At 37.1% G+C, this 72,089-nt stretch overlaps 1 protein-coding gene and 3 pseudogenes across 2 annotated transcripts; 1 reads left to right on the top strand and 3 right to left on the bottom strand.

Moving 5' to 3' along the window:
- Positions 1-293, bottom strand: part of LOC137943586 (transcription termination factor MTEF1, chloroplastic-like) — a 643-nt pseudogene extending 350 nt beyond the window's left edge.
- A 12,173-nt stretch (positions 294-12,466) lies between these two features.
- Positions 12,467-14,945, top strand: LOC137943585 (LIM domain-containing protein PLIM2a-like; annotated as a pseudogene).
- Positions 14,946-17,280: 2,335 nt separating this feature from the next.
- Positions 17,281-19,197, bottom strand: LOC137943584 (transcription termination factor MTEF1, chloroplastic-like; annotated as a pseudogene).
- A 12,116-nt stretch (positions 19,198-31,313) lies between these two features.
- Positions 31,314-56,535, bottom strand: LOC137944663 (uncharacterized). Of its 2 annotated transcripts, XM_068790375.1 has the most exons (7): positions 56,419-56,535; positions 55,340-55,494; positions 52,975-53,126; positions 50,153-50,262; positions 49,948-50,033; positions 31,873-32,007; positions 31,314-31,592 (listed from the first exon to the last, which is right to left on the bottom strand). In XM_068790375.1, exons 2-7 carry the CDS (start codon positions 55,447-55,449, stop codon positions 31,448-31,450), a joined length of 738 nt encoding a protein of 245 aa, XP_068646476.1. In that variant the 5' UTR covers positions 55,450-55,494; positions 56,419-56,535; the 3' UTR covers positions 31,314-31,447. The 2 variants fall into 2 exon arrangements, with proteins under 2 accessions (XP_068646476.1, XP_068646477.1); XM_068790376.1 differs by lacking the exon at positions 55,340-55,494.
- Between the last annotated feature and the right edge of the window lie 15,554 nt (positions 56,536-72,089).

Raw genomic sequence — 72,089 nt, 5'->3', positions numbered from 1 at the left:
TCGTGCATCGAGTGATGGATATCTGAATATCGGCAACGGAATTTGAACATGGGTTGGGAGAAATTCAAAAACAAGGAGAAGGTTAGAGGAGGTCTTAGAGGTCAAGAGCTGTCGAAGCAGCCCGAGATTCGTCCCATATCATAATGTTCAATACCGAAGTGTAGAAGACATTTTTCGGCGCATATGACGCACTCCAAGGAGGTGGAGCTGAAATTAGGGTTTGTCTCGAGGGCCTCGGAGGTGTCAACATCGAGGTACTCTAGGTAGAGGAGCGTTCGAGTGAGCGAGTGAAAGTGAGTGGACAAGGTGAACCATCGGAATTATCTTTCACTCGGTTTACATTAGAGTGACTGAAAATGAATTATATAGTTCATTCACTTGCACTTTCCCTCGTGTGTGATCACTAACAATTTTGGGTAAGTAACGGGGGGTTAGTGCATTTTTGGTTCAAGTTCAAGTTTAAGTTCAAGAGAATGAGCTAGTTCAAATTCATGTAAAATTTGGTGTTAGTGTGGATGAGTTCAAATGCATTGGAAAAAAAGTTTGCAGTGTTAGTGCCTAAAATAAAAATTATGATGTAAAGAAGAGAATGAGTAACTTTTTATAATATACCTAAACAGATAATTAACCAAAAAAAACGTGGTTACTTAACTAATAAGTAATTTAATGTTGTATTAAAATATATTAATATACTAATTAATTAAATAAGATATTTCATTAATAAATGATTGTAGTTTGTTGTAAATTAATACAATAATTACGTGTGACAAATAATTGTGTACTAATTAATTATAAAAAAAAACTTAAATGAATATAATAAATAAATAAATTATTTTATTAATAACATAAGAAATATTTTAACATAAAAATGGAATAATTAAAGAAAATAATTGATCAAATAGTTATTTTAACAATTTTTAAATTACCACTCTTAAATCAATAATTTATACAGTAAAAAATGAATATAATAAATAAATAAATAATTTTATTATTAACCAAAAATAATGACTTTCAATTGTAAGACAGTTTCCATTTATGACCCATTCACTGGGTGGCTTCCTAGGTAGATGGTGGTCATCGGTTGTAACTAGTAGCAATTACAACCTCTCCTCTCTTTGATGGAAAGGAGGAGTTTGAGTTTGGATTTGGTCTAGCTTAGGGATGCTTGGACATTGCCATCGATGAACCTCTGTGATAGACGAGACATCTTCAATCTCTAAAAATTGATCGCCGTGACGGGAGGTGCATTTTTTGTTTCAGATTTTATGAATTTCATCTATGTTAAGAAGTTCTTGAGTTGAAGTCTTACATTTTTGGTATCAAAGCTTTCCTCTCTGATCATGGCTTCATTTCAGTTGAGAAAAGAGAGCCAAGCTCTGTGCTCTGTGCACGTGTCGGCCAGCATTTCACAACCTGGCAACATGCGCGGAGTGGCGTTGGATGCGTCAACGGACGACCCCCTTCATCCGTTGTGTTCTCGGGGCTCTGTGGCGAACGAGTGCCGCTGGTAGGAGCAAGGTGCACAAGTGACACCGAAGATGGCGGTTGATGTCCGACGGGGGAGGGGGGTGACAGTCGCTGCCATCAATAGCCCCTCTGTGTGTGGTTGGAGGTTGAAGACGACCTCCATCTCGTGAAAAAATAAAAAAATAAAAGAGAAAGAAAAAAATGAAACATAAGTTCAGTTTCATTTAAATAATGAGTTGGGATTGAGTCGACTCGGGTCAAGTTGGGTGCGCGGATGGGTTGAATCGTGGCAAGACAAGTTGAGTTGGCTCGGTTTGCCCGTCACAACTCGCTAACCCGACTCAGTTCACAAATTCCAGCGGGAATTCGAACCCGTGGATACAATTCTGACACCAATGATCATCAGACCCACTGTCCTTCATGTATTGTCGTTGGATACACATTTAATACATATTTAAATTGTAGTAAAATTAGTAAATCTGTTTTTATGCAATTTCTCTTTTAATTCATATGAATTAAATGATTGTGCATGCACATATAGTTGTATACTGTGCATATTTTGTTAATTTTTCAATTGTAAAAATTTTTATTTAGGTTGTAGGCTTAATTCATTTTTATACATATTTTAAGTTGACCTAAATATAAGGAATTGATAATTGACATCAATTTTAGTCAATTATTTTTATGTCATATTTTTTGTATGCATTTGAATAATTGAGTAATTGCCCCAACATTCTTAATTATAAAAATGTCTAGTGACATTAATTTAGTCACATAAAGTTAATGACATAAAAAATTGTGATTAATCATGCAGATTTAATAATTTAACCCCACAGGCTAAATGTTATATTTAAGTGATTAAGTAGGAAGGGAAACAATTACTTTAAGATTCTAGTTGTCCACAAGTGTAGAATATTCTTTTATAAACAAATTTTTAGGTCCCATCATAAAGAGACATAAATCGCATATGTGTTATAATCTATGCCCACGGGAAAGATTATAATGACACGCTTATTTATTCGTTTGAATTATTTACAAAGGTAAATATTCAAAAAAATTGGCTTCATTACATGTTTGGTAAACTTGTTGTCTACTTTACAGTTCTTCAAACTTTGTCTATTCCAAACCTTGATTCATTTATTATTCCCCTAAATGGAGAAAATTATATTGAGTGGAAAGAGAAAATTTTCCTGTTATTAGGGTGCATAGATCTTGACTTGGCACTTTGAGTGGATGAACCTCCAAATCCCATGGAATCCAGTACCCAAATTGAGAAAACATCATTTAAACTTTTGGAACGATTCAATCGATTAGGTTTAATGTTTATTAAGTCTCATATTGGGAAGAGTATTCGTGGATCCATTCTTGAATGTGCCAAAGCAAAAAATGATCTTCAAGCTATTCAGGAACAGTTTGAGACTTCCGAGAAGACATTAATGAGCACTATGATAACCCAAATGTGTTCCATGAAATTTACTGGCATCGAGGGTGTGTGAGAGTACATCATGTAGATGCATGATATAGCCACAAATCTAAAATCGAAGGAGATTGAGATGTCCAAGTTATTTTTGGTCCACTTCGTCCTAAACTCGCTTCCGTCTGAATAAGCACCCTTCAAAATCTCTTATAATACACATGAGGAGAAATGGTCAATTAATGATCTTTTGACCATGTGTGTACAAGAGGAAGGGAGGTTGAATCAGGAGAGGATCGAAAGTGCGTATTTGACGACTCGAGACAAGAAACCTTTTACGAAAGGGAAGGGAAAATGCTTCTTAATAAAGAATATAAGGGCGGTGCCAAATGTTTCTTCTGCAAGAAGAAATGACATATAAAGAAAACTTGCCCCAAGTTCAAGTATTGGCTTGAAAAGAAAGGTAATCTCATATCCTTAGTGTGTTTTGAATCTAATATGACTCATGCTTCTTATAACACTTTGTGGATTTTTTAATTAATTAATATACTTGTTATGTTTTTGTAAATATAAGGTAATAAAATGTGTATCAATATATTTAATTTTTAAACTCATTTTTCAATTAATAAATATTTTAAATTGATAATAAAAGGTCTTAAATAGGTAAGAGTAAGATTTTTAATTAATTAATATACTTATTTGTATTTTATTATTGTAAATATAAGGTAATAAAAAGTGTAACGATAAATTTTATTTATAAACTCTATAATAAAATTTTAATTAATAAATATTTTAAATTGATAATAATAGGTATTGCATCCTCATAATATTTAAACTGACCATGAAGGTTTTTTGTGTCATTTTATGACGTGGTAGATGATAAAGATGGAAACTCTCCGTTGCATCTAGTTGTGATTAATCATGATCTTCCAATTGTGTATTTTCACGCTACACACATTAGAGTGGAGACTAGTACCGTGACCAATGAAGGTGTTAAGCCCCTGACCTAGCTATGCAAGATAGTGATCCCCAAGCATGGAAGTTCACAAGGTAATTTACCCATTTCAGAAGACCAAAGCGACAAACAAATCTCTGTTCATAGTTCCCTTTCTACATTTTTTGCCAATTTTACCCAACTTTTTTAACATATTTAGATAAATGATGAAGTTTTGAACTTATTTAGAAAAATAATCGACTTTGACCAGTCAATTGAACACATGTAAAGTCAAAAGTGACATGTAGGTTTTGACTGATTACGTATCACCACATCATCATGACAAATCAGCACTCGGTGAGTCAAACGACACATCATCACCGTGTAGGATGCCACATCATTAAATGAAAAAAAAAACCTCGGTTTAAAATATAACATTTAAACCACGTCATCATCGATGTAGTACCTTCTATCATCGATTTAAAATATTTATGAATTAAAAAAATATTTTACACTTTAAAAATCAAATTTATTGAAGCAATTTTTATTACCTTATATTTAAAATAATAAATTATTTAAAAGTATATTTATTAATTAAAAAATCTTACTCTTACCTATTTAAAACCATTTATTATTGATTAAAATATTTATTAATTAAAAAAAAGGAAAAATTTATATTAGTTTTAAAATAAAATTTATCGGTGCACTTTTAAATACTTTATATTAAAAAATTATACTAATTAATTAAAAAATCTTACTCTTACCGATTTAGCACCTTTTATTATTGATTTAAAATATTTATAAAATTAAAAAAATATGTTCAAAAAATTATTTTTAGAGTTTAAAAATCAAATTTATTATAACAATTTTTATTTCATTATTTTTAAAATAATAATTTATTAAATAGAATATTAATTAATTAAAAAATCTTACTCTTGACAGCAACTAGGCAATACGCCCAATAGACCGATCTGTTTGGTGCGGAAAGTTACCGCCTACAAGAGTAGACGGAATCACTCTAACACCCATCCCGCCCATTCTTGACCGCCTCTCACGGGATTCGAACGCGGGACATGGCGTGCCCGGCTCTGATACCATGACATCAGTTAGCCAATACACCCAACAAACCGATCTGTTAGGAGCGGAAAGCCGCCTACAAGAGTGGACGGAACGACTACGACACCCACCCCGCCCATTCTTGACCGCCTCTCACGGGATTTGAACGCGGGACGTGGTGTGTCCAGCTCTGATACCATGACAGCAACTAACCAATACACCCAACAGACCGATCTATTAGGTGCAGAAAGTTACCGCCTATAAGAGTGGACATAACCACTCTCACATCTCTTACCTATTTAAAACCCTTTATTATCGATTTAAAATATTTATTAACTGAAACAAATTTGAAAATTTTAATTTAGAGTTTAAAAATAAAATTTATTGGTACACTTTTTATTACCTTATATTTCAAATAATCCATTATTAAAAAATATATTAATGAATTAAAAATCGTACTCATACTATTTAACACCTTTTATTATTGATTTAAAATATTTATTAACTGAAAAAGAAATTGAAAATTTTATTTTAAATAAAATTTATCGGCACACTTTTCATTACCTTACATTTAAAATAATAAAAAATAAAATATGTATTCTAATTAATTTAAAAGACTTACTCTTACCTATTTAACACATTTTATTATCGATTTAAAATATTTATTAATTGAAAATATTTTTCAAAAAAATTACTGTAGAGTTTAAAAATCAAATTTATCGGTACAAATTTTGTTACCTTATATTTAAAATAATAGAATATAAAATAACCTATATTAATTAATTAAAAACCTTACTCCTACCTAATTAATACCTTTTATTATCTATTTAAAATTTTTAAAATTTTTATTTTAGACTTTAAAAATCAAATTTATTGGTACACATTTTATTTCCTTATATTGAAAAATATTAAACTATAAAATTATTATATTAATTAATTAAAAATTTTACTCTTACCATTTTTACTCCTTTTATTATCGATTTAAAATATTTTTTAATTGAAAAAATATATGAAAAAATAATTGTTGAATTTAGGAAAAAAATTTAGAGCTGAGTACTATACTTAGAGCTCTATTGGATAATAAGATAATCAGTAACCAAACAAGATCATGTAGTGTTGATGTCAAAGCCAAAACATCAAAGGCGAGACAAGTAGATAACATCAACGATAATCAATTACCAATAGCATTCTCATAAACAGTGTTTGGACAACAAGGGTTTATATTGAAGCATTAAACATGAATATATCAGTAGTTTCTATCAATCGTAATAGTTTACAAGCCTAGAGTTGAATGACTTCACAAAAAGTCAACAAGACAGCCTCTCCCAAAACAGATTGTCACCAATGACAAGATAGTGAAGCTCCAGCCAAAATCGAGTACTGCTCAAAGAGAATATCCATCTTGTCTTCCCAACAAAACTTCTACTTCGATCTCTACCTCATCTTTCGGCATTTCTTCTTAGTCTCCTCATACAATTTTTCTTCCACTGCAAAATGCAACAAAGAACCCATTTAAAAAGTATAGTTGACCAGAGACTTAGTCACATGATGAAACAAGCAGTAATTACATGTACCCAAAGATGTAAAAAATAGTAAATTTAAAAAAAAATCATTCAGTTTAGGTCAGCATATAGGGATCAATAGCATGACTTGTCTTATACAAGAAAACAACAAGCTCTAAGTATAGTATTGAGTAAGTCAAGGTCGTTACTCAAACATCTTGCTAAGGATGTCTTTGACATGTAAAATAAATCAAGAGGTATGCGAGAATTTGGAACAAATGCCCAGCCACTATCGAATGTAAGACTATAATCCATGCAAACACTTGCATGATACCTAAGTTGTTTCAGTAGTGCAATTAAATGCCCAACAATGGCGGTTGAGTACAATGAGAGAATTATGGAGATTATCACAGACGAGAATATCTTTGTTGCATGCCTTTTGATGATTTTAAATAAACAAATGAAAATAACCATTACCACTACTTTCAAATACCAGACAAAAAATCAATAGCTAAGCACACCTGAGTTCGAGATATCTTTCTCTGCTTGAACATTGTGAAGGCGAATGAAATGATATCACCAACGACTAGATTTGATGACACTTTGGTGAGGTAGTCACATGCAAATGTCAATCCCATCAGAAACTTGATTATTCTGTTGTCACTTCAAATCAAAACTGAATTTTATATCTCTGGTGCATATAAATGATGGGATGGGAGTGCTTACCCGGAACTAACCATGTATCCCAACACAGTGGCTGCAAGTAAAAAAGGAAGATGAGTTCTAGCACTTATCCCTGGTGTTGCTAGTACAAAAAGTGTCAAAGCAAATGAAAACCATGTTCATAAGAAAAATAATAAAACTACGTAGACAAAATATATACCTAGACTCCAGTTAGCTTTATTAAATGGGCACTAAGCACAACTTCCACTAAGAATGGCTAAACAATGTAAAATTTTAAAATGACTAATTAATACATATAGAATACCAAAAAATAAAAGACAATTATCAATACTAATACTTAAATTTTACAAGTAGTGAAAATGCTCACCTTGGATTGTTACTTCCTGAAGTGCTTGTTGGGGTGTTAATTGGTCGGTTTAGACATTTTCTGGCATTATGCCCTAATTGTTTACATCTACAATAAACATAGGTACCACTTTCTCCTTTATCCATTTTTGTACATATACGAACTGAACGTGGTTGATCGGGTTGTTCCTTTCAATAGGTGGAACAACTCGTACACCCGTATTAGGCCAATAGAGTTTATCTTTAGGAGGATAGAATCCAATTGCATATGTTTGTCTATATGCCTCTATTGTATACCAAAGATCACATAATTGATTGAAATCATAATTGATTTTTCCACACATCGTAATTGCGTGGGCACAAGGAATTTTTTCCATTTGAAAGTGAGTGCATGTACATGTCATATTCTCCAAATCAACCTGATACAACCTTTGCTGATCCACACGGATTTCATACATATTATCTTGATACCGCAAATTTACATGCTCTTGCTATATCCACCTTAGTTTTTAGAGATGCATCAGCAGAGGGAGTACAAAACGATGTCATCTTTCCCACAACTTCATGTTTTTTCATAAAAAGTTTATTTAATCTACAAAATATTCATGCCTCCAATGCTTCAATTGGAAAACTTCTACCACATTTCAAAACATTATTATAGCTTTATGACATATTGGTGGTCATCACACCAAAGCGAACATTGTCATCATGCGCCACTAACCAAAACTCAAGACTCAATTCTCCTTCTGTCAATAATTATTTTGCTCACTCACTTTGTTGCACAATCAACTCCATTGTCTAATCAAAATCTATAATATTAGTCTTCATTGCTACAAACCATGTGAAAGCAGTTAAAGTTTCATATTTGAATATCTTATTTAATCAAAACATTATTAAATCTCTAAGACATATTGGTGGTCATCATACCAAAGCGAACATTACCATCATGCGCCAATGACCAAAACTCAAGACTCGATTCTCCTTATGTCAATAATTCTTTTGCTCGCTCACTTTGTTGCACAATCAACTCCATTGTCTGATCAAAATTTATAATATTTGTCTTCATTGCTACAAACCATATAAGAGCAGTCAAAGTTTCATTTTTGAATATCTTCTTGAATCAAAATATTATGAAAGCTCTAAGACATATTGGTGGTAATAACACCAAAGCGAACATTGCCATCATGCGCCAATGACCAAAAATCAAGACTCACTTCTCCTACTGTCAATAATTCTTTTGCTCTCTCACTTTGTTGCACAATCAAATCTATTGTATGATCAAAATCTATAATATTTGTCTTCATTACTACAAACCATATGAGAGCAGTCAAAGTTTCATTTTTGAACATTTTCTTGAATCAAAACATAATTAAAACTCTAAGACATATTGTTGGTCATCACACCCAAGTGAACATTGCCATCACGCTCCAATGACCAAAACTTAGGACTCAATTCTCTTTCTGCCAATAATTCTTTTGCTCTCTCACTTTGTTGCACAATCAACTCCATTGTCTGATCAAAATCTAATTATTTGCCTTCATTACTACAAACCATATGAGAGCAATCAAAGTTTCATTTTTGAACATCTTCTTGAAATTGGCAACTATATAACGAATACAAAAACGATGAAAACATCTTGGCGGTGGAAATTGTCTCTGGACCACCCTTATCAAAACGTTTTGACGATTTGAAATTAAAGTAAAGGGTCTTCTTCCTTGATTAACAAAACGTCTAGACAAGCTAAAAACCATTCTCAACTTTTTTGATTGTTTGATTTAACAACAACAAAAGCTAGAGGAAAAATACCATTATCCCCATCAAGAGTAGTAACAGTCAACAGACATGTAGGATACTTCATATATAATTATGTTCCATCAACACTAATAAGGGGTCTATAGTATTGGAATCTAGCAATGGATGACCCAACTGCTCAAAATACACATTTAAATATCCTTTCATGACCAAATTCATCACAACATAGTATGTATTCATTTGCTGGATTCGACTCTTTGGCAGAGGTTGAGAGAAAATCCACGTTTAGAGAGGAAACTGTCATTAAAAATCAATTGAAATATCAAAGTGGCATCCACCCAATTGACACTCAATTTGGTTGGTTGTAATAAGGAATCCAATCTCGTTTATTTGTTTAAAGACCCTCTAATTTTGTCCATTTATCTGAATATTTATTTGTATTTATTTGTTTGGGAAAAAATTAAATATTCAAGTAATTTTACCCCTTTACCCGTTACTATTTATTAAATGGAAAATATATTTATAATTTTTATAAAGATAATTTAGTTGATGTGTTTCTAATAAAAATATAGTTATGCAAGTAGAGGTAAAATAGGCTAGTCTATTTCTTCCTATATTGATATATATTAACTATGATTTTAATTAATTTATATTACTTTTTTGTATGAATATATTTTGAGTTTTATAATTTTATAAAAATGTTTTGTTTTATCTATTTATTTAATTTATTCTAGCCCAAAAAAGGGAACAAAGGTCTCCATAAAAAAGTTGTCTAGCACTTTATATCAGCAGATTCACTACTCTGTTCCTCGTTCTTGGACAACTGGAGACCATCCTTGTCTCAGTTACAGGTTTCTTATTCTCTGGTAAAGAAGGTGCTAGAATTAGCATGCTTTGACAACTTTTTCTATAAGTGGCTCTTGGCATGGTTTTGGCCACCACAAGAACTTGACAGAATGAAATTGGAAAAATCATATGATGCATTTGATTGATCTCCCTCTAAGTATGCTTTCATAGATTTTTTTTTTTTATCTGGTACTTTGTAGATTTTTAATGTCCTATTATAACTATGTATGATTTAACTTCTTCAACATACTTTTTTTTATTTAAAATTTTAATCTGAATTATATCATGGTTAATAATTTTATATTCTTTATACATATATTAGTCTAAATTAAGCTTGTTGTCCCCTAAAAAATTGCTTCATACCACTGCTTATATGGAGATTAGACCAAGTCAGTAAGCATATTTTATTTTAGCTGGGATACGCTTATAAATCCTCTAATTGACGACCCCTCCAACAAATTAGAGAATTCAAATAACAGACGAAGATTACAGAGATGAACTCATGGATGTTTCGCATAACACACCATCAACGAAGGAAACCAACTGGGATACACTATCGAGGAACTCTTTGAACTTGGGATCTTGATTCTTTGGCCATCTTGAAATCCTGAAGTTCGTGGAATAAAAAAAAAAATCAAGAATGGAAAGGGAAAGGGAAAGTGCAACAGGCAAGGATATCTCATTGTTTGAACTGAGAACTCCCTTGATAGTTCTGCAGTTTTCTCAGTCCAGGGATATCTCATTGTTTGAAGTGAGAACTCCCTTGATAGTTCTGCAGTTTTCTCAGTCCTCCACAATTGAACTAGTCGAGGTGATTCAACATTTATCATAATTCTTCTACTTGGGCGAAGCCCATTTTTCTGCGGGTAGCCATAGTTTTTACAAATCTACGAGAGATAGGGAGCCGTCGCTTATATCTGCAAACAGTGGCCAACATCCTTTATGCTTCGAAGGCTAAGTAAAAAACAGAGGATTGGATAAGAAACCTTCAAATTTTTGACTTTTGAGGAATAAAACCACCTTTTAATCATTTAATTATAATAGAAGCACTTCGTAAAAGAAAGAGGGATTAACTCTCCTCCGTGTTCCAACACCAAGAAAAAAGGAAAAAAGGAAAATGAATCGTGCAAGGAGAGGAAGACTAACAGGCAGCTCCCTCTACTCGCAGACAGGAGGTCCTGAGTGAAAATTACTTCATCACTAAAATCTAAGCATTTTGATAAAGCCATAATTGTAAGCATTTCAGAATTCGAAACAATATCTCTTATAAACCAGCTATATAGTTTCGAGAAATGTTTACAAGATAGATCAATGACTTCCAGAATAAGATTGTAGTCCAAGATATCGATTAAAGAATCAGTAATTAATATAAAGAATCAAAGAAACTTTCACAGTGAAACACAAAATTAAATACAAGTGTCTGTTTACGAAGGAAGTTATCATCTATAGGTCTATTGAGCAAGCAAACACACTCCTCTGGGCCGAACGTTCTTCCTCGTTTCAGCTACCTCACGAAGTTTTTCTTGAGCCCTTTTTATGGTGTCAGCAAAACGGTTCTTCAACCGGAGTTGGTGATCGTTGCAGCAATTGGCAGAAAAATGCTCCGGGCCATCAATATGTTTGATGATAGGAGAAAGCATTCCGGTCGGTAGTTCCGAAGAAAGAGTAGGCGCAGCATTAATCGCTTGCAGCACTTGCGATCCACAATGGACTTCTGAATTAGTTGGAAATATCGTTGTAACCAACTTGAGGCGCTTCTTGGTACTGTGACGATCCTCATCTTTGGACATGGCGGTGCGTTTCGGCATTTGGTCGAGTGATGGAGAATTTGAGAGAAGGTTGAGAGTGAAGTAGAGTGAGTGTTATATATAGGCCGAGGTTACAGATAGAATTCCAATTGGAATGGGATTTGAATTGAAAGAAACCGCGTTTCCTTTTTTAGGATAGGAAAGAATGGATAAAGGGCATAAACTTGGTAAGTAGAGAATTCGCACGATTAGCCTTAAAGAATCAAGACTCGCTTGCATAGTTGTAATCCAACTTCGATGAAATTCATCACATGCTCTCCTACCAACGACCTGAACCCGAATTTTCCGAGCGATTCCAGGAGCGGCGAGGATCTGGCCAGAAGGATAGATCCCCAAGACGTCGAGCGTGTCGGAGATGGCGGAGTGAACGACATTGGTGGAGACCTTTCTTCTGTTCTTCATCTTCGTCGTCGTCTTCCCTGCCTTCGCTTCTTCGGCTGGGGTCCATTTCCCATTTATTGGAGACGGTGGAGAGGGTGGAGGTGACGGTGGCGGTTTTGGAGTCTCAGAATGGGCGAGGGTGAGGATAGGGAGGAAACCGAAGGTGAGGTTGAGATAAAAATTGTTGGGGTGGAGGGGTTGGTACCCAAGAACCTGGCCTACCTCTTTGCAGAGCATCTGTTTGTTTATTTGTTCCTTCGAGTTTTGATTTTTCAAGATGGCTTTCATTGGGACTCTTGAGAAGTGCAAGGTGTTGAAACCAGTTGCGCTAAAACCTCGAGGCTGTTGAAACCAGTTGCTCTAAAAGATTGACCTGTTAGAGAAGGCGCAACGTGAATATTAAAGACAAGCAAAGGGCCAATTCCAATACTCCCCCGCATGTGCGACGCCCACAACACGGGCAACCCCCACAAACCGGGGGACCAAATTTGTCAACACAAATATTGGGGGCAACAGGATTCGAACATACGACCAACCTGCTCTGATACCATGTTACTTACCATTGCGCCAAAAGATCGGTCTGTTGGGTTGTATTGGCTAGCCACTGTCATGGTATCAGAACTGGGCATGCTACGTCCCGCGTTCGAATCCCGTGAGAGTTTATGAAATCTATCAGATACAAGCAAAGCAACTCAGATCATACTCTCTTCCTGAAATATAACAAAGAGGCCATCACAGCTCTTATTGTATATGTTGATGATATGATAGTAACTGGGAATGATCCAGAAAAAAAGAAATCATTGCAAAGTCGTCTGGCTAGAGAATTTGAAATGAAGGATCTTGGCTACTTAAAATATTTTCTTGGCATTGAAGTGTCCAGATCCAAGGAAGGAATTTTTCTATCTCAACGAAAATATGCTTTGGATTTATTAAAGGAAACTGGAATGACAACATGTAGTCCAGTCAGTACTCCTATGGAAGAAAATCTAAAACTAGGAATACATCCAGATCAAGTTCCTGCTAACAAGGAGCGTTATCAGAGACTAGTTGGGGGGTTAATGTATCTTGCACATACTCGACCAGACTTAGCTTATGTACTAAGTGTGGTTGGTCAATTTATGCAATCACCAAGTGAAGAACATATGAATGTCGTTAACCGTATCCTGCGCTACTTGAAATCATCTCCAGGGAAAGGAATTTTATTTAAAAAGGGAGGTGACTTGAAAATTGAAGGTTATACCGATGCCAATTGGGCTGGGTCAATAGAAGATCGACGGTCTACATCTGGATACTTTACATTTGTAGGTGGAAATTTGGTCACTTGGAGAAGTAAGAAACAAGAGGTGGTGGCTAGATCTTCAGCTGAAGCCGAATATAGGGGAATGGCCAAGGCAATATGTGAATTATTATGGATCAAAAATCTGATACAAGAACTACATATTGAGCAGACAAGTCCTATGAAATTATATTGTGACAATAAGGCCACATGTGATATTGCCCACAACCCAGTCCAGCATGATAGAACTAAACATGTTGAAGTTGATAGACACTTTATTAAAGAAAAGTTAGAAGCAAGAATCATTGAAGCCCCTCATGTTCGATCTGAGGATCAGCTTGCCGATGTGCTAACCAAGGCAGTGTCTTACCGAGCTTTTAACAAATGTCTTGACAAGTTGGGCATAAGTGATATCTATGCACCAACTTGAGGGGGAGTGTTAAGATTTACTTTAAGATTTATTTCCTTAAAGAGAAATCATGTAAATATTCTGTAAATCCGGTGATTATGTAATCCCGTTAATCACTCATAAGTCTTCCATGTATATTCTGTAAAACGGCTATTTAAGCCGACGATGTGAATGAGAAATCACAATTGAATGTGAATTATTATTTTTAAAAAAAGCCTCGAGGTTTTAGCGCAACTGGTTTCAACACAAGGCATGTGATAGGACCGTTTACATTGTTGCAATGTTATCTGCTGATGGTGTGGCATATCACATGACCTGCTTCAAATGCAGCCATTGTGGAGAGCTCCTTGTGGTTAGTATTTTTGTATTAGGATCACAAATAAGCTTTTTTTTTTCTTGTTGTTCTGGGAAGAAGTGTTGTATTGTTGAAATCAGTATGACCCATTTGAAATAACCTTATCTGTTTTTTTTTTTCCATTAATTATGCTGATGATGTATATCTTTAGATGAGTAACTACTCTTCCATGGACGGAGTCCTCTACTGCAAGCCTCATTTTGAACAGCTCTTCAAGGAGACATGAAGTTTCTCCAAGAATTTCCAACATGAGGATTTATGCTCTTTCCCTACATGGGTTTTTTCATACTTGAAACTCTCTCTCTCTCTCTCTCTCTCTCTCTCTCTTTCTTTTGTGGGTATTTTTTTCATGTGTACAGTTTTATGACTTTCCAGATAGAAAACCTTCTAAAAAGTCTAATGATCTGGTAGGTTGTATCATTATCTTCTACAATGGAGTTTTTCTTCACTTTACTTGTCCAGAATGCTCACACGTGTTGGATCATTTACCTCACAGAGTAGGCAGCCCCGCAAATTGTCTTCCTTCTTCGCTGGGACCCAAGACAAATGTGCCACTTGCCAGAAAACAGCATATCCATTTGAAAAGGTCTGTCACTTTTTTTGTTCTCTTGTATCGATCCAAATGATTTTGGTTTTCATATATATGTGCTAATAAGAGATTCATATAACTACTGTATTTTTAGGAATTTGTTTGTGCATTGGAACAAAATAAATGAAACATTCAATGACTTTGGGGTAATTTTCTCTTTTGTCAAGATTCTTCTGTGAGATGTCTAGCACATACCTAAAAAGAAATCATGATGACCAGAGATATGAAAGTTAACTAGATTAACTGTCACAATACCTAGTTTGTTCACCAATTCCTATTTTTTATTTTTTATGAAATGGTGAAATTATTAAGCGGCTAAAAGCAATCCCAAACAGAGAGGACCATTCAAGCAATAAGGAAGGAGACCCAGAAACAAAGGACGAACGAGAGAGACCATCTTTGGCAAGAGAATCGGCTAGGGAATTGGCTTCTCTGAGTAAACTCTGCTGCAGTACCAGGGGAGTCTCAGAAAGAGGAGGCAGCACAAGATGAAAGCCAAGAAGCAAAAGAAGCTGAAACAGGAGGCAACAACAGAGCAGGAGCTTTCAAATTTTCACCAATATTTATCATGGTCGTTTTGGTTGCTTTTCTTTTTTCCATCCTTCACTATATTTTTCTAAATTCATTTCACCCAGACCAAATCCTAATCGGTTTTGCATTGGGCAAGTTTCCACATCCATTAGACAAAATGGATTGGATATCTCTTGAATCTTCGGATGAGATGCAACTTGAAAGCAATAAATCTTCTCCTCTTGTAGGATGACACTCTGGCCTTGCAACCTTGTATCAACAATTCATTGAACTTCAGAAACATATTTTTTCCTTTTCTTCTTATCTGAAATAGCAGGAAATTTTTTTAATGGCTAGTGCACTGGGTTTTAAAATCCTGGATATACTCTTAATGCTTAAAGTGAATTTCATTAAATTTAGAGTTGTAATAAGATAAAATTATATTCATATTGGCTCTTGGTTGTGGGAGTTGTAATAGGTCAACAAAGGTGGGGTGGCAGATACTTTCTTCTGGGGGTCATGGTGGAGCCAAAATTTTTCTTTGGGGAGATAATCTAATGTTATGCAGTAAAATAAATTTTATTTACTTTGAAAATTAATGATTTTTAGAATAATTATAAAAATGAATGTTAAAAACAGAAAGGAACAAAAACCCAATGTTTAATCTTTTGTTACCAAACTTCATTTACTTTCAATACTACTTTTTTGGATCAAGGATTATTAAAATGACTAGGAAAAAGACAAGCCTTGAAATCCACTAGTATATTGTTCTACAACTTGAGCATGATATATTCATAAGAAGCAGAATAATCAAATTATCATAGGGATTACTATTGCTCAATTCGAAGTTGAACTACCTCTAGAATTTCAAAAAAGGAAACAAATGTTTGATTCCTCGCTTTTCTCCATGCTTGTTACTTCCTTTGCCTTTCTATTAGATCTATGATATGGTATTTGTCTTAGGGTGTGTGTGTGCCAATACAAAAATATAGGAAGAAAATTTCCCGTTGACTAAAATTTTCTCGCATTTGCACCATTTTTGGGGACTAGAAAATTTCCTCATGATTCTTTTTGATTCCTCTCATCTTTAAGAAATGTTAAAAAGGATTAGAAAATAAGTTTCCACTTGCTCAAATAGGAAACAATAGGAAAAATAAACCAAGAAACACTAAAGTGGTTCTTGATCATTTACCTCTTACTTTTAAGATAAAGTAAGATAAAATTGTTTGCATTTTTATCAACATCTTCCCAAGTTACTTCGACTTGAGGTAATCCATCCCAGTTTGAGGTAGTGTACTAGTCAAGCAAATTTAGCTCTTGGGTTTGATAGTTCGATCTGAATTTACCTTTGGGGTGGTTAGTGCACTTATATGGGAGAAGAAAAATGGAAAGTGAAAGAATTAGGAAAGTGGAACATTTTTTAATGTTAGTGTGCTGGGCGGAAAATGCACTGGAAAGTACTTTCTTGTGTTAGTGCACAAAATGAAAAATGTAGTGGAAAAAAAAGAATTAGTTACTTTTATATTATACCTAAAAAAATAATATACCTAAACAAATAATAAACATAAACAAACATGGTTACTTTTTTAATTAGTATTAAAAATATTAACATAATAAATAATTAAATAGGGTATTTTATTAATAAATCAAAATAGATTGTACTTTAATCTCAATGTCAATATCACCTCACCAACATGCAATTCCTAAGCCTCTTCCTAATACTACAATATTGTTGTTCCAGCATTATCTAACAAATTTATTTCAAGGAAACTAGTCTAAGCCAAGCATAAGCCAACAACCAAGTGACTAATCCAAGTAATTTTAATGAAGTAGGGTGAAGACTTCAATTCAAACTCAAGATTGAGTAAACTTTCATCCCTTCAGCTAGGCTCTCAAATAAATTAATATCTGAATAACATGAATTTCTTCATCATCCTTGTTTATTTTGATATTCACAATTGAACACCAGGCTTTATCTTCCGATCCATGCTAAAAGAGAAATATTGCGGAAACTTATTCAATTCCTTTAATTCTCCATTCATTTCATTCAAGAAATAATTGACTTTCAGTCTGAAATTCTTCTCTACACTAAACGTCAACAAGCCAGGCGACCTCAAGACCATTTTCACGGTCTACACTAAACTCTGCAAATACTCGAGCTTGGGAGTCAAGGTTGACTTCACGCTAGACACTAGGAGAAGAGAATTTTTATAAGTGATCTTGTGAGGTCCCTCGAAACCCAATATTCGCAAGAAGAAAAGGGTCGTTCGAAGCTGATTAGGCACGTTGGAGATGAGTAGCCTCCTGCATCGAGTGATGGATATCTGAATATCCGCAAACGGAATTTGAACATGGGTTAGGAGAAATTCAAAAACGAGGAGGTCAGAGGTGGGCTTAGCGGTCAAGAGTTGTCGAAGCAGCCCGAGATTCGTCCCATATCATAATGATCAATACCGAAGTGTAGAAGACATTTTTCGGCAGATATGACACACTCGAGGGAGGTGGAGCTGAAATTAGGGTTTTTCTCGAGGGCCTCGGAGGTGTCGACATCGAGGCACTCTTGGTATAGGAGCTTTCGAGTGAGCGAGTGAAAGTGAATGAACAAGGTGAACCATCAGAATTATCTTTCACTCGTATTACATTGAAGCGACTGAAAATGAATTATATAGTTCATTCACTTGCACTGTCCCTCGTGTGTGATCACTAACAATTTTGGGTAAGTAACGAGGGTTAGTGCACTTTTGGTTCAAGTTCAAGTTTAAGTTCAAGTTCAAGTGAATGAGCAAGTTCAAATTCATGTAAAATTTGGTGTTAGTGTGGACGAGTTCAAATGCACTGGAAAAAAAAGTTTGCAGTATTAGTGCCTAAAATGAAAATTATGATGTAAAGAAGAGAATGAGTAACTTTTTATAATATACCTAAACAAATAATTAACCAAAACAAACATGGTTACTATACTAATAAGTAATTTAATGTAGTATTAAAATATATTAATATACTAATTAATTAAATAAGATATTTCATTAATAAATGATTGTAGTTTGTTGTAAATTAATACAATAATTATGTGTGACAAATAATTGTGTACTAATTAATTATAAAAAATAGATAAAAAAGTAAAAAAACATAAATGAATATAATAAATAAATAAATTATTTTATTAATAACATAAGAAATATTTTAACATAAAAATGGAATAATTAAAAATAATAATTGATCAAATGGATACTTTAACAATTTTTTAATTACCACTCTTAAATAGATAATTTAATATAGTAAAAAAATGAATATAATAAATAAATAATTTTATTAATAACAAAATATATTGACTTTCAATTGTAAGTCAGTTTCCATATATTACCCATTCACTGGGTGGCTTCCTAGGTAGATGGTGGTCATTAGTTGTAACTAGTAGCAATTACAACCTCTCCTCTCTTTGATGGAAAGGAGTTTAAGTTTGGATTTGACCTAGGTGAGGGATGCCTGGACATTGCCATCGATGAACCTCTGTGATAGATGAGACATCTTCAATCTCCAAAAACTGATCGTCGTGACGAGAGGTGCATTTTTTGTTTCAATTTTTATGAATTTCATCTATGTTAAGAAGTTCTTGAGTTGAAGTCTAACATTTTTGGTATCAAAGCTTTCCTCTCTGATCATGGTTTCATTTCCGTTGAGAAAAGTGAGTCAAGCTCTGTGCTCTCTGCACGCGTCGGCCAACGTTTCACAACCTGGCAACATGTGCGGAGTGGCATTGAATTCGTCGACGGACGACTCCCTTCATCCGTCATGTTCTTGGGGATCTGTGGCGAACGAGTGCCGCTGGTCAGAGTTGACGTCTGAAGGGGGGGGGAGACAGTCGCCGCCATCGATCACCCCTCTGAGCGTGGCTAGAGGTTGCAAACGACCACCATCTCGTGACAAATAAAAAAATAAAAGAAAAAGAAAAAAATGAAACATAAGTTCAGTTTCATTTAAATAATGAGTCAGGATTGAGTTGACACGGGTCAAGTTGGGGTTCGGATGGGTTGAACCGTGGGAGGACAAGTTGAGTTGGCTCGGCTTGCCCGTCACAACTCGCTAACCCACCTCAGTGCACAAAATCAAAATTTTGAGCCAGCGGGAATTCAAACCCGTGGATACAATTCTGACGCCAATGATCATTAAGCCCATTGCCCTTCATGTATTATCGTTGGATACACATTTAATACATATTTAAATCTATTTTTATGCAATTTTATTTTAATTCATATGATTTATATAATTATGCATGCACATATAGTTGTAATTGTGTATGCACATACAGTTGTATATTGTGCATGCACATACAGTTGTATATTGTGCATGCACATATAGTTGTATATTGTGCATATTCTGTAAATTTTTCAGTTATAAAATTTTTTATTTAGGTTGTAGGCTTGATTCATTTTTATACATATCTTATGTTGACCTAAATATAAGGAATTGATAATTGACATCAATTTTAGTCAATTATTTTTATGTCATATTTTTTGTATGCATTTGAATAATTGAGTAATTGCTCCAACATTCTTAATTATAAAAATATCTAGTGACATTAATTTAGTCACATAAAGTTAATGACATAAAAAATTGTGATTAATCATGCAGATATAATAATTTAACCCCCACAGGGTAAATGTTATATTTAAGTGATTAATTAGGAAGGGAAACAATTACTTTAAGATTCTAGTTGTCCACAAGCGTAGAATATTCCTTTATAAACAAATTTTTGGGTCCCATCATAAAGAGACATAAATCGCATGTGTTATAATCTATGCCCACAGGAAAGATTATAATGACGCGCTTATTTATTCATTTGAATTATTTACATGGGTAAATATTCAAAAAAATTGGCTTCATTACATGTTTGGTAAGCTTGTTGTCTACTTTACAGTTCTTCAAACTTTGTCTATTCCAAACCTTGATTCATCTATTATTCCCCTAAATGGAGAAAATTATATTGAGTGGAAAGAGAAAATTTTCCTGTTATTAGGGTGCATGGATCTTGACTTGACACTTCGAGTGGATGAACCTCCAAATCCCATGGAATCCAGTACCTAAATTGAGAAAACATCATTTAAACTTTGGGAACGATTCAATCGATTAGGTTTAATGTTTATTAAGTCTCATATTGGGAAGAGTATTCGTGGATCCATTCTTGAATGTGCCAAAGCAAAGAAATATCTTCAAGCTATTCAGGAACAGTTTGAGACTTCCGATAAGATATTAGTGAGCACCATGATAAACCAAATGTGTTCCATGAAATTTACTGGCATCGAGGGTGTGTGTGAGTACATCATGTAGATGCATGATATAGCCACAAGTCTAAAATCGAAGGAGATTGAGATGTCCGAGTTATTTTTGGTCCACTTCGTCCTAAACTCGCTTCCGTCTGAATAAGCACCCTTCAAAATCTCTTATAACACACATAAGGAGAAATAGTCAATTAATAATCTTTTGACCATGTGTGTACAAGAGGAAGGGAGGCTAAATCAGGAGAGGATCGAAAGTGCATATTGGACGACTCGAGACAAGAAACCTTTTACGAAAGGGAAGGGAAAATGCTTCTTAATAAAGAATATAAGGGCGGTGCCAAATGTTTCTTCTGCAAGAATAAATGACATATAAATAAAACTTGCCCCATGTTCAAGCATTGGCTTGAAAAGAAAGGTAATCTCATATCCTTAGTGTGTTTTGAATCTAATATGATTCATGCTTCTTATAACACTTTGCGGATTGATTCTGGTACTACAATCCATGTTGCCAACACCATGCAGGGTTTCTTGAACAACCGAAAACCGACACCAAGTGAATGTTCCATCTATTCAGGAAACAAAATGGGTTCACATGTGGAGGCGGTTGGAACTTACAGACTTGTCCTCAGTACTACCTTTGTATTAGACCTTGAAAGGACATTCCATGTTCCATCTTTTTCTAGAAATGTTATCTCAGTTCTTAAACTTTCGCCTTTTGGATTCAATTTTAATTTCCTTGGAAATTCCCTTCAATTGCATAAAGACTACGTTCTTGTTGAAAATTGAATTTTAGATGAAGGTTTGTTCAAACTTCTTTTAAACCTTTCATTTCACTGCAGTCTTACGATTGTGCATGGTATTAATGATGGCATTAAGTGTAGTGTTATAAATGAGAAATCCTCCATGTTGTGTCATAAGAGATTAGGTCATATCTCCATTGATAGAATTAAAAGATTAGTTAATGATGAAGTCCTTGAGGCTCTTGATTTTACTGATTTTATTACATGTATAGATTGCATTAAAGGAAAGCAAACTAACAAGTACAAGAAATGTGCCAGGAGGACTTTTGATGTCTTAGAAATAATACACAATGATATTTCAGGTCCTTATGATGCATGTGTCAATGGTCAAAAATATTTCATTACCTTCATTGATGACCATACACGATTCTTGACCAAGATTATTTGCAAGTGAAGTTACAAACACCAACTTAAGGGAGAGTGTTAAAAGATACCCACGTGTGTAGGGGTAGCATGACTAGTAAATAAGGATAACTTTCATAGTGATGGCATAAAATTTTAATTATGCAAATTGTTGTTGTTCTCTTATGTCTTTTTTTAAGCATGTAGCCCTAAAAACATTGTAGCATGTAAAGCCTCTTCCACTTGGCTCAAATTCGTCTATACACCTCTCTCTCTTTTCCGCTTTCTTCTCTCCCTTGATTTCATCTCTCCTCTCTCCCAAGAGTTAGAATTCCTCTCTTCTCTCCATCCCTTGAGATCTTTTGTGTTTATGCCTTGTCCCTATAAATCAATATTACAAGAGTCTCACAAGAAGATGTCTCACAGAAGAATCTCAGTTAAAGGTGTTTTAGTTATGTTAGTCTCTTATTTATGTTCAGTTGTTCAATTGGTCTAGGACTATTATTTTAATGTTTACTTTGGGTGTAACTGGGATAAGGATAGTTTAATTATAATTGGATTTTACTTGTTTCCTCTATTATAAACAAAGGTTCATTGTATTCAAATTACATCAAGTCAATGAAAATTTTCACTTTCCCAGATATTCAACGAGTCTTATTACATTACAAGCTTCCACGGCCTAAGTGAGAAAACATGGTAACACTAATGGTACACATCTTTCCATCGAATCATTTCTCAATAAAACAGAAAAATAGCACACAAACGGGCATTTTCCACTAAACAACTGGAGACCTTGGCAAAGTATTAGTATTTGGAGAATCACCTCAAAAATTGTTTTTTGGTTGTCTGTTAAGTTGGGTCCAAGGCCTATCCCAAAATGACTAGCCAACTTTGGAAACCTCTTTCCCAACTAATAAATTCAAAATCTTTATACTCACTATTCCATGTGGGACTATTACTTAATACTCTCCCTCATGTGTAGGTTATTTTTTTGTGGCTCTACTAGTGGATAATTTAGGTGTAGGCCATCTTTTGTGGCTCTTCAAGTAGATAATTTTAGGTGTATACCCTCTTTTGTGGCTCTACAAGTGGATAATTTAGGTGTAGGCCACTTTTGTGGCTCAACAAGTGGATAGTTTAGGTGGCCCACTTTTGTGGCTCTACAAGTAGATAGTTTAGGTGTAGGCCCTCTTTTGTGGCTCTACAAGTAGATAGTTTAGGTGTAGCCCCTCTTTTGTGGCTCTACAAATGAATAGTTTAGGTGTAGGCCCCCTTTTGTGGCTCTACTGAAATCATCAATGAACGACACAAAATACTTAAAAAATAATGGGTTAAGAACACGACATGCACCCCATACATCAGAGTGGACTAATTCAAACAATTTGGTGTTTTGTCTAGAACTAACTAGGAAACTAGAGCGACGATGCTCTCCCAACTGACAGGATTCTTGAGCAAATGAAATATCATTTAGCAGAGAAAGAAAAAACTGACGCAACTTAGCTAGTGAGAGATATCCCAAGCATAGATGTCACAAGTAAGAAGAATCTGCAATAGTGAGAGCTAACAAGGACACTCTTACTACATATGGATGTTCCTAAATCTTTTTGGAGAGATGCAATTTTAGATTCATGCTACGTGGTTAATCGCATGCCCTCATCTGTTTTGAGTGGTCAAGTTCCTCTTCAGAATTTAAAACCTAATTGTAAATTGTTTGGTGTGGCTCCTCGTGTTTTTGGATGTACCTGTTTTGTTCATATGTTTGGAACTACGATCAATAAGTTGTCACCTCGTTCTATCAAATGTGTTTTTTTTTTTGGATATTCTCGTCGATAAAAAAGATACAAATGTTATGATCCTATTCGATTGAAGTCATATGTGTCAGTTGATGCAACCTTCTTTGAACATACCCCATATTTTTCATCATCTACTAAGTTTTTTATATCACCTGAATCTCTTTCAGACAATCTTGTTCATGTTGCAATTTTGGATGTACCAACGTCATTGAGTTATTCATTGCCTCTTCCTGTTTACAACTGTCGCTCTCGTATTCTTGCAGTGCCACCAACAACTACCTCTACAAAGCTCTCTACTTATTATCCACTAGCTTCCTCATTGCCTGCAGATCCTGTTGTCTCTAATTTGGACCTACCTATTAGTATACGAAAAGGTAAACGGTCTTGTACTTCTCATCCGTTATCCAACTATGTGTATCCCCATCCTTCAGGTCCTTTGTTATGTCGTTGTTTACTTCTCATATACCTTGTTCAATGCAGCAAACTTTGTGTTCTCCAGAATGGAAACAAGTAATAGATGATGAGATGTGTGCTTTGGTGTCTCAGGGAACATGGCATCTATGTGATCCACCTGTAGGAGTAGCTATTGTGGGGGTGTTGTTATGTTGGAAGATGGGTTCAAGCCCATGAGCTCAAGACAAGAAGCCCACGTCAAAGGAGTGGCATATGTGTAAAATATGGTATTTTCCATAAAGATGGCATAGAAGTATAAATATGTGTTCTTTTTGTCTTTTGTTTTATCAAGTTGTAGCCCTAAGGGCATTGTAAAACTATAAATAAAGGTATTGGCTAAGAGGTAGGGCATTGAAGCACTCTCCTCTCTTTCCACAAATTCATCTAGCCCTCATTTTTCTTTTTGACGCAACCCTCTTCTCCCTTAATCCAAACTCTCTCCTTCCACGTTCTTCTTCTTCTCTTCTCCTTCTCTCTTCTTCTTCTTCTTCTTTCTTATTGATCTAAAGTTCCTTTCATGAGGTCCTAAATTCTACATGGTATCAGAGCAAGGAGTTTAGGATCTCTTCATGGAGTTATTGTGAAATTTGTTTAAGAAGTTGTAATAGGAATTCAATCATGAAGAGATAAGTTCATACTCTTCTTATTTACGTTTTTTTTTTTTCCTTTTCTTATTTACATACTCATTTTTACTGTTTTTCTTTACTTCTTGAATTTTGAGTCACATCAAGTCAAAATAAATCTTTATATGTTGTAAAGATTTATTTCTATGACTAAATTGATGTTATCATCTTGACTCCTTGTATATCAATTACAAGAGTGATCAGGATCATTTGTTGTTTGCATCTTATTAAAATTGATGAGTGAAATTCAATTACCTTTATGTAATTTGGACCCATATCATTTGAGGTAGAATTCCAACACATGTTGTTGTATCTTTTCCTACTTAGGGTTGCTCATGGGTTTGTGTTATGTTGTTGAATGCCCATTATATGTTTGATGAAATTCCAGCAATCATTTACCCTTCGTAGTTCCGTTTTTTTTTAACTTCAACAATTGAATTTTTTTTACGTTGAAGTATCCCATGAGCTGAAGATAAATCTCTGCCAAGTGTCTTGGTTTGTCGTTAAATTTTCTCTAAATTTTTGTCTATTGCTCATTTGTGTTGGAGTTTGGATTAAGGCCTACTCGGTTGCATCTACTTTCTTCTCTTTGTTCTTATAAATACAAGAGAAGTTGAGTGATGGCTAGATGTTATTATCACTTTCTAAAGGCACAAATTTGTTGATAATTTGGTGTTTGCCCTTGTGAAAGAAATTAGTTCTTGTTCTCTTTTATTGATAATTGATTTGGTCTACGGGTTCTTCAAATTACATTGAGTAATTGTTCTTTGAAAAAGACCTTTTTCCCTTGACCTCCATATTTTACTTACCTCATCATGGAGATTGGATACAATAGTAATAAGAGTGATATACTCCGTATTACTACAATTCCACTTAGATGTCTCTCCAATTACATGAGCTAGCCACAATCGGTTCGGAGGATTCTTATTATTCGTGACCTCTTGAACCACATTGTTAACTTTCCTCCTTTGATTGATGAAGAAGATGTGTTCTACCACAAGTGGGTTAAGGATGATAACATGGTGATAAGTTGGCTCATTAATAGCATGGAAGAGTAGGTGGCCAACAATGTGGTCCAATTGGAAACCGCAAAGAACATATGGGACATTTGTGCCAAGTTTTACTCAAACACTGCTTTATTACAAAAAATATATGATGTATTACAAAACATGCTACATACGAAACATGGAGATAACATTCATGAATTTTTGGCTTGGTTTTGAGGTCTTCTTCAAGAATGAAAACTAGCTTAGCCATATTCCACTGATATTGTCGTTCAAGAACGACAAAGAGAAGTTTTGGCAGCAACCATTTGCTTATCGAATATTAAACCATACCTTGAGGTGGCCAAAACTCAGCTTCTAAGTTCTTCTGCTCTTCCATCCTTCGATGATATTAGTGCTACATTACTTCGGATACCGGATCCATCCCCTCCTTCTCCTATTGATGCTCCATCGGCGATGTTTTTTGGCAATTGGGGAACATCTTCTTCATCCCAAGGACGGGGCAGAAATATGAGAGGGTCGAACTATGAGAGGGGCTGAAAATAAAGGTGGTAGAATGGGTCAGAATTCTTTCCGTATTGAGCCTCAACTTTACACTTATTGTGGCCGTCAGAACCACCTTCTGGCATCATACTGGAAACCTCATGGCAAACCTGATTGAGCCACAGCTAACCCAGTCTCGATTAACTTTGAGAAAAATGAAGATAAGGCTGAATCATCATCTAGAAATGTGACTCTGACGGCTGAGGACTATGTTGCATTTCAGAAAATGAAGTCCTTCATGGAATCCTCTATTCCCTCATCATCTATTGTTGTCACTACTATTGCCTCAGGTATGCTTTTTTCCTCTTCTTCCTCTTCCTCTTGGATCATCGACTCTGGGGCCTCCAAACATCTATTAGGTAACAAACACTTGTTGCAGTCCTTATCTCCTTGTTATCCTCATAAATTCGTTACTATTGCTGATGGTACCCAAACCAAGGCCCTTGGCAAAGGTTCCTCCTCTCTTACTTCATCTATTCCCCTTCAAGATATTTTGTTTGTTCCTCAATTTCTTTTAAATTTGCTCTCGGTTAGCCAATTGACCAAATAATTAAATTGCTCTATCACCTTCTCACCGTCTTCTTGTGTCTTTCAGGATCTCACTACGAAGCGGGTGATTAGTGGCGGCCATGAAAAGGGGGGTTTGTACTATTTCACTCTTCCACCATTAGTTGCATTATTGTCCACTACATCTGAGGCCCAACTTTGGCACAACCGATTTGGTCATTCGTCTACCCCTTCACTCCGTTCTTTGGTTCCATCTTTAAAAGGACTTTCTAATTTCAATTGTAAGGTTTGTCAATTAAGTAAACATGCCAGAAGTACATAATCTCCTCGTCTTACAACTACAAGTATTGCTCCGTTTGAGCTAATACATTCTGATGTATGGGGCCCTTTATGTGTCTCAAATATTTCCCAAGTTAAATATTTTGTCATTTTTTTTATGATTTTACTCGAGTGACTTAGTTATATCTATTTACAGAGCGTTTTGGAACTCTTCCTTTGTTTAAAAATTTTCATGCTATATGGTCTTGACACAATTTGGGAAAAAAATTCAAACTCTTAGATCTGATAATGCTAAGGAATACATGTTTCATGACTTCAAATCATTTTGTAAGAGTAATGGGTTTATTCATCAAACATCATGTGCCTATACTCCTCAACAAAATGGTATTGTTGAAAGGAAGAATCGTCATCTTCTTGAAGTTGCTTGGGGCCTCATCTACTCCATGAAGGTACCCTATTTCTATTGGCCTCATGCTATACTTACGACATGTTTTCTCATTAATAGGTTACATTCATCAATCCTTCATCATAAAACTCATTACTCTGTGTTATTTAATGGTGAAGATCATTTTTCTCTTCCTTTGAAAATGTTTGGATGTACGTGTTTTCTTCATGTTACATCTCCACATAAAATAAACTTGATCATCGGTCTATGAAGTGCATTTTTTTGGGATACTCTTGCACCCAGAAAGTTTATGTTTATTACAATCCTACCCTTCGGAGGATGTTTATCTCTAGGGATGTGACTTTCTTTGAGGACACTCCCTTTTACTCCTCCCATGATGCTCCTCCAGGATGCATTTATCCTTCTACTACTCCTTGTCCGCTTGTGCCGTTCAATCTTGAAGTGGATCCATCCCCTGATGCACCGATCGTACCTTCACCTGTGGAGTTGTCGGATCCACCCGAGGTAAGTCCTTCTCCTCCTATGTATGGGCCTGAATTTGATACTCAGCCTATTGCTTTAAGAAAAGAACGTCGCTCTTGTACTACTTCGCATCCTATCTCAAATTTTATGTCTCACCATCGCTTGTCTTCCGAGTGTTTTCAGTTTCTTGCGTCCCTTTCTTCTACTTCCGTTCCGTAGTCGTATCAGGAGGCCCTGAGACATCCAGGATGGAAGGCGGCCATGGATAAAGAAATACACGCCTTATACGAAAACCAAACCTGGTACTTAACATCACTCCCGAAAGGTAAAAGACCGGTTGGTTGTCGATGGATTTTTTTGGTGAAACATAATCCGGATGGATCGGTTGCTCGTCTTAAAGCTCGACTGGTTGCTAAGGGCTATACGTAGTGCTATGGGGTAGATTATGAGGAGACCTTCTCTCCAGTTGTAAAATTAAATTCGGTACGCATCATCTTATCTATTGCTGCTAACTCCTCATGGCCCGTCTATCAGTTGGATGTTAAAAATGATTTTTTAAATGGTGATATCAGTGAGGAAATTTATATGGTTCAACCACCTGGTTATGTGGTTGAGAGGGAGTCAGTATGCCGATTAAAAAAGTCTTTATATGGGCTTAAGCAATCCCCTCGGGCTTGGTTTGATAAATTTAGTCAAACACTCCTACGGTTTGGTTTTCATCGATGCTCAGTTAATCATTCCGTATATTATAAAGATACGGTCAAAGGGAAAATATTATTGGTCGTATACGTGGATGATATTATCTTAACCGGTGATGATGCTTTGAGTATACAAGAGGTGAAGCAGATGATATGTCAGGAATTCAAGACTAAAGACCTTGGTATGCTTAAATATTTTTTGGGTATAGAAGTTCTTCAATCCAAACATGGGATAATATTGTCTCAAAGAAAATATGTCTTGGATCTCCTTGAAGAAACAGGAATGAAGAGTTATAGACCAGTTGACACACCTATGGATACAAATGTAAAATTATGTGTCACAAATGAAAAAGATATTGATATTAGCAAATATCAAAGACTCGTGGGAAAACTGATTTATCTCACAGTAACTAGGCCAGACATATCATATGTTGTAAGTGTGGTGAGTCAATTCATGCACAAACCACAAATTACCCACAAGTAGGCTTTAGAGAGAATATTACGTTATAAAAGGAGCTCCAGGAAGAGGATTGTTGTATAAAAAACATAGGCACTTCAACATAGAAGGCTTCTCATATGCAGATTGGGCTGGATCTCCTGATGATAAAAAATTTACATCAGGATATTGTACTTTGGTTGGGGGAAACTTGGTTACATATAAAAGTAAGAAGCAAAATGTGGTTGCAAGATCTAGCGCCGAAGCAAAATACAGAGCTATGGCCCATACCGTTAGTGAACTTTTATGGATCAGGACCCTTCTTACCGAACTAGGTTTTTATAAAAAGGGGTCCATGAATCTGCATTGTTATAATCAAGCAGCCATTCATATCACTTCAAATCCAATTTTTCATTAAAGAACTAAATATATTGAGATGGATTGTCATTTTATACGGGAGAAGTTTCAAGCAGGAATAATCTCTTTCAAACATGTGTCATCTCAAGAGCAAGTTGCTGATATTGCTGATATTCTCACTAAACCTGTTGCATCTAAAATCCTATCATTTATATGTGGCAAGCAGGGTATTTATGATGTTTTTTCTCTTCCAGCTTGAGGGGGAGTGTTGGAAGATGGGATCAAGTCCACGAGCTCAAGACAAAAAGCCTACACGTCAAAGGAGTGGCATATGTGTAAAATATGGTACTTTCCATAAATATGACATAGAAGTGTAAATATGTGTTTCTTTTATGTCTTTTGTTTTATCAAGTTGTAGCTCTAAGAGCATTGTAAAACTATAAATAAAGGTATTGGCTAAGAGGTAGGGCATTGAAGCACTCTCCTCTCTTTCCACAAATTCGTCCAACCCTCATTTTTCTTTTTGACGCAACCCTCTTCTCCCTTAATCCAAACTCTATCATTCCATGTTCTTCTTCTTCTCTTCTCCCTCTCTTCTCCTTGTTCTTCTTTCTTGTTGATCTAAAGTTCCTTTCATGAGATCCTAAATTCTACAAGGTTTATACTATTAAATATAATGTTTATGACTCTATTGAATAGTACAAAACTTGACTGGTAGCGAAAAGGTATACACAAACTTTTGGAGTTGATGTCTTTGAGGCATTGGTCTGACTTACTTCGGTATGTTAATAAGGGTTGGCTTCTCTTTCAACTCAATGTGAAAAATATTTTTCTATATGGTGATCTACATGAGGAAGTGTATATGGAGCAACCTCCTGGGTATGTTGCTCAAGGGGAGATAAAAAAGGGGTGTAAATTGTAGAAGACTATTTATGAACTTAAATAAAGTCCACAAGCCTAGTTTGAAAAGTTTAGTGATGTGATACTACAATTTCAGTTCTATAGGAGCCATTGTGATCATTCTATGTTCCTATTTAAAATGAAGACTCATATGGACATTGTGCTACCCAGTTATGATCTTGATGGTATTACAAAAGTTAAACAATTTCTGGCCACACATTTATAAACAAAGGATTTGGGATCTATCAAGTATTTCCTTGGCATAAAAATCGCTCGTAGCAAACGAAGTATTGTTCTTTCTCAACGAAAATATATATTGAATATGTTATAGGAGTATGGTTTATTAGATATTAAAACCCATAAACACCCCCATAGAAGTTAATCATAATCTACATGTAGACCCACACATGAGGGGAAGTGTTAATGAATAGTCTCACATGGCAAAAAGAATACAAAGACCTTGAGTTTATTAGTTGGGATAGAGATTTCCTAAATTGGCTAATCATTTTGGAATAGACCTTGGACCCAACTTAATACCATTCTTTTTAGCCCTAGAAATATGGAACTGAAAAAGAGAGCTCAGTGCAAGAAGGTAAGAAGGCAGACTGGCGCCAATGCTTTCTTAGCTGACTCAATGCTAAAGGCAGACTGGCGCCAATGCTTTCCTAGCTGACTCAATGCTAAAGGCAGACTGACGCCAAGACGTTCCATATTTGTCAATTTTAATCAGGGGAATTTCTCCAATTATTATGGCTACATAAGAATTCTAAACCAGAGAAATTTGTAAAATAAAAATGTAAATAAATATTACAGCTTTAGCCACTGAGAATCAGAGATTCAAATGGAAAATCTTTTTCATGCCTAAAAAGATGAATAGATTTGACCAGTATTTTTGTAAATTTGATCAAATACCGTATTCTTTGAAGTTGAATGCAATTAGATGGCTGGTACAATTAAAAAAACGCATTACTCAGCATAATTTCACCAATTTACTCAGTCTAATCTGCTCTTCCAGCCATTGCATCAGGAGGATTTCAAGTTGATTTTCTTTAACAAGTTAACTTTCGTAGCATGACAGAGTAAGTCAATGAGACGGAGATGCTAAATATTAGCACAATATAGAGATCCAAGAAATACTAGCTGTCCTTCACTCTTGCAAGATACGATGAACATGTACATAGGATCAAATAATAGTTAGACAAAACAAGCAAACCCAGATATAAACATTACCGGTTAAGATTTATGAATCATAAATCCTTCTCTTTTTTGATTTGTGTGGCCTATCAGAATTGATCATAGACATATTACTCCTTCCACTAACCTCCACAGAATCCTGCTCTTGGAGGCTCATTTCCTTGCTTTTCCCTTTATGCTTCTTGGATGTCCTGCAATATTTTACTTAAACATGAATTGAACAACCTAAATTTTAAATTCGCAGTATTTATTTATTTTTTATTCTCAATTTTAAGGCATATCTCCTTTTTTGTCAAAAATTATTTTAAGGTTTGACAGCAGAGATATGAAAAAAGTTTTTCTGTAAGTAACTGCAGAGGCCCACCAAGTCAGCATATAGCAGATAAGTTCCACAGTTGGGCCACAACTTACATATTTATGTTTCCACTAAGTTGAGAAGTCAGCTAATGCTTAATAGAAAAGATACAAAACCTTTCTATTTCTGAACTTCCTTGGGTGACATGCTCGTGTAACAACCCGTCAGTTGTGTGCCTGTATAACCAGCGTATGCATCCAGTATCCTCTGGGATTAAAGATCCAGATATATGGAGCATTTCCTCGTCAAAACTACATGACAAAATTCACATAAAGTCATGTTCATATTTTAAAGAAATAAAAACAAAAGGAGAAGGAAAGAGGAGAAAGTGAGAGAAAAGAAAAGGAGAGCAGACCGTCTGGTTTTTTTATGACTAGCAGACCTCCTTACATCGACTATTCATAGGTAGAAGTTTCAATACAATAAGGACAATAAGAACAGCAAGTAGATAGGCCTTCAAAGCGTGTAGAGAAGACACTCACTCAACCTTCAACTGCTGATCTCCCTTGAATAGCACTTAGATCTCAAGAAGAAAATTTTTAATGGATACAACCTCTAGCGAATTAGAAGATTCTGTAGGCTAGAAACAAAGAATTACGATAGCTAGCAAAACCCTAACTAGAGGGTAGCACATAATATAAAAGAACAGGGTCAAATGTTTGTATCAACAAAAAATCAAATGATTTAGAACAGCAAGTAGTTCTAAAAACCACTGAGTAGAAGAATAAGAAACATGGGAGTAGTTTTGTTCCATAACATCTCGATAGAATCACCCCAAAAGGAGATCAAACAAAGATTTAATCAAATCCAAAAAAAGCAAGGAATTTTATTCTCTCAAATAGCACTCAACCTAAAGTGTACTAACAAGATTTGAATAAAAAAAGAATGATTCTGAATTCAAGAGCAAGATAATGGAGTTCCAACAGTACAAAAACACGTAAGGTTTTGCACTCACCAACTACAGAGAAAAAAAAGTTGCCTTCAATCATTCGCCAAAAAGTATCGTATTGATCGGTATTAATCTGTATAAAAGACCTTCTAGAAACTCAGGTGAAAAGTAGATATAGGTAACAGAAACAATAAATTGATTGAAAGATGAATTAAGAATTAGAAGTTGAGGGAGAGAATTGAGAACAAAAGGACGGAAGCATATTGTTTTTGGAACTGAAGTCTGAAGTAAGGCAATGATAGAATCTAGATTTAGAAGAGTTCTTTATGCATAAGGTGAAGAAATTCAAAAAATTAAGTAGAAAATCTCTAGAAAGGAAAAGAAGGAAAAATTAAGAGAAAAAGATGAAGAATGTAAGAGGAAGAAGCAAGAGAAAGTGCTCGTTTTTTACACACCTATTTGGATGTCTCACTCAATGTGAACTACCACATAGGATTCCTTTTTATTTCCGGTCAATGAAACAAGGAAGTGTTGAGGTAGGAATCCACTTCCTCCAAAATAGGGAGAGATTGGTGCCCATTCTCCTACAAACTAGGTGTTATCCTCCAAATTACGTGCACGGTTTTTGTCACAATTAATAAGAAAAAATACATATTGCCCTTTATACCTACAAAGAATAACCCAAAAATTACAAGGTCTTCTATACTCCCCCCTGAAATTGAAGAGAAAATATTCTGAAGCCTCAGCTTGCCTGTGAGATTCCTTAACTGTTTGGTAGAAAGGGCCTCTGTCAGTGGGTTCAGATTACGGGCCTTCCGCCAAAACTCTGGGAGAACAGCATCTTCAGCCTCATTGCCAGCTGCTTTGGTACATTGGTCAGACTGGACAGCAACATGGCTGATCATCGGCGACTCGACCGAGCCAGACTCTTCATCCACTCTGGGACGACCTTCCTGCGTCTTGACATTGGTCAATCCCACTTCTGGCTCGGTATCTCCTTTGGAGAACTTGTGGGAGACTGTCTCCCTTCCCGGCACCAGCAGTAGCGGCCCTGTACCTGGTCAGCAGACGCCCCCACCCCCTTGCCACCACTGAGCCCCCAGACAGCCTTCTGCTCCTATGTCCCAAGTTACCTATCTCACCATCTCCATCAGCACCTGACCCCCCACAGAGAGCTCCCCACCGCACTGACACCCCTAATTGCATAGATACCAGGATCCCCTTCTCCCCCTGACATTTGCCCCCCTCCTTTCCCGCCCTATGGCTCCCCCGCTCGAGGCGGCTGCCAGCACCTCACCTACCTACAGCAACCTGATTCCCCCACTCCCGCTCCTTTATAACAATCACCATGACCCCCTCTCTTCAATCAGAACCCATCCGAAATACCTCCTCCCTCACAGCACCCCCCCTTTCTGACAATGAGTCCTCATCATCACCCTTGTCTGTGACCAGTCAACTCGAGCGTCTTGTTACTAGATCACCCCTCGTCTTGCCACCTACCAGCGTCGTAGCCGCTCTGCTGCCCAAGCCCCCCTTTCTGGGGAGCCTAGTGGCCCTCCCCGCCAGCCAGGGGAAATGGCTCATGGTGACCTTTGTCTCCCCCCGCCGGATGACAGAAACAGGCAACTCTACTAGGCTTTGCAGAATGAGCGCCACCAATTTGATGAAGAAACATAGAGTCGTATCTCCAAGCTGGCTCGAAGAATGGGAGTGGTTTACAATGAGAACTCCTAGGGTGGCAAGACCACATCAGGAGTTTGCGGAAATGTCAAGAAATGATTATTCTCTCTTGGAATGTTCATGGGATTGGATATCCTAGAATACGTGCTACTATTCGGAATCTTCTTTTCAGAAGTCACCATTCTATTGTTATCCTCCAAGAATCTAAATGTCAAAATCCCTCCAATTCCATTATGCATGACCTATGGGGCTGTAATAATTTGGAGTGGCTTGCTATCAATGCTATTGGTTCTTCTGGTGGCCTCTTCCTTCTTTGGAACTCCTCTGTTGTTGAAGTCTAAGATCACATGACTGGATCCATCTCTATTGGTACTAAGTTGCATGCACTGGATTCACCTGGGGGCTGGCTGGCATTTATGGGGGCTGGCTGGCATTTATGGGCCTACCATATATTGGAATCGGCACTCCTTTTGGGATGAGCTTTCTGGCCTTCTGGCTCTCTAGTCCATTCCTTGGTTCCTTGCCGAGGATTTTAATGCTACCCGCTTTTGTAATGAGAAGTCTCCCTCTACCTCCCGAACTACCTCAACCATGAGGCAATTTGCTGACTTTATAAGCGGTTTTGAGGTGGAAGAAATCAGTCTCTCGAGCAAGGCTTTTACTTGGTCCAATGGTCAGAGACCTCCCATCCTGTCCAAGCTTGATCGTTTCCTGGCCATTGGTGATTGGTTCAAACTCTACAGCAACACCTGTGGATTGGTCTTGAGCCGTGCTGGCTCTAATCACTGGCCTGTTCAGATTGATACCAAACTTGATAAATGGGGGCCTGCCCTTTCAGGTTTGATAATTCTTGGCTCTTGGACAAGCATTTTGCCAACAACGTCACCCCCTGGTGGAAAACCTTTGGGGACCCTAACTATGATGGCAGGTCTCTCCCACGCAAGTTAAAGATCTCAAAGTGAAACTCAAAGAATAGTCCTCAGAGTGTCGCCTTTTTGCCTCCTCTCAAAAATCCTCAATTCAGCCTCAAATTGCTGCCCTTGATACAGTTGAGGAGCAAAGATGTTTTACTCATGCTGAGTTTTCTAACCGCATCTCTTCAGTGCAATTTTCAATCTATTCTACACTCTGGAAGGGTTCAATGGAAGCAAAAGGCCTGCTTCAAGTGGTTGGCCGAGGGTGACGCTAACACAAAGTTCTGTCATGCTATCGCCTCGGCCCGTAGGAGGACTAACCGGGTCACCTCCTTGTCTATTGACAACGAGGTTACCTTGGATAGGACCTCCATTACTGATGTCTTTCTCAGTTTCTTAGCAGATCTATATAGGGAAGAGCAACACCACCGGCCCAGACTTTCCAGCCTTCGCTTCACCGCGATTTCCCCCATATTGGCGAGATTCATTGAGCTTCCTTTCTCAAACTTAGAGGTTGAGGATGTGGTCCTGGGTCTCCCCTAGGATTAGGCCCCGGGGCCTGACGGGTTCAACAGGGAATTCTATAAGACTTGCTGGCTCGCCTTGAGATCAAATATCATTTCCATGGTCTGAAGCTTCTTTGATCATGGAATCACTTTTAAGAGCGTGGGTGCCTCCCTTATTGCTCTGGTCCCCAAGAAAGCTAGTGTGGAACGCCCTCAGGATTACTGGCCGATCAGTCATGTTTCAAGTCCTTACAAGATCATCGCCCGCATACTAGCTCGTTGTCTCAAGGTTATTCTTCCTACCATCATCCACCAGGGTCAAAGTGCCTTTATCAGAGGCCGTGACATTCTCAACTCTACTATGGCCACGCATGAGATTGTGGATCATTGGGTCAACCGCGGTTTGTTCTCAAGTTGGACCTTGAAAAAGCTTTTGACTTGGTTAGTTGGTCCCTCTTAGACGACATTATGCAGCGTATGGGGTTTGGTGACAAATGGAGGTTTTGGATCCGCAGTTGTATCTCTTCGGCCTCGTACTCCTTGCTTCTCAATGGCACGGTTTATGGCTTCTTCCAGGGCTCTCGAGGCACCCGTCACGGAAACCCCTCTCCCCGCTTCTCTTCAACATCATTGCTGAATACCTATCCTCTATGTTCTACTCTGCTAGCAGCACTGGTTGGCTAGAGGTTGTCTCTGATCAGAGTTTTTTTGACATCCCCTTGCTCCAGTTTGCGAACAACACCATATGCTTCGGTGTTGACACCCTTGATCAGGTCCATAACATTAAGGCCCTTCTCAGCCTTTTTGAGATCACTTTTGGTCAGAAAGTTGGGGAAAGTCGTCAATTATGGGATATCATATTGATCCCCCCTTGCTTCAGATCATGGCAGAGACTTGGGGATGTCCAGTTGTGATTGCTCCCACTTACTATCTAGGCCTCCCTCTTATCCAGGGCTATGGGCTCCAGTGATCGAACGGCTTGAGCATCACCTCTCCACGTGGAAGGATAGGATGCTCTCCAAAGCAGGTAGATTGATCCTCTTAAATTCTTGCCTCACGGGTATACCTAACTACTTCCTCTCCTTCTTGGCTTGCCCCGCCTCTAATAGCCGGCACATTGACATGATCAAAAGACGTTTTCTATGGCATGGCATTGAAAATGAATTTCATTATCACCTTGTCAGTTGGGATGAAGTGTGTAAGCCAAAGTCTTTGGGTGGGCTCAAGATCAGGCACACCAAGGAAATGGGACATGCTCTATTGCTCAAGTGATTATGGAAGCTCAACTCTTCCTCGAGGGCTTCGTGGAAGCCAATGGTTGCCTTCAAGCTTCGGCCTCTTGGAGATAGATGGACCACTGACGGAAACTGTCGTCATCTCTCCCCCATCTGGAAGGTCATGTTTCATCTGTTTTCCACTTTCTGCACTGCCATTCGGTTCTTTGTTGGGGATGGCTCCAGTCTGCGTTTCTGGATGGATTGGTGGTCAGGCGATGGCTCTTTTGCCTCATCTTATCCACCTTTGCTTCAACTCACCACCAATCGCAACTTATCTATCTCTAACACTTGGGGGAATGGCTCATGGAACCTTTGCCTTAGACGCACCCTTACTGATGAGGAAGTCATTTCTGTTTGTGGCTTGATTGATAGTCTTGGCAGTGTTATTGTCCGCCCTCACACGGCGGACCTAATGATTTGGCTCCCTAATGATAGCGAACGATTCACAATCTCCTCGGCCTACCGCCATCTTATGGAATGGTCTCGGCAGCCCGCCCCCCCCCACCCGGTTGCTTTTGTTTGGCACCTCTCGACCCCGCCCAAGGTGAAGTTTTTTCTATGGAGTGCCTGTTGCAATAAGATCCTCACTGCAGACAACCTTATCAAGCGCAGTAACACCACTCCCGATCCTCTCTACCCCTTCTGTGGGACGGAGGCTGAAACCGTGAATCTTCTTCTCCACTGTGGCTTTGCCTGGAAGGTGTGGACTTACATGATTGACAGTATGGGTATCAGCTTTTGCATCCCACTTGACTTGATCACCATGTGTCGTTTCTCTTCTGGGTCCTGCCTTCCCAGCCTGGGTAAGCTTCTACTGGCTGCCTGCATTGCTTTCGTCCCTTGGTGCCTTTGAAAGGAGAGGAACTCCAAACGGTTTGATCGTACTTTTCTCTCTACTGCTGAGGTCTCCTTCACCGCCACTGGGCTCATCTCTACATGGATCCGCTCCCAAAAAGAATTCGCCTACCTCTTGTTTCCCGGTCCGCACCAACTGGAAGATTATTACTCAGATGTCCGTCCCCCCGCCGAGTTGTTGTTTGAGAGCCTCCCCCCACCGGACATTATAAGCTAAATTTTAATGGTAGTGCCTTTGGGAACCCGGGTTTAGCTAGCTTTGGCGGGGTGATTTTTTATTTGGGTAGCACTACCATACTCTCATACTCTGGCCCTCTTGGAATTGTTGACTCAACCACTGCTGAGCTCTCTGGTCTCGTTCACGGCTTGCGTATCTCTCAAGACCGCTTCAGTGGTCCCCTTCTTGTGGAGGGAGATTCCATGGTCGTCATCAGATGGTGCTCCACCTCATCCATGGTAGGTTATACCCACAGCACCAAGCAGAATCAATTGTAGCAGCAGCTCCATGAAAGACAGCCCTCTTACCTTGTTTAGCTCTTGAAGGCATAGTTAGGAGGATGGTCAAAATCTAAGCTTCAGCCACAATGACCCACCAAAACCATGTCATAGCTTGAAATTCTGCTTTTTGCACTTGATCTTATGAGCTAGGGCTGTTTTTTTAGTTTTCTATGACACTAGATTACCTCCCACAAAGCAACAAAACCCATTGACAGATCTTCTATCATTTGAACTATCTATTAATATGCATTTGTATAAGCCTGCCCATTTCATGTTAGTAACTTTCGTAAATAGAAGACCCATACCAAGAGTAGCTTTCAGATATCTCAAGATTTGATCTATTGCCAACATGAGTTACCCTACGAGCATGCATAATCTAACTAATAATACTTAAAAAATATGCAATATCTAGCCATGTTAAAGACAAGTATAAAAGCCATTCAATAAGATAGCTTGTGTGCAACTTCCAGTGGAGTAGTGGTCAATTTGCACTCGAGCATCCCTGTCTCCTTGAGCAGATCTATAACATACTTTCTTTGATAGATAAAGACTTCAAATTCCTTGCGACCTATCTCTATACCCAAAAATTACTTTAAATGTCCCGAGTCCTTGATCATGAACTCCTTGGCTAATTTTCCATTTAATTCTGCAATCTATTGCTCATTTGTACATGTAATCACATATCATACATATACACTCAAGACAATCAGATCTTTATTACCATGGCAAATAACTAAAAAGTGATTTGCATTACTTCGATAGTAACCTAAACACCTTAATCTCTCAAACAAGGCTTGAGGAGATTACTTCAAGCCATACAAGGCCTTTTTGAGTCCTGGACAATCAACCCAGGTAGAGGTTTCATATAAACCTCTTCCTCAAGTTCACCATTGAGGAAGGCATCCTTGATTTTGAATTGATGCAACTTGCATGCAAAGATTCAAGAGGCTAGGGGACGGACCTAGGGACTTAATGGACGTTTTTTTGCATGTGGGGTTTGGAGAGATTTTAACATGAAACAATGACTGAGAAAGGAGAGACTGTGCATCGACAGAATTAGGGTCTTGGGGTGTTTAGGGTTAAGGGACGAGATAGTGAGATAGCTTGTGGGATTTAAGGCGATAGTTAGGTCACATAGGCTGTTGGGAAGATGGGTAGGATAGGTGGTTTAGGAATGTAGGGCGTGCAAGTGGGACTTTAAGGCATTTTGGGAACAAAAATAGTGGAAGGGACTTAGTAGATGGGCAATAATGGTTAGGGTCTGTTGGAAGATAAGCTCAAACCCACACGACCAAAGAAGGCCCACATATCTAAGATTATTATAAGATGGGTCACACGACCTAGGAAGGCCCACAAGATGGGTCCAAGCCCATAAGAAGTAAAACCCACAATGATTACCATGAGCTGGCATCCTTATCACATCAGTTGGAAGATCAAGGACTCACAAAAGTATCTTATCTTATGGTCACGTCAAAGAAGAGTTTTAGTTTGAGTTATGTTTGTCTTTTATCTATATTGAGTTATTTAATTATGTTAGGACTTATCTTTAAGTGTTAGAGTTTGGGTGTAATTGGGACAAGGGTAGTTTTATTGTAATTGAACTCTACTACCTTCCTCTATTATAAATAAAGGTTCGTATAATCTAATTACAACAAGTTATTGATGTCAACGAAGTATTTCACTTTTCCATAAATTCAACATGGTATCAGAGCAGGTTCTGTGAGTTGCCTTGGTCAACTCACAGAGGTAATGTGATCCTTTTCTCTAAACCCTAAACCCTAAGTCTAGGTTCGTAATTATTTTTTTCAGTCCCTACACCTGTAGTTTTCTTGCGTTTTGTACCTCTATACGTAGTTTTTTATGTTGAAAATTATATATTGACGGAAAGATATTTGAGTCTGCTTTCCAAAGAAAACCTATTTGTTCCAATCAGAGTTATCTACAGAGAGATATCGATATTTGAATAAGCAAAGGTCAGGTTGCAAAAAGGTTCGAGCAGCAACAACAATCTTCCGATTCCGAGGTATTTTTTGCTATCAAGAACTAGACTTTATATGGAGAAATATATATATCCAAAGAAATATTTGTAAGTCTATTCTTTGACCTATTCAACCAATTTTTTATCTGAGTTATCTACAAAGAGAAATCGATATTTGAAGCAGCAAAGGTCAGATTGAAAAATAGGTTCAAGCGGCAGCAGAAAGCTTCAAATTCCAAGGTATTTTATGTTATCAAGAAAGAGATTTTATATGGAGAATTTTATATCAAAAGAAAGATACATAAGTCTATTTTCTTACCTATTCAATCAATACTCAGTATGATCTTTTTATAAGGAGATATTTATCTTTGAAGAAGGTCATTCTGGAACAGTATTTAGTTCGGCCAGATAACAGAGACCAAAATATATCAAATTATTTATCTTCTGAAAATTATATTTTATGAAGTTAAGTTATACTTGGATGAAAAGTAATTAAGTCTACTTTCAGAATGAAAAAATTTCATGTCAATCTGATCTATATTGAAAGATATATTCGAATTGGAAGAATCAAAGGTCATGCTGGTATTCTGTTACATTGAAAATCCGAATTTAAGCCGATTGTTTTATGTCACTGTTTGAGTTGATATATCAGAAAATATCTCACTTCTCCCTGGTTTGAGGGCTTATTTATAAATCTCTGTTATTTAAGCCTATTGCTACATCGATGATATTTGGTTCAAGCTGGGATCATTGCCATTACCTCCCAGCTTGAGGGGGAGAAGTAGAAGAAGTACAAGAAAGAGGTATTTTATTCCTTATGTTGTGGATAAGTTTATGTGACAAAAATATTCAAGAAAGGGGGAGCACAAAAGATGAAGCTTGTGCATCAATGAAGAAATTTTTATATCGGATTATTTCATGGGTTCTTTTACAAAGTTTATTATTTGGTTCGTGTTATATGTGTTGGAAGATGGTCGTGTTATATACAGTTGCTGCTATTATATCTCTTTGGGAACATTATTATTGAAGAAGAGGTGGCCTCATACCGTCATTTATTTGACCCCGTCAAAAACATATCACGGTTGGGAAACCATGACAGAAGAACTTATTATTACATCTATGCTATCCCCCCACCCCCCCTGTAATGGCTTTTATGTCTCCTACCACTTGAAAGTCATTGTCCTGTGGAGGGACACGGTGGTGGACACTTCAAAGCAATGCCGATAGACACACTACCGATAGAAGACGGTGTGTGCCCTACATCCAGCATTAGGATTGGAGTATGAAGCAATGGCTTACCGGCTAGGAGTGATTTTTACTCTCACTTATATAATGCCGCAGTGCCTCAATGAAGGACGCAATAGCGTGAGGGGAAGTATTGGAAGATGAAGGCATATTGGAAGATGTGCCATTTTATACAAAAATATTCTATCTATCATTTGCAACAAGCTGGGAGTTCATATTGTTCTCTCACCCCCAGCTTGAGGGGGAGTGTTGGAAGATAAGCTCAAGCCCACACGACCAAGGAAGGCCTACATATCTAAAATTATTATAAGATGGGCCACATGACCTAGGAAGGCCCACAAGATGGGTCCAAGCCCATAAGAAGTAAAACCCACAATGATTACCATGAGCTAGCATCCTTATCACATCAGTTGAAAGATCAAGAAGGACTCATAAAAGTATCTTATCTTATTGTCATGTCAAAGAAGAGTTTTAGTTTTAGTTATGTTTGTCTTTTATCTATATTGAGTTATTTAATTATGTTAGGACTTATCTTTAAGTGTTAGAGTTTGGGTGTAATTGGGACATGGGTAGTTTTATTGTAATTGGACTCTACTACCTTCCTCTATTATAAATAGAGGTTCATGTACTCTGATTACAACAAGTTATTGATGTCAATGAAGTATTTCACTTTTCCATAAATTCAACAGGGTCTACGAAGGCTTAAGGGACATGGGACTAGGATTTTATAGACCAAAGGGGGACTAAGGACGAGATCAAACACTTCTAGAGAGATTGGAAGTTCTCTAGAGATGAAAAAGTGGGGAGAAAACGGGAAACTAGGCTTACTAGAGTTGGTGTCAATTAAGGGGACCAAATTTAGTAACTCTTTCAATTACATAGGAAGAAAGTGACTTAAGAAGGAAAGTGAGGTAGGACTGGACTTGGGGAGACTCTAGGAAAGAGGGAGTCTAAGAGTTGTAGTTTAAATAGGGAAGTAACTAAGAAAAGAGGTTGTCAATCTCCTACATTAAGTAAACTTACCTAATTTAGAATAAACTCGTGAACATATTTCTAGAGGGACTAGAACCCTTAGACTAGGACTCATGGGTACTCTTTGGGACTAGTGGCGACTAATGGGGACTGGTAAGGTTTCATGGGACTGGACGAGGATAGGGTGGACTCAAATAGAAGAGATAGAAACACAGGCTCAATAAGGGCTAGGGCTATAGACCTACTAGACTATGGGCTATAACATAAGGGATGGGCAGCTATGCTACTAAGGGAGCTAGGCTAATACTGAAAGAAAAGAATGGAAATAGAACTGAAGACTCATTACCTTTGCCAACAGTCATCCTCCTCAGTGAAGTAGATGAGCTAGAGAGACTCCTGATGCCGTATCGATACCCCATTAATCAGGGTTAGCCGCTTCTTGACCTTTATATACTCAGTCAAACACCTTGGGTTAGCCAAAGCAAGATAAAGGAGAAGTTGTGTTTGATTGATTCATAGTGTTCAAAGAGCTTACAATATATAGACTCGACTAGCTGAGCATTATTGCTCTTTTGCCTATGTGAGATTAACTGTGTGGACACCCACTAACTTGTGCACTAAGCTACCTCTCAGATACATCAAACATAGACACTTCTAGACTCTTCTTCCCTCCTCATTCACATGGCTTTACTAGGGAGGAACCTCTTCCTCACGCATTACAACTTGCACTCTCCTATTTTAATTAAAACCTTAACTGACAAGATAGACAATTGTTGAAGTAAAATATTAGACAGGATCCTATTGGGCCCACATAGGGGTGATCTTGCCTTATTGTTCTAGCTTACCTCCACAACTGCTCGAGCTCCCTTAGGTTGAGATAAGGGGTTCATAACAAGTTCTAGCCATAATTTGAGCCATGGAAAGTAACATATGTATTTTTCAAAGTGATTTTGCTTTCTTCATATGTCTCATCTAAGATATCAAAGTTGGCAGAGAAGAATGGAAAGAAGAGAGGGAGAAGGGGAACCGAGAGTCGAGAGGGGAGGAAAGGGAAGAGTCAGAGAAAAATTCTATTTAAAAAATGATCATTTCAAGCATTTCAAGCTTTAAATAGAGATTCAAAACCCGAATTGACAATTCAAAATGACAAAAATGCCCCTAAACAAATGAAATAATTACTTCTAAGGACAATACAAAATGTGGATAACAAAATTACAAAATATCATCTAATCAATCCTAAATGACTCACTACCCAACCACAATGTGGCGGGTCCCGTCGTGGTTTGATGTCTTCTGGCATAGACTCGTGAAATATACGGCACACAAGTAGTGTCCCCACCACCACCGTTGATCAAAATACTGCAGAAATGACCTGGCATCTTGCTACCCCACCAAAGATCAGATTCTTCCTCTGGACGGCAAGCCTCAATAAAATCCTTACTACGAACAACCTTCACCACCAATGGAACTTGGGCCCTAACCCCACTTGCCCGCTCTACGATGCCAACAATGAGACGGTTAGCCAACTCCTCCTTCATTGCCCCAATGCTTGGAATGTCTGGTCTCTCTTACTTAGCAGAATTAACCTGCAAATGTGAGCCCCCCAAGACATTCTATCCACCCTCCGGTCAATGTTGGGAGCTAGACTCCCCAAGAATCCTTTAGAAAGAAAGGAACAATCAGCAATTCTAATGCAAATTCAAAAGTACCGAGGAGATCTCAGAGACAATTGTTAGCCATGTTTCCTCCTTGCTGTTCAGTAGAAGGGAATTCCAGCACCTTCAAGACACAACTCTCCACCACAATTGGCTTTTGGAGGCTCAAATCCCCCCCGCCAAATCAGCCGACCATGAAGGAATGGGATCCACCCCTAGCTAGCACTCTCAAATTAAATTTTGATGGCAACACTATCAGCAGCCCGGGTCTAGCGAGGTTTGGTGGCATCATCCGTAATTCCAAGTGCACAACGTCGCTGGTAGTAGGTGTATTGAATCGGGGTAGCAGATTGTTGAGTTGTGGCGATCGACGGGGAAGATTCGGCATCGGAGAGTTTTACTGGGGAGTGAGTGTTTGGTTTAATGATTGCAAGCGGTGAGGGGCTCAGGTTGATATAAAGGATTTGAAGGTAGTGGTTGGTTGAAAGAGTGTGTGTGGGCCCAGTGATGTGAGTTGACGCGGTTGCCAAGTGTCAGGAGAGGGATTTCGGAACGGAGATTCAGGTGCCGCGTGATTCCACATCAGACATGGCTCTGTGCCATAAATCAGATCAACGACCAGCACTTGGTCAGAGTTATCTAGGTGATAAGTCAGAGGGACACTTTGATCGCTGGGACGATTCGAGAGGACATTACATAAAGCCAGGGTGAGTTGATTGCCTTCTATTTCCAAGGCGAGCAGTTGGCTGGGTAGTGTAAGAGACGGGGGAATTCGATGAGGGCGGGGCGGGGGGGGGGGGGGGGGGGTTTGTTAGCAATCCGGGTGGCACGTGGTGTCAGGGCACGAGACGCATTCAGAGAAGGCCACTAAATAGAAGCCTTCAGAAGATAAAGTCGGGCATTTCGGGGTCGGTGATTGTCAGAACATAGTTGACAAGGGTTCAAATCAGGGCTGCAAATTGCAGTTTCCGAAGGATTGATATGACAACCTGATGGCAACGCCAGAGGGTCAGGGTTGACAGGAGGGACAGGGCTGACAGGAAGGACTTTTAGGTTTTGGAAAGGCGAGCCTACCGAAGGGACATGAGAAAATATTTTGAAATTTGAATTTGGGCAAGTGACGAGAATTTGAGTGAGTTAGGTGAGAGTCCAGGGAACCGGGGTGGTTGGGGAGAGCCTTAGTGGACTCGATGCAAATTGGGGATCATGGGGGGGCGACTTCCAGTTTGTAAAGTTGGGTCCTAGGCCCATCCCAAAATGACTAGCCATCTTAAGAAACCTCTTTCCCAACTAATAAACTCAAGATATTTGTACTCACTAATCTATGTGGAATTTTTCCTTAACACTCCACCTCACATGTAGGCCCTCTTTTGTAACTCTACAAGTGAATAATTTAGGTATAGGCCCTCTTTCATGGCTCTACAAGTGGATAATTTTAGGCGTAGGAAGTTTTTTAGGTGTAGGCCCTCTTTTGTGGCTCTACAAGTGGATAGTTTAGGTATCGGCCCACATATGAGTACCTTCTCTGATACCATGTGAAGTTGGGTTCAAGGCCCATCCCAAAATGACTAGCCAACTTGGTAAGTCTTTTTCCCAACTACTAAACTCAAGATCTTTTAGAAAGCAGAAAGCAGAGGTGTAGGAAATAATTTTGAGAGTTCTAGGGCCGCTTACCGGGCGGATTGGCCGGATGAAGAACTTCGTCTGGTGTAACTCCTTAAGCATATCAGTGCTACCGTCAATCCAAAGAAGGTTGCCATAGATGCCAGCAACACAATCGATGGTGTGTCTACACCGGAACTCAACTAGAATGCCACGAGTAGTTATCCATTGGCCCGACAGGAAACTCATGAGGGCAGTAGACCAGTCTAAGAGCTACTCGAAAGGGGAGGCAATGTCGGCAATAGCGGTTTTCGCCAGGACTCCATCTTCGACAGTCTTGAAGAGGATTAACCAGTGAAGTTCGGTGATGTGAGAGACGATAGGTGCTTCCTTGAAAAGAAGCATGTTGACAAGCCATTGTGCGATGCACGTGGCAAGTGGTGTCAGGGCACGAGACGAATTCAGAGAAGGCCACTAAATAGAAGCCTCCAGAAGATAAAGTCGGGCATTTCGGGGTCGGTGATTGTCAGAACATAGTTGACAAGGGTTCAAATCAGGGCTGCAAATTGCAGTTTCCAAAGGATTGATATGACAACCTGATGGCAACGCCAGAGGGTCAGGGTTGACGGGAGGGACAGGGCTGACAGGAAGGACTTTTAGGTTTTGGAAAGGCGAACCTACCGAAGGGACATGAGAAAATATTTTGAAATTTGAATTTGGGCAAGTGACGAGAATTTGAGTGAGTTAGGTGAGAGTCCAGGGAACCGGGGTGGTTGGGGAGAGCCTTAGTGGACTCGATGCAAATTGGGGATCATGGGGGGGCGACTTCCAATTTGTGAAGTTGGGTCCAAGGCCCATCCCAAAATGACTAGCCATCTTAAGAAACCTCTTTCCCAACTAATAAACTCAAGATATTTGTACTCACTAATCTATGTGGAAATTTTCCTTAACACTCCACCTCACGTGTAGGCCCTCTTTTGTAACTCTACAAGTGGATAATTTAGGTGTAGGCCCTCTTTCGTGGCTCTACAAGTGGATAATTTTAGGTGTAGGAAGTTTTTTAGGTGTAGGCCCTCTTTTGTGGCTCTACAAGTGGATAGTTTAGGTATAGGCCCACGTATGAGTACCTTCTCTGATACCATGTGAAGTTGGGTTCAAGGCCCATCCCAAAATGACTAGCCAACTTGGTAAGTCTTTTTCCCAACTAATAAACTCAAGATCTTCGTACTCACTAATCCATGTGGGATTATTCCTTAACAAAGTTCACTGAAAGCAAGGTGAATCCAGAAAGCAGAGGTGTAGGAAATAATTTTGAGAGTTCTAGGGCTGCTTACCGGGCGGATTGGCCGGATGAAGAACTTCGTCTGGTGTAACTCCTTAAGCATATCAGTGCTACCGTCAATCCAAAGAAGGTTGCCATAGATGCCAGCAACACAATCGATGGTGTGTCTACACCGGAACTCAACTAGAATGCCACGAGCGTTTATCCATTGGCCCGACAGGAAACTCATGAGTGCAGTAGACCAGTCTAAGAGCTACTCGAAAGGGGAGGCAATGTCGGCAATAGCGGTTTTCGCCAGGACTTCATCTTCGACGGTCTTGAAGAGGATTAACCAGTGAAGTCCGGTGATGTGAGAGACGATAGGTGCTTCCTTGAAAAGAAGCATGTTGACAAGCCATTGTGAGATGAGATGCTCGGATGAATAGAGTGGATGGGTGGTGGCCACTGCAGTGTTGGAGAGGCGGTTTGTTATGTCGGACAGGGCCTGGGCCAGGAGGGTGAGAAATGTGAACTCCGGGGTATGTTGAACCAGGGTAGGAGGGGGTGGAGGGTGAGGCGGGGGGTCAATCTGGTCGGAGTTCGAAGGGGGAGAGAGGGGATGCGGCAATGGGGAATGAGGGTGTGGCAATGGTAGCTGAGGGAAGTGGGGGGTATTGATTGGGCTAGGACATGTGGTGTTCAAAGGTGAGTGGAGAGGCGAAGGTTGGGCTGTTGTAAGTGAGATTTGATGGATGCATGTGTGGCGGGCGCTCCAACCGAAGTCAGAATTTGTGAGTTGAGGTATGAAGAGAATTCCCGTGGTTGAGTTTCTTCGACACTGAGTAATTCTGCATTCCAGCAAACCATGATGGTATTGGGAGGAAAGGTAGAACGCAAAATCACCGACCCATAGCGTGCAGGCGCTGCTGCGTCCATCATTCCCCGATAGAACCTTGTCGAGCAGTTGGATGAAGGAGTCTGCGGTAGTGATCGGTATGGTGATGAAGGATCTTTTCGTCCCAATCTTGGAGAGGATGCTGATAGCATCACCGGATCGTTCGTGCATCTTCTGGATGGTGGTGAGCTTCTTCCCATGGCGAAACACGAAGGTGGTGTTTTGGATACTCAAGGCCAGGCGGATTCTTCTGCACAAAGTTCGACTGACCACCGTTTGCCATCCCACGTCAATATTGCCCCGAGGTCCTATGTCACTTGCATGTCGTGCTGCTACTACTCTTACCGGAGAGACCTTTTGTCATCGGAATCGTCGTCGAGGCCAGCCTCAGGATGCGGTGGGGTGACAATGACAAGGCAATCCTGAGTGGAGGAGTGCCTAGCCCAAGGGGGGCTTCACCACTCAGGTCGCTCGAGACACCGCTCGGGAATCTCGAGGATGCCATTTGCACTGTTCATAATCAGAGTAAATACCAACATGTCCATTACTTGACTAGTTTCTCACTCTATCAGAAATGTTGCCACTAGTAAACAAATTTTGCACCATTAATAATCAGACTAAATACATTTCAAAAAAAAAAATCAAACTAAATACCAACATGTCGATCACTTTACCAAAGTTTTTCTTTTTTTTTCAAAAGACTTTACCGGAGTTATTGTTCCAAGATGTTTAGTTCAATGCAGAACAAGCTTGGCATGCTTGATATTTATTCATGTATTATTTACATTTTATGTCTGAAGGCATTTTTTTTCTGGCTCATGTTTAGAAATGCTAAGAAAAATGAGGTTAACAATTTTTTTATTGGGAGAATACTCTCCTAAAAGTAGCAACCAATATTTTTCCTCTCCTCTCTACGCTGCAGTTTTTCTCCTGCTTAAATCCATTTATTCTCTCCAATATTTCTCTTTGTTATATAGACGTCATGTGGAGTTGCAAGAGAAACAATCACTAGTCGAAGGCATGACTAGCTCAGGCCCCAAAACCATCTGCCTACTTTGATGAGTAGCAATGCAGAAAACAACTACAGTGTACAAAGAGGTACTCAAAGAACCATGGATTAATATATCAGGATCCTTAATGGATTCAGCTTTGGTGAGAACAAGACCAATTTACATGGAGCAACCAATTGAAACCAAGCATCTCTCATATTGTAAAATGTTAAGATTCAACCTGGTTTCATGCCAAAATGATAAGCTACTTGGGAAACCTAGTGCTCAACCTTACAAGTCGTATCTTTACACTTTGTCTATATGGCACTACTCCCACTGACACTCCCCCTTATGTCTAGGCTTACACACAGGCCAGGGACATGGACTTCACATACGGGCTACAAACTCAACAGCGCAAACTATGTCCAATAAGCAGACTTCCTGCTCTGATACAATATAAAATATAAAGAAAAGAAGAAGAAGCGAGAGAGAGAGAGAGAGAGAGAATGAAAGAGAACTGTCTGAAGCTTTGGCAGGACTCATCAAGGTCTAAACTCGACCTCGACTGCATTAATTATCACTTAAGTGAAAAATACAACACATGAGACCTAATGCCCTAATTACAAGTCATAACAAGCTGAAAGTTGAATCAACTAACTATCACATGAAGCGGAATATTTTCCTACTCTAATAGGGATAATATGAAGAAGGTAAAATGACCATAATGTCCTTTATACATAATTCAACAAAAAGGAAATAAGAGATCATTTTCATAAGCATCTAGCAAGTACAGACTTAAAAATGTGTGAATTCTAAAGCAGACCATAGCCTTAAAAGTTTAACAATATCACACACAGAGAGAGAAGAAAATATCGACAAGTAAATCATAGTCTGAGAAGAGATGAATTAGGAACTTACTAAAGCAGCACTAAAATATTTAAGAGAAAAATACAGGTTCGCCAGTATTAATCTCACCTCTTGACAGAGAAGCGTAATATTGTTCCAACTTTAATCACATGCTTTCTGTAAGATGTACTGACAAACACCTCTTTATCATGTTTCTACAAGAACCAAAGATTAACTAAGAACCTAAATAGGATGCAGAATCTAATCAGTGTCACCCATCATCCTTTTCTGCAGGAATGTTTCTTGAGTATTTGATGAAAGTCAATTAACTTACAATTTTGTATCTGAATTCCTCTCGTACATCTTCAGACGTTATGACTGCTGAAGAAAAACCAAGTACAATCACATGAATGGATTCCCTTCCAAGCTTTACCACCTTTCCTTCTGAAGTAACACACATCACAAACTAGTGAGCCATGATCTTGTAGAAGACAGTTTTTGAAGAGCAATTCATGATCATTCTTATTAGAAAACTGGAACCAACGAGGTTTTAAAACTCCACCTCTTGCTGTAAGTTAGGCTGATAATAAAACACAAGCAGAAAAGGTTTGGATACGATTTATAGATATTGTCTTTTAGTCCAATAATTATTACTTTTTCTTTCTCTTGAATGGTGAACAATTAAATTGAAGAAAAGGGAGGTGCCGCTGGATACGATTTATAGATATTGTCTTTTAGTCCAATAATTATTACTTTTTCTTTCTCTTGAATGGTGAACAATTAAATTGAAGAAAAGGGAGGTCCACCCCCTTACTAATCAGTAAAAGCACACTTGGTTGCGTTTTATCTTTCACAAGAAGATTCTTCATCACTTCTAAAAAACAAAATCTTCATCTTGTTTCACGCTGTTCTTGTTTCTGTTTTTCCCTACATTTGACTTGCCCTCTCATCACCAATGTAGAAAACTAAAAAGTTACTTAATCCACAAGAATTCCTGAAAAATGTAAGTCATCACTCTTCAAGATCATTGAGCCACTACAGGTCAGCAAAGCTTAATCTTGTCAAGATGATTCCCATGGCCTAGAAAAAAATATGACACCGACTCTTTCATCCAGCATTTGAACACTTTTTACAAGCATTTCCAGTTTCGTGTTACATAGCCTTACTTTCCAAAGATATACAATAATCTTGCTAGAAAATATAAACAAGAAGGTTTGAAGCTGTAGTTTAGTCTTTTACCCCATTGTAAATTGAACTTAGACTCATTGGGTGTAATTTGCCCTAATTGATTCAGCTTCTCTCCATCTCTGAGTTGCTGCACTTCCCAAACTCTTCTCGTTTTCAATAATAACACCTACAAAAATTATCACTCAATTTAATTTCAGTTAGTCAGCTTACTAAACACATAAACTGTTACATCATCTTCTTTCCCTCCTTTTGAGTGTTTCATAACCTCAGGAGAAGGAAGACAATTGGTAGCGGATGTGAGAGAGATGGGTTGTATATCTAGAAGATGCTCCTAAACAGTATCCTAAAGCTCCATAGGTTGATACCTCCATAATAATGGCATATGTGTTGTGGCATCCCTCACCGACTAAGTTTTGTCTACTCCTTCCTTCTTTGAGTTCGTCTTTTTAATTTGACTATGAAGCATTTCAGCTTGCAAAGCACCATAGGTTGTCTTCTATGTCAAGTGTCAGTCATAGAAGTTCTCAGAAGTTAGTCCATTTAGATGTATGGGGGACTTGTAGGTGTTTTAATAATGTTTTAATAGAGCCACATTAGTGTATTTCTTGAGCCCAATGCTTTTGGTTTCAGATTTTTTTTTTTTGTTTTTTGTTTTTTATTAATGTTTTAGTAGAGCCATATAAGTGTATTTCCAGAAGGAGAAAGGAAAAGTCTTTGACGTTGATATAATCTATAATGTTGTATTGCAAGGGGAGCTAGAGGGATCAATATGGGTACTTTTTGGATTTAATAGAGGAAGGGTGTATGGATTAAACTGAGCGTGAAAGCTTAGTGTTTATGGACTGTCTCTGAAACGGAATTACGTAGTTTCTCACATAAGAGAAACTAGATACAGATTCGGTAGTAACCTAAATATTTTTTTTTTAAGTGATCACTTTATTAAGCAAGAGACAGCAAACAAACAAACTAAGGAAGCACACCCCCTACAACGAGGAATTGGAGGGAGGCTCCATGTTTAGCCAGAACATCAATAACAGAATTGGCAAATCTAGGTACATGAGACCAAATACAAGTAATGTAGGGTAGAATGTCCATGATAGCATAGAAAGCATCCCAATGACGCCACAGCGGGGTGGAAGGAGAGGAAAATCATCCAATAATAAGTGCATAGTCTCCCTCAATATGGAACGGGTCGAAGACATGATCCAAGAAGATGGTGAGGCCGTTGAGGAAGACTTAAACCTCAACAAAAGCGGAGTAAGAGATGCTAGAAGAAGGGCTAGAAGTTGGGCTCAAACCCACATGTCCAAATAGAAGGCCCACACGTCCAAGAGAGATGGCATCATGTTAAATAAGATAACATCTCATAAAGATGTCACAAGGATGTAATTAGTCAAGGAGAAACATGTCAACTTATGTCTTTTCTTATGTAAAGCTTGTAGCCCTAAGGGCATTATAGACATTGTAACATCCTCTCAAAAACTATAAATGAAGGCTCTAGGCTTGGGGTGGAGCATCAAATCTCTCTCCCATTCTCTCAATTCGTCCCCAAACCATCACACTCTTCCATGACAAAACACAGATTGCGAATAAGAAACCATTATTGGCAATTATGTCATTTTGATTTTCTTCATTGACGTAATTACGAATTCATTTGGGTACATGTTGGCAACATCCACTTCTAGGGCCTTCACTTTTGGACCAAGTGAAAGCTTCAACCCAAGCGTCAGCCCTCAAAGCTATTTTCATTTGTCCTTGTTACTTTCTCAATTTGCTTTTTCTCTTCTTCTTCCTTGAATTGCATCAAAATGAGGTTTGCTTCCTTAATTGAAACATTTGCTATTGTCCTTCTCTATTCATTGACTTGTTTGACTTCTTTTTACGAGTTGTCCCCGATGACAAATGTGTAATTACCAATAAAAAGGATGCAACAATCACAATCATCAAGATGACCATCACCAAACCTACCTAAAAGCATCTCAGGCTTTGGTGAGAAAATTAGTAATTTTGCTTTGACTCTAACACCAAAATATGGAACAATCCCAGGTAGAATTTTGGCAGCTTTATCTTGAAATTTTATTTCATATGCCAACAGCACTCCATCAAAGGCATCATCAAACCTGCAAAACAGAATACCAAAAAGTGGATTGTTATCAGAGCATGAAACCCATTTTGAGTTAAGGATGAACAAACCCAACTTAACCTGCCAACCTACATAAACCCAACACAATTACCTAATCCAAATGCAAAACACATAATACATTGGTTGTGTCTAGGTTCAATCTTTTTTACCCATATCCTTTATTAGGTCAAGTCTAGGTTGGGTTCAGAAGCCCCAAGAGCTATTGTGCTCAACTAGAAGAACCAGTCCAGATTTTAGATACATTTCAGTCCAACTGGCTGCACCAGTTTAGCCATGCATTTCAGTGTTTCTATGCAATTTTTATCCTATTCCCCCTTACTTATGTTAAGTGGGAAAAAAAGTTTCACATTAGAAAATGTTAAGAAAAGCTAAATGAGTTATAAAGTTAAGCAATAAGCCTCAGTCATTTTGGATGAAACCAAGCTCAATCAACAATGGTATCAAAGCACGATGTGTGAGTAGGACAAGGCCTAGTTTGTTCTCCTCAAATTATATGTATGTTGTGGCTCCATCAGGTGAGAGTCAGGTTATTTGTATGGTATGGGCTGCATTCAGAATTTGTTCCCACGTCTCAAACCCGTTATGCTAAGTCTAGACGTGAGGGGGTGTCGATTAGGAAAAAGTCCCACATTGAAAAGACTTAAGAAAATTAATGAATTATAAGATTGAGTAATATGCTTCCAAAGTTGTCGTCATTTTGAGATGGAACTGGGCTCAACCCAACAAACTATATTTGAATATTAAATCTAGATCACTTGGTTTAGTAAGAAAGCCACATGCATCCATTTCCAAAAAGAAAAGATAAAAAAAGCCACAAGCTTTTACAATGTTTTATTAATTCAAAACTGCTTAATGTTAGCTCAACATTTTCTTGATCACTCATGCAGCTTCAATTTATTTTAATTAAAAATAAAAAAGGGATGATTACCTGTATGCGCTTCAAATGTTACATAAATACCTACATACCCTTGAGGTTTACATGAATACTCGCATGACCCTACAACAACATCAAAATTGTGCTCATGCTCTTGCTATCCACTGCTATCATAACCTTTCAAAAGTAGGTCAATGACCGACATATATTCTGGACCCACATGGCTTATGTAAGATGCACCTAAGAAACATGCATTAGGATAATGTCATTATTTCAATATAGTGCTATTAGGTTTATCCACGTCAGTTATATGAGCCAACATTGTAAAGGTGGATCATAGTCCCACATTCTAAATGAGGTACCATACCATTTTTATGGGAGTGTTTTAGCCTTTTTATCCCATAGTTACAATTAGCAGATGGAAGTGGAAGCAGGACTATGAGCAAAGTTTTGAAGATAGCCCATCAGTATGTGGGTATTTACATGATATTCCAACATTTGCAGGTTTAGCCCTCGAAAGATAAACAATAAGTCATCCACTTAAAAAAAAAAGTTGAAAAATTCATTAAGAAGAAGAGAATATAAGAGGACCCAGATAAGAACCAAAAACACATAAAAAATAGACAACAAAAAACATACAAATAATCACTGTATTTTGTGAGACACTCCGATCTGTCGGGTGAGATGACTTTTTTTTTTCCTTAAAAATAGTCATCTCACCCAACAGATCGGAGTGTCTCACAACAAAACAGTGTAATGAGACACCAATTTGTGTTAAATTGTCTACAATTGGGTTAGACCTCCACACTATGTGCACCAAGGAAATATGTCATGAGCAGGATAAAGCACAAATCTCATCCTAATAGCTAAGCAAATGCCATGCAGGAACTCTTATTAATGGAAGCCAATAAATTATCATAGAAAAATCTCACTCAACAACCCAGGACCAGATAAATTCTGACAATAAATTTTAATTCCTTGAAGGAGAGCAAGGAGTTCCTCAGTGAATCAAACTTTTTTATTTAATACCCGTTTTCTTTTTTGAACTGTATTTTTTTTCTATTTCCTTTTGTATTCTGACATTTTCAGTTTTATGGGTGTTGTTCAAGTCTGACCTGAGCCCAGATGAGCTTAATTCAGGTTTAGATGCTCAACCTGATTAGTTGGGTCGGTCTTGGACTCAACTCTGTATCAGGTAACAATAAAAAGTTGACAGCACCAAAATCAGACCAGACCCAACCTATTCCCATTCCCAATTTGAATTGTTATTCCGTTAATCCTAGAAACAAGAGCACAATCAAAATAAGAGACCATACTGGAAGAGGAAAGAGCTCAGTTGGCGAAGGATTGCTTGCTGGACTTTATTGGCTTTTGATGGGTGGATGTAAATGATCAACCTTGCACCAGAAACCCTCAACCCCTCCATTAAGAAAATGTACTTTCTGCAGCTCTCAAGTAACACGGTTACAAGCTACAAAGGAAGGAGCAGCACTCTAGTGAGATAATCAAGTGTCTCAAATATAAAAAGCATTCTCATTTTAATCAACGACATCATTTGATTCTCAAGGAGACTTAAAGACAGATTATTAGGGGCCTGATTATAGTGAAAAAGATTTTCGAAGTACAAAAAAGAAACTGCAAATGATAAATGAAACTTAATGAAATCAGTAACTTCTGGAAATAATGAAATGAAAAGGTACTGGAGCTTCATCAGTCACATTTTTTGGTACTTCCACTTACAATCTTGATATACATGTAAGCAACCCAAACATGAAGATACCATTGGTACAACACAATTGCCATGAATGAAGATTTTAGATTTCTCAATTTGAATCAGTTTCGGTCTGGCAACTCATGAAATAACACAGTAAGATCAAAGAAGCATATCAACAAACACGCACTGAACATGCCCTCTGTGCATGCTCAGGAAAGACGCGATCAGTAAAACAAAACAAAGAACAACGGAAAACATCTTAAATAATTTAAAACCAGAAATAACAGGCAGATACAGACTTTACAGCTTGTCTAATGAAGTCGTTCTATCATTTCACGTAGAAAGGTTTCACGTAATAGACCAGCGGAAAGAAGGCACGAAAGAAATCAAGAAATCATTAACATTATAACACTCTTTTTTATGGTGAATGAGATGATACTAACCACAACATGTGAGTGGATGGAGATGTGATAGATATCAGTACTATCATAAAACTAGAGCAACGCCTAATAAATTTTTGAAATAGGTATAAAGATCATCAATGGTAACTCCCATAGCACTTCTCGTAAGTTCGATCAGTATGTGTCTACTAAGTCCTTTCGAAGTTGAGTCGCTGGTGGCGTCTCTAAGGTCGTTACAGACAGCTTGAGATCCTTGAGATATAAGAGCAGAGAAACTCACCTCATATGACGGAGATATCGACGACAGCGATGGCGGCTACAAAGGGGCAGGGGTGGCCGTTGGGCGTATTGGAAAACCGATAGGGTGACCGGAAATCTGGAAATCTGATATCGGGAGGGGGGGGGGGGGGGGGTTTAACGGAGAATTGAATTGAATCGAACTATGTTTGGGAGTTAAAGTGGCTGGAAAATAGATTTCAGTATTAGTGCCCCCTCGTGAAAAATATGATATCAAGAATTGAATGAGTAACCTTTTATAATATACTTAAATAGAATATATACCTAAATATATAATTAACAAAAATAAATATGGTTACTATACTTATAAGTGATTTAACGTGTAGTATTAGAATATATTAATATCTTAATTAATGAAAATTTATATTATATTACTTAATGATTATAATTTATTATAAATTAAAACAATAATTATGTGCAACTAGAATAAATTATATAAAATTAATAAAAAATTAAAAAATAACACAAGAGAATATAATAGATAAACCTAATGGTTTAATTAATTATAACGATTGGATAATTAAACCAATTAATGATTATAGTTTATTATAAATTAATATACTAATTACGTGTGACTAGAATAAATTATTTAAAATAAATAAAAATTTAAAAAATAACATAAGTGAATATAATAAATAAATAAATTATTTGGAATAACATAAGATATAGTTTAACATTAAAACTCACTATTTTAATACAAAATAAAAAATACATAATAAATAAATAAATATATTAATTTATCAATAACATAATATATATTTTACATATTATTAATTAATAATATAATTAAAAAATGAAAAACTAATGGTTTAATTAATTGGATAATTAAACCAATTATGACGATGGTTTAATTTTTCGTAACTTAGGAAAAATTAAACATCGTCTTCGTCTTCCTAAGTGGAGGGCTAGGCAACAACGACGGCGGCGGGCAACGACGATGGAGGCGACGCTCCGACGGTACGCCGAGAGGGAGAAAATAAGGAGGCCGAGAGAGAAAAGAAGTTGGGAGGTCGAGGGGCTCTGCGACAGGGGCTCGGCCTCCCATGCTCTGCAACGGAGGTTGAGAGGGAGAGGAGAGGGAGGCCGAGAGGAGGGAGGGAGGAAGGAAGGCCGACGTGGGGGAAGAGAGAAGAAGCCGGGAAGCCGAGGGGCTCTGCTACAGAGGCTCGGCCTCCCATACTCTGCACGGAGGTCGAGAGCGAGAGGAGAGGGAGGACGGCCGACGAGGTGGGGGAAGAGGGAGGAGAAAAAAAACACTTTGTTGAACGATCAAAGAGGGAGCAGAGATCATCAGGAGACGAAGGCCGAGGAGAAGGAGAGCAGAATAGTGGGGGGTGCGTGTGGAAAACTGATGATTCGCAAAATAGGTAGGAAACAGCTTTCCCCCGTTTTTGCCTGAGCGAATGAAATGGTGTAATCTCACTTCAATTCAAGTCTTTCTACACTAACGCCATTTTTTTATGAACTAGGTAATGCGGGGGGAATTCATTCCACTTCATTGTGGACTAACCCCCCCCCCTTAGTAAGTGCCTGCCAAAACGGAAGTGAAAGTGAACGGTGAATGTGTATTATTAGTGAGAGTGAATCCGAATCACTTGTTTGTGTTATTATGGGGAGTTAGTCCACAATGAACTTGAATTGAAGTGAAGAATTGAATTGAACTGAAATGAATTGATTCAATTTCAACTCATGTTTGGGTGTCAGTGTAGACGAATTCAAGTGGCTGGAAAACAAATTCCAGTGTTAGTGCCCCCAAATGAAAAGTATGATATAAAGAAGAGAATGAGTAACCTTTATAATATATTTAAATAGAACATATACCTAAATATATAATTAACCAAAATAAACATGGTTACTACTCTTATAAGTGATTTAATGTGTAGTATTAGAATATATTAATATCCTAATTAATGAAAAATTATATTAGATTACTTAATGATTATATTTTATTATAAATTAAAACAATAATTACGTGTGACTAGAATAAATTATATAAAATTAATAAAAAAATTAAAATATAACATAAGAGAATATAATAAATAAACCTAATGGTTTAATTAATTATAGCAATTGGATAATTAAACCAATTAATGATTACAGTTTATTGTAAATTAATATACTAATTATGAGTCACAAGAATAAATTATTTAAAATAAATAGAAAATTTAAAAATAAAATAAACGAATATAATAAATAAATAAATTATTTTGTAATGACATAAGATATATTTTAACATTAAAACTCACTATTTTAATACAAAATAAAAATACATAATAAATAAATATATTAATTGATCAATAACATAATATATTTATTTACGTATTATTAATTAATAATATAATAACACAAAATGTAAACCCAGTGGTTTAAAGTTTATTATAAGTAAACTAATTCATGATTAAATTTTATTATAAATTAATATACTAATTACGTGTTATATGAATAAAATTTTAAAAAGTGAAAAAAAATAAAAAATAACAAGTCGTCGTCATCGTCGAAGAGCCCTACCGCAAAAGAGACCTTCGATTTCGGATTTCCTAGGCAGCTCTGAGACCTTAGAAACCGCCGCGAAATTCTGTTATGGCGTGAAGATCGACCTCACGGCAACAAATGTCCTTTCGTTGCTCTATGCCAGCGAGGTTCTTGTCCCAATCCGTTCTCTGAAGCATCAAAGACTCGGTAAGAACCCTAAAATCCCGTGAATCATTGATGCCGATGGCAGAAACCCTAGGCATTGCACAATGAGAGAGACAAGATGAATGAAGGGGGCGAACGGAGAAAGCAAAGAGCAAAAATGAGAGAAAGTAGAGAGAGCGAAGATGATAGGAAGAAATGAGGCAAAAAAAATCGTCGAGAGACGAAGGTCGAGGGAGAAGGAGAGGAGAATAGTGAATGAGGATAATTTTTTCCTTTCGGGCGGGGGAAGAAGCAATGCGCGTCGCGCGTGGAAAGTGGATGATTTGAAAAATAGGTAGGAATCAACTTTCCCCCATTTTTGCCTGAACGAATGAAATGGTGTAATCTCACTTCAATTCAAGTCTTTCTACACTAACGCCATTTTTTTTATGAACTAGGTAATGCGGGGGAAATTCATTCCACTTCATTGTGGACTAACCTCCCCTTAGTAAGTGCCAGCCAAAACGGAAGTAAAAGTGAACGGTGAATGTGTATTATTAGTGAAAATGAATCTGAATCACTTGTTTGTGTTATTATTAGTAAGTGCCAGGCAAAACGGAAGTGAAAGTGAACGTGAATGTGTATTATTAGTGAAAGTGAATCTGAATCACTTGTTTGTGTTATTATATGTGTCATAGAAAGTACAGTGTAAAGAATTTGTTTGTGTTAGTGTGCACTATATAAAGTGCAGTGTAAAGTACTTAAGTGTGGTGTAGAGTGATGAGAGTTTATTTATTAATAAAATATTTTGGTATATCTAACTTTTAGAAGATTAAATTAATATTAGTTAATAAATTAATTATATTAAATATAATGATTAAACAAATGCTTACTTTTATACTATTAAAATTGTAATCAAATTGTAATTTTGTAATATCTAAGTATGAAATAGTTATATAAAAAGGATATTATAAAATATTTATTAACTTAATATCTATTAATAATAACAAAATAATATTAATTTATTAATTTAATATATAAAAAGTAAAATATTTACACAAATACTTACTTTTATAATATCAAAAACCTTAATGCAATTATTATACTAAAAGTGTTTAAATTCTCACTCTTAAACTATTCATTACCCAACGTACTACGCAAACAAAGTAATAATAAAAATAAAAATAACACAAATATAACTCAATCACCTATTTAATATAAAAAAACCTACATCTACATACAAAATATAACCAAAAAAATATTTAATGCCATTAAAACATAATAGTCAATAATTTTGCCACATCTGAATTGCAAATGCATCTCGAAAATATGATGTTCTTGCATATTGTACTACACTCCCTTTGAGTAATTCTTTGAGTGTCCACATCATCCTCAAAATCATCACCACTATCATTGTCTTCATTTTCATTTGCATTGTTATCTTCACAAATTTCTCCACCAAAATCATCACTTGAATCATGTTTTTCATCTTCAAATAAATCCATGTAATCCTCTATGCGTATATAATTATGCAATACATAACAAGTGATCCCAATTTTTACCTGGACATCAAAAATCAAAATGGAGGAGCATATTTTAATATCTTGAAACGATCTTTTAAAGCCCCAAATGTACACTCGATAGTATTCCATAAAGATGAGTGTCTTCGGTTAAATAATTCTCTGTCATCTGTAGGTGTATTATCTCCAAATTCTTGCAAGTGATAACAAGTCCCTCGATAGGGAGCCAAAAACCATGGAAGATTTGCATATCTAGCATGTACCAAATAATATTTGCCTACAATAAAATATATAACTATCATAAACTAAAACAAAATTAAATAGACTATAGAGAGAAGTCACATTTACCTTCAGGAACACAAAGTTTATCTCGTCTGGTTAATGCTGACTTCAATACACACAAATCAGTTGTTGATCCCTCCCATCCAACAAGTATATAAGTGAAAATTGTATGTCAAATGTATATGCTGACATTACGTTCTGTGAGTGGAAACACTTCCTATTCCAGAATCTTGTTTGTTGATCAAACGAGATATGTGCTTTAATATGAGTGTCATCAATGGCACTAATACAATTCTAATAAAAAATCATTAATACAAACATATATTTGATATTAACTAAAAATTATTCATCAAACGACTTTATATTTACCTCAAAGTAAGGATAATAGATATCACTGTTCAAGATCTTTGAATGAGTACATCTTGAAGGTCGTTTGATGTAATCAAATTGTAGTTTGACAATAGCATATAACACCTTATTAAAATACATACTAATGGTCCAATTTGATCTTTTAAACATCTTTGAGGTAACACTGTATGATTGATGTTGATCAACAGTGAGACAAAAATATGCAAGTTGTTCTTCCACATATATTGTCCTTGTATCAAATAAGAGTCCTCTATTTTTCAAGATTCTAACCAACTTGAGAAAAATAGTTTGATTCATCCTATACACTTTTCAAAATTTAATAGGCGATCCTTCTTCTAATGTTTTCTTTAAATATCGTGGACCACCCATATGATAAGAACGTTGTACTCGCCTATTAAGATCATTTAAGTATAAACTGACAAGGGCAAGTACAGTTGTGTCAGTTGTAATACAAATACATATTTTTTCCCTATCTGGTAGATTATCCATGGGTATCTGCAATACTAGACATTCAATAATGAAAACATGGTTCAAACACATTCAATTATCTATGTCTGAACGTGTTAACACAACCTGTACCATTAAAGAAGTCTCAACATCTACGTATTGAACACAAACAATAAATAATTTTCAACTATTTTATCATACAAAAAACACAAGCGATTTCTACCTACATTTTATCATACTACATATACATTCACTATTTACCCCAAATACTCATTAATCAACGTCATTCACACAAAATAAAATGTGTCTTCTAAATATAAGTAAAAACAGTCAATATCTATGTAAGTCTATCACATTACATTGAAGTTACACATCAACTAGACATATTGATCTTCTTGAGTCATCTTGACAAACATATCCTTCTTATCAGCTAGTCATATTGATCATCTTGTGTCATCTTGACAAACATATCCTTCTTATCTTTGGTGTCAAGCAACTGTGGGGCACGAAATTTGACTTCTCTAGGCAAGTTAGGTAATGCCTCAATAGCTTCAAACCATGGAAGTTGTGCATCGACATGTATGAGACTAAAGATCCTCGAAAGGGTTCATAACATATTGTTAATGGCATCAAAGATCATTTTAGCATTTTCAGCAAATTGTTCTCTTCCTACGCTGAGTTGCAGAAATTCTATCCTCAGCATTTCTTGGTGTTTTGTTTCTGGAGGAGCCTCACTTGGAGACTCTATACTATTAAGTATTGGGATCTCCCTATTTGCATCATCTTCATCTATATCATTGACCCTTATGCAGTATTAGGAAGGTTTTTTTCTGACTCAATGCATGTTTGACTTGTGGTTCCCATGGCAATTGAATTTCCAACAACTACACCCAATTTTTCATATAGTGGACAACCTTCCCGCCTATACTTATCGACTTCTTTGTGCTCCTACATGGAAATTTATAGCTTAAAAAACTTAAAATCTTGATTAATAATGCAAGAAACATAACATTCTATGTTATATTTACAAACCTTTATGTAATCTTGCCACACTGTCTTACTTGTAGACTTTTTGCGTTATTGGATCCCACCCAAAATAGCTAGTGTTGAAGTACGTTGTCACGATCTGATAGGTTTTTTTTCAAGTCCGCATGTTGTTTTTCAACTGTTCATTTATCTTTTGGTTCATTGTATCCAAATTAAACATAGTCACAAGGTCGTTCAAAACTTCATGTTTCTAGACTCATTGGGTAATTTGTTACCCAAATTGATTTGCAATGAGAAAATCAACCATTTTACTCTCTTCCTCACACGTCCATGAGTCATATGTTCTCTTTGAAGTTTCATCTATAATGCATTTACCTTTCCTCCTTACAGTCATCTAAAGCTCATAAAAAGTAGACAATGAATCAAGAATAATTTGTTTTTGAGAAAAAAAGAGAAGAAAAAAGGGGAGGTCGAAAAGTAGTAGCAGAAAACCTAATTCACAATTAAACATTTCAGCCATGAACTTTTACAATAAACTGGTTCAACATAAAAAAGTAAAACTTTAATGTACAATTTGTTTTGAACTTACACAACTGATGGGAGGAGTTCTATAGGAGTCTAGAGTGAAATGTATGTAATAAAAAGATGGTAATGAAAAAAAATTGCCTCTTTATGCTGCAGTTGCAGAAATGTTTGTCAGAATAAAAGCTGTCATCTTCATTATTCAAGAAAGTAAGGAAACAATAACACTGAAAAGAAAACAAGAGGTGACACCCATAGAATAATTAAATATATTAAATATAATAATTAAACAAATTTGAGTACCAACTGCAAATTGATCAAAACACTACATCCTAGAGATGGCATTGTCACCTCTAATGCTGAAAATCAAAGAGGTGACACCCATAGAAAAATATCAACATGCATGGAAAATACCACTTTCACATATGTACAATTGTATGTGAAACACATTATCTCATGGAACTGAAAAATAGGCATAGGCCCATAGCAGTCTTCAATCTCAACTTGATCAGTGCCAAGGTAACTTGCAGGATGATAGAGACCTATATCCATACCATTAGGGGTGGCTTCGAACTAAGCCGATTTGCGAGCGGCTCGAGCCCGGCTTGGTTCGATTTGGTATACCTAGATCTTCAGCCAAGTTCGAGATCTGGGATTGGCTCGTTTAAATTAACGAGTCGAGCTCGACTAAATCAAGGTTTTGCTTGAAAGCTCACGAGTCGGCTTGTTAATTTAACGAGCGACACGGGATTCAGGGGAGTTGGGATCGAGAAGAGAGACGTGTCGTGGGACTATGGGAGAAACTCTTCCATTCCGTCTCTAGCAAGGCAGCACTATTTTCTTGCGAAAATCATGGATTAGAAATTAGAATCGCTGTTCATCAGGTGGCGATTCATTGGAAATGGGGGATTTTGGTCTTCGTATTCCTCATTCTCCCTCTCCCTCTTCGATTCCTCACTCTCTGTCTCAGACTCTTCGATTTCTTAGTTTGGGATTTCTTCGTTTGCGATATCTTCATCTTTTATCTTCTTCCTCTTTGATTTCTTCATCCGAAGTTTTTCCTTACCGACGAGACGAAAGTGATGGTCTGACGGAATGAGGTAAGATTTTTATTTAATCTTCTATTTTTTTCGTTGCTGACCTAACCCTACAAAAGTTCTAACTCTCATTTCACTTCAACAGTGTTCCTTCATTCTCGAAAGGTTTTTGGAGATATCCCCTAACGGCGAACACTCCTTTAAATCAGCCTGAAAGTATCTTAGATGATGTTATCGCAGAATTTGTCCCCCATGAAGTGGATCCTACCGTATGCGATTAAAAAACCCAACGGCATTGTTCAAGTTAAGTACAAAGTGAAGCCCGAATATGCTCATTCTTCACTGACCTCTGGACCCCCTTTTATGGAAAAGGAAAATCTCCGTGAGGAGAGTGATTTGAGTGATGGTAAAACGATGGAATTGCACAAGGATAATACTTTAGAATCCAAGGTAGTTCCTGATCAAATCCCTGACCCATCCGTTTGTTCAACCAAAATAGTCTTTAATGTTGAGGCGTCTAAGCATAATGATGTAAAGGGGCCTAAGGATATCGAAGCGAAAGTCCAAATTGGATAGAAAGAGGAATTTTTTTCACTAAATGCAAAGATAAAAGTGGAAGAGCATGTCGTTCCAAGTGTTGCTGCAGGATGGAAAGAAGTGTGTAAAGTACGAAAAGAAAGTTTAAACGGTGGTCTGAATGGAGGAGCTGAGTCAAATCTTGCCGATGAAGGGGCTTTAGACATTGTTATTCAGACGATAGCCTGCCTTTTTATATGATCGATGCCCACGAAGAGGCCAACGAGGGTAATCTAGGCACTTTGTATCTCTTTGGAAAGGTATCTTGAACTGAGTTTATATATTTCTATATTCATTTAGTTGAAAGATATTCATTTTATTGGCTGCCTAAAGTATTCTTCAGCTTCGTTGTTGTCACAAACTGCAATGGTGATAATCATCTTTATCACAAACTGTAATGGTGATAATCATCTTTTAGTCATGATTGAAGACTAGAATTGTTTATTTTCAACTGCTACTTAGTCCATAGTAGTATATTCTGTGTAAATTTGACGAGCAAGCCATCAATGACTCTTCAGAAAAATAATGGAGTAATTAACTCAAATTACTATCTCCTGTAAGATTATATTTGCGGTCTCACAGTTAAAAGGTGTAAATCTAGAAATCGAGACTTATTCAATAGTTTACTGTGTACCACAAGTTCAAACTTTTCTTCTAAATGGATATCTTAAGATTCATTCGAAATATTAGAGAATTCAAAAAAAATTCTTCAGCTTATGTGTCATGTGATGGTCAAAATTTATAGCTGCTAACGAAGAAGGTGAAAATGAGAATGAAGAATTGTGTTTGAAAAACATCCTTTGTACAAGAATGATTGAGCATGTAAGCAACAAAGATTTGATTCATAATTGTTGGTGAATAATTTATTCATCAATGAACCTTTCAAACACTCACACATATAGAAAAAATTGGATGAGTTGATAGTCCTTCATAGTCAGGAACAGGACCCCCAACAGAATTTTATTATTCAACATAAATACCTCACCAAGTAAATCAAAATTCTTCTCTTTTCTAGAAGAAAGGAGTAACTCAAACTCTTCTACCTTGATCATGTTTCTTTTTAATTAATTATTTCTTCATTTGAAGAGTTAAATTACTGTGTCAGTAGAGTAAAAGTATTGTTACCTTGTGTGATTTGCTTGGGGTAATTCTGAACCCTCTGACACAATGGCATTGTCTCATTGTGGTAAGGTTAAAGTACGAAGTTCATACCAAAGTTGTTGCATGGTTTTAAAGAACCTGCAGAGATGTGTCTATGTTATTCTAATCGATTCAGTGTTTCAGAGTGTCGAGATTATGGAGCTCGAAAGGAATGCTGAAAATTCTAAAAGTTCATCCACTGTTTTTTGGTCTAAGCTACGGGTAATTTTATAATTTATAGTTTCTAAGGCTTGGTTTACCATCTATATGTCATACTTGTGTATAATTTTGAACCAGGGTATCCTTGGTTTTAAAGGATGGCATAATGATAATGCACTTGTTCCTTGACAAAGAAGTGCAGGATCTTTGGAAGGTTTCGTGGGTCCTTTTATAAAGTTCTAGATGTAGGTCAATTTATAGGCCCCACTCAGTTTACTTCATTTCTTTATATTTTTTTATTTATTCATTTTAGGAGATGGCTTCAAGATTAAAGGAAGAAATAAAAACAAAGTTATTGGATCTAAATGTGTCAACATTCAGCCTTGCACCTGTGAAGGTCTGTATGCTAGAATGTTTCATTTTCTGTCACATTTCATCTATTGTTCTTTAGTTATGTGCTTTGCTTTTGCTTGATAATAGTTGGTTTGTTTCACAAAGGCATTATGCATTTGAGAGACAAGATATACCCGTCGAGGAGCAATATGTTCTTAAGATCAATTACCCTTTCAAGGTGCCTTAATCTAGTTAATAGTTTATTGTAACTTCCGGCTACAAATTTAGAATGTGCTTTCTCAATTGATGCTGAGAACAGCTCAAATAAGAACTGATTAATGTATTGAACTTGTTTGTTCTTTTTTAAAAAAATTCTTTATCTAATAGTACTCACTCTAGTGTCTATTCAAAAAATCTGATTAGTGAATTGCATCATTTATACTTAGCAATATTATTTCCCATTGTCTGTCTAGGACAACCTATGACAAAATAACTTTGGTAGTTGGTTGTCTAAAGCATGTCAGACAAATTCCAATAGCGGTTTAATTTTTGTATGTTGAAGCTCAAGCTCAGTTAAAATTATTGGGCTCGAGCTCGATAACAATTTTAGGCTCGAGCTTGAGTTTGAAGTATTTAAATCAAACTTAGCTCGAACATAGGCAGGTTCGGGTTCAGCTCAGTTTGATGCCACCCGTACATACCATAGCCTGCCATAGAGATAGGTCTGGACTTTTTTCTCCCTCAGAAGGCCACCCATTACGATATCAATGTCAAGGTTAGCATCTAAAAGCCGCCTCAAGATCCCAAACAAGAGAGCACTAACCAAATAATAGTATCTTGTGTCACCAAAGTTTACAAAGCAGAAGGGTGTTAAACACACTCAGTTTGATGCCTTCTATGTAGAGACAAAAAACACCTTCAAATTTTCAGGATGACAAAGGAATAAGCAACAATGATAATATGTGTCAAATGGATGTTCTGGACCACATAATACAACATAAAGTCCAAACCGATTCCTGAAGTTATGGCTATTTTGGTGAATAGGTTTTGGATAAGCAGGTAGAGAGCATACCAAAGTCTGCAATGGAACCAAGATATAATTTATGTGTTTTAAATATGGAAGCACTTCAATCACTCAGTGCTGCTCTGCTTCTCTGTTTGAGTTCTTCTTCGTTCACCTTCTATATTCGGACGAAAGTTACGAAACCCAGAAAATTCAAATCTATCACAGAGAAAGAGATACAAAATTTCAATTCCCGACCACCAAAACCAGACATAGTGAATTTGAAACCCTAATTTGATTAAATTCCAATTTCCAAAAGACAAAAAGGGAAACCTGGGCAACTTGAGAAGCATTTAGTAGTCAAGGTGGGCATATAAAATCCCAATCAATTTACAAAACTAGTTCATTGTACAGGGTTCAAATAGCTCTCATACCCACCACTGAAACCACCATTAAATTCCAGCTCAATACAAACTTAAATATACCAGACTTATTAGTTATGGGCAAGAATTAATTCGATTTAAAATTAATATTTTGAAGAGGTTTTCAATGGTTAGATCTACACTTGACTGGAGAAAGAAAACAAAATAGGTTCTTTCGAAAAAGTTCATAAATGAGCTCATTGATTATGAGAAGGAAATAAATGGTAAAAAAATTAGAGAGATGAAAGGATTGAAGAGATGCCCCTGTTACTGTGATTTTGAAGGATAAACCGATTAGGAATTGGACTTTATTGTTTCTATTGTTTCAAGTAAAGTAAATTCTTTTGGAATTAACCGTAAGAATAATAATAAGAAAAAAGATACCCTCATTTTACATGGTAGTGCGTTTAGATAGACGAAAGTGAAATTGAATTCATTTTCATCAGTAAAGTGGCCCTAAAAGCGTTAGTGTGTTGTAAAAGTGAATCACATGGTTCAAGTGAAAAAATGACTAAAACCGAATTCACTCTATGGGCCTATTAGTGCACTATATAAGTGACAGTAAATTCACTTTCATTAGGAAAAATAGCTCCACAAGCAATAGCGCATTGTGTAAGTGCAAAGTGAAAGTGAATTACACAGGTAATTCACTTTCACTCATTTAAGTGAAAAAACGAGTGAAGGTGAATTCACTCCTTGAGACCAGTGATTTCACTTTCACTCATTGTTTCATGCTCGACGCTGAGAACAAACTAATTCAGTTGGATTTTAATGGTAATACTCATACTATTTTATTAATAATATATTTTATTTGTTTATTTAGTATATTCATAACTTTTTAATATCATATTAAATCACTAATTTAAGAGTGATAATTAAGATATTGTGAAAGTAAGAATTTGATCAAGTATCTAGAGTAAATATTTTTGTTTAAGTATTCTCTTTTTATAATTAATTAAATTAATATTTAAATTTTACTTTTTCATTATTGTATTAATTTAGATAAACAAAAATCTATCTTAGATCCAACTTCCCATTTTTCTCCCCCTTTTTATCATACTAAAAAAGATAATGAATTGAATACACAAGGAATAACAAAAAGTGGCTCAAGTCCGTATCATATATAATTTGCAATTTTTTTTACAAGTTTGTCAACTTTTTTATAAGTACAATGCTTCATAGTAAAAATAATTACAAGTATAGCACCCAAAAAGTATAATGGGGGTCAAAAAATGGTGAATGGATCCTAAGATGACTAAGCCAAAGGTGGGAGGCAACTGAGGATAGTCTCTAAAAGATTCTTGATCCTCAACTGTGTTTGTTGACGCACAAGTTGCTCAACCTTCAACTGATCCCGGTGGCAAGGATTGCTACCTGAGTAGCCAATACAACATCTACAGCTCCCTCGAATGTTGTGAGGCAGTCAATGGAGGATGAGCTTCCCTCTTCCATACATTGCCATTTGCAAATTCAAACTGATTCGCGGGAGGCTCAGAACTAAGCTCCTCTCCTAAGGTTGCTGGTTGTGGGGTTGTCTCCTTTTGGATCTTGTCTTTCTGAAACCATTCTCCTCACCACTTGGAAAATCTGAACTTGCCCACTTGACTCTCCCCTATGGACATTTTCTTCATGATGTCCATAGATACCACATCTGAGAGGTCCACTCCGCATCAAATAAGGATGGTCGTGATCTCCTGAGCGAATGGTAATTTGTCATCTTGAGTGCTCGTGACAATTCCTGCCATCTGACTTGCCATAAAGTAGTCGAAGTCAATCTGGACCTTCTTGAATATGACCATCATCTAGAATATGTCTATTGTAGTGAGTTTGGAGTCAGTGCCCTTCCTCGGGTTGAGGACATGAGTCACTATCTCCATAATAATTTGTTGTGCCATAGTGAGGTCCTTAGTCTTGATCTTGTTAGAACTTCCTACAGTCTATCCAAAAATTGAAGGTATGGTATCCTGAATATTCTACGACAGGCTCGGGTGAAGGTAGGTCGGGAAACTTTCCTTCACATAGAGGATCATGCCCATGAAGGAAATACCAAGTAGATCATTCAAGTCCATAGACTGAATGATGATGGTCATCTTCTTGATATAGGAAGTGAGCTTAAGGTTGTGTGGCCCAATCCCCTCTACCTCTAGATTATTATAAAATACTTTTATGAGGAGATTGTACACATGCTCCTCTCTCTAAAATAGATCTCTATAATGCCCTAGGAGGTCTGAAAATCCTCTATCTCCCTCTCACAAAAGGAGACATCGATCTCCCGCTCAACAATAGATTTTGAAGCAAAAATGGAAAAATACATATTCCATGACTACCGAGTGTGAAAATACACTCTTCAATTCTACATTTCTTCACACATATCATTCTCATTCACCGGCGTCTTCTTCTTTGTCATGAACTTTGTTCTAACCATGGTTGGAGGCACGATTTTGAGAAGGTTCATCGAAAACGAGGGTTTTGACTTGGATTGGAAAGAGAAATCACTCAAAAACCCAAACAAGACTAAAGATTTGGGGCTCTGTGGCTCTAGAAAATTCGAAGGAAAAGTGTTTGGAATGATTTAGAAAGAAGATCCACCTTAAAAAATCAATTTTGGATCTTCATATTCTTTGTTCGCACCATGAATGATCAATCAAACGATTTTGATTGATTGATCAATCGCTTAAATTCATTGATCAATCAATGACTTATGTAGAGTGACAAAAATGTAAACTTTTGATTTCCACTTCACTCTTTTTGCACTACAATGATGGGATGTGTTTGTTAAGCTCAAAATTTTCATATTAAATGAACCAAGGTGGGTTGTTCATGCCTAGTTAAAGATCGGAGAAATGGTCAAATCCTAATGGCTTTGTAAAGATGTCCGCTAATTGTTTTTCGGTGGGGATAAATTCAATCATAATAACCTTAGTTTGAACTAGCACTCGAATAAAGTGATGTCTAATTTCTATATGTTTTGATTAAGAGTGGTGAACCGGTTATTACTTAGACTTATGGCACTCATGTTGTTACAATTGACTAAAATTTCTTTTTGCTCTAAGTTGTAGTCATCTAGTTGTTGTTTGTTGATTTCAAGACTCGATAATATTAAAGTCTTCAATGTTGAGATGATGAAGGAGAGAAGGAAGAAGGAGAAGAGGAGAAGGTGACGGTGGAGAAGGAGAAAGGGAAGAGACACTGAGCACGTTGAGGAGAGAAAAGGGAGGAAGATTAAGGTTGTCAACTTGTCTCCTAACCCTCCCCCTTAAACTTTCTTTATAGATGTCAAACATAAAAATATTAAAAGTCTACCCTTCACCCTAGTAGGAGTGAATAAGGGACAAAGATCATAAGATAATTACATCAATGACACCCAAGCTTGCCTATATTTTTTATCACTCCCCCCTCAAGTTGGTGGTGAGAAGATATCATATATCCCCAACTTGGTGAATACAGTGGAGAGAACCGTGGAGTTACCTTATTTTGTGAATATATCAGCAAGTTGTCTATGAGACGGGACATGTTTAAGACATATAATACATGCTTGTAGTTTTTCTCACACAAAGTGACAGTCCACTTTGATATGTGTAGTTCTCTCATGAAAGACCGGATTGGAGGCAATGTGGATTGCAGCTTGATTGCCACAGTGGAGTTTCATCGTTCCTTCTTTGTTGAATCCCAACTCTGATAGAAGGGAGTTAATCCATAGGAGCTCGCTTATTGCATGTGTCATGGCGTTATATTCTACTTATGCATAGGATCTTGCAACTACATTTTAAATTTTACTCTTCCATGTAAGAAGATTACTTCCAACAAGAGCACAATATCTTGAAGTGGATTTTTTTATCATCTAGGGATCCAACCCAATCCACATCGACAAAGCACTCGATTTTGAAATGACCATGGCACTTATATAGAAGCCCTTGTCCTAGGGCCTTTTCCAAGTACCTGAGAATTCTCAGCAATGCCTACCAATGAGAAATATGAGGTTTATGCATATACTGATAGACCACACTAACTGCAAAAGAAATATCTCGTCTGGTCACACTAAGATAAATCAACTTCCCAACTAGATTCTAGTACATCAACTTCTTCTCTTGAAAAAACACATAATTTTTTAATTTTTCTCCATGGAGGTGTCAGTATGATGATATCTCTTCATTCTTATTTCTTTAAGTAAGTCTGGCACATATTTTCACTGTGATAAGATAATGTGATGCCTGGACTGAAGAACCTCAATACAAAGGAAG

This window comes from Aristolochia californica, unplaced genomic scaffold (genome assembly GCF_029961685.1).
Source record: "Aristolochia californica isolate CCGP_79_NKW_82.1479 unplaced genomic scaffold, dmAriCali1.0.hap1 SCAF_11, whole genome shotgun sequence".
NCBI classification, from domain to species: domain Eukaryota; kingdom Viridiplantae; phylum Streptophyta; class Magnoliopsida; order Piperales; family Aristolochiaceae; genus Aristolochia; species Aristolochia californica.
The sequence above is the reverse complement of the archived record's forward strand: the minus strand, read 5'-3'. Positions and strand labels throughout refer to the sequence as shown.

What these genes read in the sequence shown, in the direction of transcription:
- LOC137944663 (XM_068790375.1), bottom strand. Translation starts at nt 55,449, where the DNA reads ATGGAGGGGTTGAGGGTTTCTGGTGCAAGGTTGATCATTTACATCCAC. An exon ending in CTGAGCTCTTTCCTCTTCCA is followed by an intron (nt 53,127 to 55,339) that starts GTATGGTCTCTT and finishes TCTGTTTTGCAG; the next exon opens with GTTTGATGATGCCTTTGATG. An exon ending in TTACGCTTCTCTGTCAAGAG is followed by an intron (nt 32,008 to 49,947) that starts GTGAGATTAATA and finishes TTTGTCATGTAG; the next exon opens with TTTTGACGAGGAAATGCTCC.